Source organism: Euprymna scolopes, chromosome 24, assembly GCF_053919585.1.
Source record: "Euprymna scolopes isolate OS-2025 chromosome 24, ASM5391958v1, whole genome shotgun sequence".
Lineage (NCBI taxonomy): Eukaryota > Metazoa > Mollusca > Cephalopoda > Sepiida > Sepiolidae > Euprymna > Euprymna scolopes.
In genome coordinates, this window is record NC_136505.1 from 317,107 (window position 1) to 389,195 (window position 72,089).

Here is a 72,089-nt window from a genome sequence, read left to right on the forward strand (position 1 = left end):
ATTCCCCCTTTGCTGGGTCTTCTTTCGTCACACTCGCAATGATTTCTTGTAGCATGTTCGTGACCTCTTTCGACACATGGCCCTCCCAGCCATCAGTGCCCGTTTGTCATTTAATAAAGCTGCACGCTATCCTGAGACAGCCACCGATTGGATAGTGTCCCACCAGTCTCCCACAGATCGAGAAGAGTTCTCGTTTTGTCAGGTCGGTTCTGATTTCGGGTATTGCATTCCCTCATCTAAAGACAAGACTTCCTTTGCCATCTCAGCATAGTTTCAACCCCAACACCGCTCCTCCATTCAGGGACTCCGCCGGTTTTGCAGTCAACCCAAACCTTGCGACATGGCCTCTCACTTTCTCTAGTGTCACCTCTGCTTCCTCCACGAGAATGTCGTCAATGTATTAACTAGTGTCCTTGTCCACTGTACAGTCTTTACTCAGCACCGTCTTCAATATGGCAGTCATAATATTTTGGGCTGAGCTCAGCCCAAAGCCTAACCTCGTCAGGCAATACAACTTCCCCTTGTACCAGACCAATTGATGTTTCCAGAGTTTTTCATCTACATGGATCTGGAGATAAGCCGATTTCAGGTCAACAATCTTAGTGGCCTGCTCCATCCTCCTCCATTTCCTCATCACCTCTTCGCATACATCGATCCCCTTTCCAGTGTGGCAGGCTACGTATCTGTTTAATTCTCTGAAATCCAGTACCGGTTTAACTTTATTCTTTGTGGGTTGAACAACCAGCAGTAATGGTAGCACTCCTTATTCTTCCCCTGTCCACGGTTTCAGAATTCCCTCCTCTATCCACCTCTCCACTTCTTCCTCGTATCCTTTTCTTATTTCTCCTCGCATTGTTTTCTCGTAGCAGCTTACTTTATTTCACAGTTCCTGAGGCCCGGAGATCCATTTCCATTCCACCGTCCACCTCTCATCATCGAACCTCGCCAGGAAATCCTCGTCCTCGATGCAGCAAGCCTCTGGTTTTTGTGTTCTGATATTTCTATCATCTTCCACTCCTGCCATTCCTACTGCGCTGAGGCGTCCAAAAGTTACCTGGCCCCCTCTCAATGTAGTGCCCCCCAGTTGGTTTATCGCACTTACACATAAAACCACATCAACGTCACCAATCAGACGATCCAACACCAGGGCTCGTAGTCCAATAGGCACACCTTGCAACAGTACTTCCGCTGTTGTCTCCCCCAGGCATTTCACCTCCCTGCCATCCACGGTCTTAATACTCCTGGCTCCGCTCCATGATCTAGCAACATTCTTCGTTACCAACGTTGTGGTGCAGCCTGAGTCAACAAGGGCGATGGTTCTCTTCCCATTTACTACTACCGGTAACTGAGGCAACGTTTCGTTGTGCACCATTCCCACATAGAAGGGGGAACCACTGGCGCAATGGCTTCCCTTTACCCGTTTCCGTGGTCCCGTGCAGCAACACAATAGCAGCTAATGTGCCCCACTCGTCCACATCGGTAGCAGATGACGCCCGATTTCGACTCTTTGCAGTCCTTGAGCAGGTGAGGACCCTGGCACCGGAAGCACTTGATGGCAGGCCTCCCCTCCTGTCGCCTCGCTGCCTGTCTCCTGTCATTCAAGTGGGGCCTCATGCACTTATTTCCACTCATGGCTGCAGCCACGATTGGGCTCTTGACATTCTTGACTAAGACTCTGGCATGGACGAAGAGATCGTCCACTGCCATCGTATTGATCTCAGTGATTCTCTGCATGTTCGCGGAGATTTCTTCTGGGAAGCCATTTACTAGGTATAGCTTTACCGTCATCTCCAAACTCCTCCCCACATAACTAGCCAATCCTGCCAGTCCTCTGATCTCCGCAGCAAAGATGTCAACAGACTCGCCGGTCCACCTCAAACTTGCAAGCTTGCCGAGTGCTTCAAATGGACTCTCGGCGAAAGCCAATTTCAGTCTTTGCTCCACTGGTGCCTCCAGTTTAGACTAGCTGGAATAGCTTCTAGGGTTATAATCAGGATTCTGTTCTGGGGTTGTGGAAGGAGTGAGTCACTCTCTCAACAACAGCACGTTTTTGCCCTCTTCTTTTCCAATCGACCATACCTGGCCTCTCGCCACCAATGTCACACCGCACAATCCGAACGTGGCAAAGGAAGCCTTATCTTTAGACGAGGGAATGCAATACCCAAAATCAGAACCGACCTGACAAAACGAGAACTGTTCTGGGTCTGCAGGAGACTGGTGGGACACTATCCAATCGGTGGCTGGCTCAGGATAGTGTGCAGCTTTATTAAACGACAAACGGGCACTGATGGCTGGGAGGGCCGTGTGACAAAAGAGGTCACGAACATGCTACAAGAAATCATCGCGAGAGTGGCGAAAGAAGACCCAGTAAAGGGGGAATGGTACGTCAGCGGCGGAGACGCTGGGTGATTTGGTGTGAGGCCAGTAGTCTGGCATTGGACGTCGTATTAGAGATGGGAGGTGTAACTGTGGAAGATGCAGCATGGTTAAGGAAGAAAAATGACTATTCCCATATCAACATAGCCAAACTGGAGGCCGCTATGAAAGGAATCAATCTGGCCCTGAAGTGGAGATTGAAAACGATTGAAATCAAATCCGATTCGGCAATGGTAGTTTCATGGATCAGGTCAGCAGTGACTGGCGATAAGAGAGTTAGGACCAGAGTTGCTGCAGAAATGCTGATCAAGTGCAGGCTTGGAGCACTTGCAGATTTGATAGCGGAATTCCAGTTGAAGGTATCTGTAGTGCTGATCCCATCAGAAAAGAACAAGGTGGATTCGATGACACGGATAAAGAAGGCCTGGCTGCAAGAGAGAAAGGAGGTTTCCTCAATATGCTGTGCAGGAGAGGAAGTTAAAAAGTTACATGAAATGCACCACTTTGGTCGAGAACGGAGGTTATTCCGGGCAAGAGAGGTTTACCCGGAAACCACCGAGAAGGAGATCAGGGTGGTAGTGGAGCACTGTAATGAGTGGCAGTCGATAGACCCCGGACCATCAAGACACAAAGCAGGAGAGTTACTCATTGCAGAGGACTGGAAGTGATTGGCCATTGATATCACCCATTATTGCCATAAGCTGTATCTGTCGATGGTCAACTGTGGACCGGGGAAGTTTGCCATATGGCGAGAGATCAGGGCAGAAGCTGCATGGACGATTGGAGGGGTCATCGAAGAAATATTTTTGGAAAGAGAGCCGGCTGAAGAACTGTTAATGGATAATGACCCCGCTTTCCGATCAGAAGCCTTTAAAGAGGTGTGTGATAGGTGGGGTGTAAGGCAATTTTTTAGGGCAGCGTATCGGCCAAGTGGCAATGGGATAGTGGAGAGGAATCATCGCACTATCAAGGCTGCTGCGGAAAAAAGCAACATTTCACCCATGGAGGCGGTGTTGTGGTACAACATCTCACCAAAAACCAGACAAGATGAGACAACTGTGCCTCATAGAGCCATCTTTGCATATAAGTGGCGGCATCTGTGCAACAAAACGGTAGGAATTGAGGGTGAAGAAGCTACAATTAAAGTGGGCGAGGAGGTGTGGGTGAAGACCCCAATGCAAAATGTACCACTCACTGGGGAGGGAGGTCGTAATAGGAACGCAGTCAAAGAACAACGTGATGGTGAATGGTGTTCCCCGGCATATCCTAGACCTGCGTCGTGTAACCCTGCCGTTGCGCAGTGATGGTAGTGAAGAGGAGGAAGTCGATATCCATCAAGAAGCTAATGATGCACCCCAATTCGTCTTAGCCCCACATTGTGGTTCTTTACAACTGGACGAGAATGTCTGTAGTGAACCTGAAAACGTCAACCCCCAAGAAGTTGTTCCCCAGAGGCCTCAACGTGAGAGGAGGAGGCGTGTGGGGCATATGGTAAGTAAAGAAGAAGAAGAAGAAGAAGAAGAAGAAATTTCTCCACATTAAAAAATGACCCTGGTGTCTAACTCTGTCCTGTGGGGGTGGGGGAGGCATTGTAAATAGGAACATTACAGGCACGCTATCCAAAAGATATTGTCGTAGTTTACATAAAAATAGTCTTTATTTGAATTTTTGTCAAATAAAAATATCGTTAAGTTCATCTCACTTTCATTTCATTGTAAAGAAAAATACTTAGTTTCATTTTAAAAAAAAAAGATACTAATAAAAAAAATAATGAAAACAGAAGGGAATTTTCAGAGTCTGCACCGGTAGCCGACAGGTTCACAGAAAGCCATTTACAATCATGTTTCAACAAAGGACGGCTAATCTTGAAGATAACCAATTCTAGAGTCGCCATTTTGAATTTTAACTGCGGGATTGGCTTTAATCATCACAACATTAACTTGACCTATCCTTCGGTCGATTGATTATTTAAAACGAATAAACGAAAGATTGGATAAAAGTAAGTATAATGTAATTTTAATTAGTTTGCTTATTTATAAATGTGTTTTTATTAACTTTCCAAAAGTATTTAAAGATAATGGATTCTAAGACCATAGTATTACTTTATTTGCGTATTCACGACTTATTTAATTTCAAGTAAATTAGGTAAAATCCATTGAAAGCGGTTGGTGGTTCTATGAGAAAATAAAGCTGTGTACGCATTATAAATGTTTCTTTTCTGTGTCTTACGTTATACATTAGTACATTAGGGGTCATTTCATGTTAAAAGTTTATTTACTGCACTCATCTGGACTAGAGAAACTCATGATTTAAATGTGTATTTGTATTTCTCGTCTAAATAACTAACGATAATTCTCTAATATGGCCGACCAGACGGGTGATCAAAAAGTCAGATCGAGCGTACCGGAAAACGAAATGAGATCAAATTGACAATTGGCCCTTTTTTTTTTTTTTTTTTTTTGCCCGTTTTTTTAGTCTCATTTCGGTTTCCGGTACGCGGTTCGCTCGATCTGACTTTTTGATCACCCGTCTGGTCGGCCATATCAGAGAATTATCGTTAGTTATTTAGACGAGACATACACATTTAAATCATGATTTTCTCTAGTCCAGATGAGTGCAGTAAATAAACTTTTAACTCGAAATGACCCCTAATATACTAATGTATAACGTAAGACACAGAAAAGAAACATACGGGAAATACAAATAGCGTCGACAATCGGATCACTCAATAAAAACATGCATCTTAAAATAGCAACACTTTCCAACTCTTATAATATATAATTATTATCAAACATTTTATTAATATAATACAAGGTCTAATGAATATCTTAAAAAAAAAAATTTTTTTATTCCATTTTCACTCCAATCAAGGCACAGTGCCACTTTGATGTAGGGGGCTACTATCGGGGCCATAAGTTGCAGGGATACTGTGGCGTATCTGCAAACAAACTGAAGGGCTTACCTGTTGCTCCATGTGAAAGAAGAGCGGCAAAATGGCTGACTCATTTATGCACTTAAAGTGCATGATGGGAACGTCAGTTTTTCTTCTTTTTTTTTTTGGAAGTAAGACATAAGAGGAGGTGAACAGGTCATTAAGGTACATTAAATAAAGGAGAGGGGGGTGCTTTTGCATTGGGTGAACACTTTTAACCAGCCTGCCCTTTTGTAGAGCACATCTATATTTGTGCAACACTTTGGTGAACATGATTGACCGGAGGTTAAGTGGTCAAATGTTGAGGCCCTTTACTGGAGAAGGGGACCTAGTTAAATGGCTAGACAAGTCAAACATGGTGGCAAAGCTTCAAAAGATTCAAGATGTGGTTAACTTGCTACCATTATACTTAACAGGGAAAGCCCTCACAATATACCAGCAAATGTGGGGAGAAGACAAAGGAAACCTTGCTCTGGTAGAACAGCGACTGAAATTAGCATTCACAGAGAAACTCTTTGAGGTACTTGGCAAGCTTTCGAAGTTGAGATGGCAAGTGGGGTGTTTGACAGTTTTTAGGGCGGCATATCGACAGTGGAAATGGAATAATGGAAAGGCATCATCGTACCATCAAGGTTGCTGCAGAGGGAAGCAACATCTCACCCGTGGAGGCAATATTCTGGTACAACATGTCACTAAAGGCCGGACAAAATGAAACAACAGTACCTCATAGGACCATCTTTACTTATGAGTGGTGGCATTCTTACAAAAAAACTGCAAGAGTTGAGAGTGAGGAAGCCAATATTGAAGCGAGTGAGGAGGTGTGGATGAAGCCTCCCAATGTGAAGTGTACTACTCACTGGGGAAGGGGAGTAGTAATGGGGATGTAGTCAAAGAATAATGTAATTGCATATGACGTTCCCTGACATATCTTAGACCTGTATCATGTTTCCCTGCCAGTGAACAATAATGGTTGTGAGGAGGAGGAGGTTGAGATCCATAAAGAAGTGAATGGTCTGCCCCAACTCGACGTTGACTCACGCTGTGTTTCCTTACAGTCAGATGGAAATGATTGTAATGAAGCTGGGAATGTCATCCCCCAAGAAGAAGTCGTCCAAATCCTCAGGGTGAGAGGAGGAGACCTGCTTGGATGAAGGACTACAAGGTGTTTTATTGATCTTGGCGATTAGGGAGGCATGTGGTGTATCTGAAAACAAATTGAAGGGCTTACCTGCGTTGCTCCATGTGAAAGAAGAGAGACAAAATTACTGATTCATTTATGCAGTTGGAGTGCATGATGTGAAGACAGTGCATGATGTGAAAGGTAGGTATTTTTTTAATAAGGCATAGAAGGGGGTAAACAGGTCATTAAGGTACATTAGAGAAAGGAAAGGGGGTACCTTTTAACCAGTCTACTCTTTCATAGAGCATGAATACTCTTTAGGGACTTGAGCAGCAAGATGTCTGTTCACATTACACTTAAACTTCTGCATCAGTACAGTTGGGGAAGCAGAAACCTGGAAGGGTGTTCCAGAGTCTAGCAGTTCTGGGGAAGAAACTATTAGAGTAGAAGGCCTTCTTACATCTAGGGATCTCTACTGTGTTAGGGTGGGATTTTGCTGCTTGTCAGGTTTGTCAGGGGTATTTATGTCGAAGGGGTACAAGGGTCTGTAGTTCGTTGGAGCATCCATCATTAAAATACTTGTAGAATCTAATAGAAATCATCTCTCATATTTGCTTAACCTGTTAAATGACAGAAGAAAATGTACAAAAGAAGAAAAGACAAGCATAATTTTGTAGGTCGCTCATTGGTGAACATCGTATGCCATTAGTTTACATATGTACACAATTGGTAACTGTTAAAAAGGACGAATTCTAAAGCATGAGGGTTGAGTTTTATTTATTTTTTTGTTGGACAGCTTAGATCGAGGACGAATGAAAGATAATATTGAATACACAAGTTGTTGCAAGAGGAAAGAAAAGAAAAAAGGACTTTCATGTGTTGTATCGACAAGAGGATGTGTTAACACTGTCACTTTTTGTTCCCTTTTCATTTTATATAGAACAGGCAGAGGAATGCAACATTTTATCGATGGGATAGAGGCTGAAGCCTAAATGACAGTTCAGGACCTATTAGGTTGGTGACTCTCTTTTGAACCCTGTCCAGGAGCAAGAGCCTAGTAGCAGATGAACTAGCCCAAATTATGCAATAATACTCCATACATGGACGAATGGTGGCCTTGTGGAGATACAGGATACCTTCAGGCATTTCTAGCATGGTAGAGAGAGCCTACCTTCTAGCAGTGACCCTGGCAATGCTCTCAATGCATCTGTTCCAACTCATGTTCCTTATGAATGTTAAGCCAAGGAGTTTGAAAGAAATACATTCAAGTAATGTATCTTCAGCCATAGCTATTAGTGGTTTAGAAGGTTTCTTGTAATTTTTGAAGGAGCAAGCTTAGTCTTGGCAGCATTGAATGTGACCATCTATTTTTGTCCCCATTCCATCACAGATTAGAGGTCTCCTCTACTGTTTCTGGTATTTCCTTCGATATGTGTTTATTTGTTTTCCCCATCTAACAATCAATATTTATATAATCGCTTTAGAAATGTATATTAACAGTTGGATATGTAAGGGTTTTAGCTAAACTAAAATGGAAATTAACATTGAAAATAAGTTATTTTAGGCTTTAATTCTACCATTAATTGGTTCATAATAGCAAAATTTAATCTAAAAATGTTACATTTCAATTTTTCTGAATGAATTAAATTTACTTATATTATTTGATTCAGCAAAATGCTGTGTGGCACCATGCTAGATCATTAAATGTAAACAAAATCCCCCAAAGTTGCCTAATATTGAGATAGCACTACAACATTTTGGGTTTCAACAGATTTCACATCTTGTTTTTTACTTTTGGTTTGTTCTGACCATTCTTCTTGACAATGAAGGCCTTGGAAAAGTCTCTTCTAATTAATGTTTACCAGTTTGAAAATTTTGGGTTATTCTAAAGAACAACCAAGTTCGTTTGCTTGTTTTAAAACTGGTAAACATTAATCAGAAGCATTTTCAGGGCATTTATCTTAAAGCAGAACGATAAGCAGAAACAGGGTAAAGCAACAGCAACAACAACAACAAAAAAACAAAAAAACACTTGGAACTTAGATATAACTAATATTTGAAAAGTGTAATTAAAAATTAATTTAATCTTTTAAAAATTCAATTTTAGATAAATTGTTGATAACAGCATAATTTTATTTATGTATTTACAACTTATTTAACTTCAAGAAAAATTTACATAATGCCAAATAAAAAAAAAATGATTTATAATAGCAAAATAAATCCACCATCTAAATTGGCCTTGTAGTGGAGCAGATTACCCAAACAATCGTTCATTTGATGATACAAGTATGAAATTTGGCATAAATATTCGCTGGATAGTAGATTTTAAGAAAAAAGTGCTGGCCACCTGAAATTCCAATATGGCGGCTGTGATAATCCTTATGGTAAGTAACCGATACTTGCTAGATATCGGTTATTACCATAGTGAGGTTGTAGGATGGACGGAGATTGACGAGAGAGAGAAAACGAACGAGGAATATCGTGCTCGGTGGATATCAGACTGACCACTACCCCGGATGTCGCCAGGGGCCGTAACTCCTGTGACACCTGCGGTGGTCTCCCTTTATTTGGTAAAGACATTACAATGCTCTCTTTTTTTTTTTTTTTTTTTTTTTTTTTTAAAAGTTTATTTTATTATTATTATTTTTTTTATATTCATCAAGGAGTTTGTTCATGCGTGGTGTGACTGGAGTGTTTGCGTTGCTGGGTTGGAGGGAAGCATCTGTCAACCTAAGGGAAAGAAAATGATAATTATGCATTATTATGTACAGGGGTATTTGTAGCATTTAGCAATCAAATCTTTTGGGTGGCCGTCTTGTGCGGCCTGAGCGTCTGAGGTTTGAAGAGTGTTGTCCCTGGTTTTCTTTAGATTTTGGTGATGCTGTCACATGCATGTGTCCCTCATCTTCAGATGAAGAGTATTCAGGTGGGTCATATGTGAGGTTTCTTAGTGGCTTAGGGATTTTTTTGAAGAAGCTGGCATTTCTTGTAATTTGGTTGTCCTTGTGTGTGGCAGTAATCATGGATCCCTATTTTTGTTATGGTTAATGGGTTAGGTTGATAGGGGGTGTGTGCCTTTGAAGTGTGGTCGCTTTTTACAACGACGGTGTCACCCACACTCAGATTATTGGGCTTTACGTATACTTTTCTGTCAGCATATTTCTTTATTGTTTTCTTGGCTTGAGTGTCACGTACCCTAATGCTATGGTCTCCAGCTATAGGTGCAACTAGGTGTGGCAGGCGGTTTTTTATGGTCCGGCCAAATAGAATTGAGGCTGGGGAAATACCGATGGTGCAGTGCGGTGTCGTTCGGTAATCTAACAGGAATTTGAATAGCTCCTGCTTCCAGCTTTGGCCTTTGATTAAGCCGGCTTTGATGGATTTTTTTACAGTGCGCATGAAGCGTTCTGTTTCAGCATTGGCCTGGGGCCATAGAGGTGTTATCTTCCTGTGTCTGAAACCGGTGACGGAGGCGTAGGTTTTGAAATCATGGCTGTTGAATGGTGGGCCATTGTCTGTTTTGAGGGATATTGGTACCCCGAATTCGGCAAATATCTTGTCTAAACGGGGTATGACCGAGTTTGTTGAGATAGAGTCCAGGATATCGACAACAACGTAGCGTGAGTACTCGTCTGTGACAACAAGAAGATATTTCCCATTCTGGAGATGTCCAAAGTCAGCATTAACCTCTGTCCATGGGGCTGCTGGTAGTGGGGACATTTTCTGCGGCTCCCTTGCCGTTTTGTGAGTGCTGATCTGACAGGTGTGACAGTTCCTGATGTTTTCTTCTACTAAAGGCTGCATGTTTTTAAACCAGACTTTTTCCCGGAGGAGGGCCGTGGATTTCACGACGCCTTGATGGCCGGCATGGGCTATTTTGGCAGCTCTGTTTTGTAGGGTCTCAGGTAGCACTATCCGGCGCCCTTTCAGAGTGATACTGTCCTCATGTGCTAATGATAGTTCATCACGGTTGGCATGTAGGGTGAGAAACGTGGCTTTGTTTATGCCGTCATTGGCACCTTGCCATTTGTTGGTGAGGATGGCTTGAATGACTGCAGTGAGCATCTTGTCTTTCGCAGTTTCCATTGCAACTTCATCAATTGTCATTGCTTTGGGGGTCGACGTTGAGAGAATATAGTTTATATACTCCTCCGCTATTTTCTGCTCCCTGTTGCTTGGTGGTAGATGTACTGGATGGCGGCTGAGATAGTCGGCTGGGTTGTCATGACCTGGTCGGTATGTGACAGTCATATTGTATGGCTGTGTTCTCAAAACCCAGCGTTCAATGCGCGCAGATAGTTGGGAGCAGGTGTTATTAAAGATCGATGTTAAGGGCTTATGATCTGTGTGAACCGTGAATGGGGCCCCAAAGATATATATGTGAAAGTGTTCACATGCCCACGTGATGGCGAGGGCCTCCCGCTCTGTTTGAGAGTATCTTTGTTCAACTGTGGATAGTGCTCGGCTTGCAAATTGTACTACCCGCCCGTCTTGTGATAGTACAGCAGATATGCCTACAACACTGGCATCGGTATATATCTCAGTATGTTTGTTAGGGTCGAAGTAGGCAAGTGAGCATGCTTTACTCAAAGCCTCCTTGAGGTTTTTTAAACATTCAGTGTGGTGCTCAGTCCAGGACCACTGAGTGTTTTTTTTGTTAGCTGACGCAGTTCATGAGTCAGGGTTGCGTAGTCTGGAATGAATTGTGCACCGCAAAAGTTGGTCATCCCCAACAAACTTCTGACTTCTGATGCGTTTTGGGGGTCTGGTAATTCGAGGATTGTTTTTATTTTACGGTTACTTGCGCTGATGCCTTCGTTACCGAATGTGTGTCCGAGGAATTCCAATGACCTCTTGTTGCATTCACATTTGCTGCTATTCAGTGTTAGGCCTTTTTCGCGTAGTCGTTGAAATACTTTCTGGAGATTTCCGTCGTGGTCTTGCTGGTCCAATCCAAAGCAAAGAATGTCATCACTGATGTTGATGGCTCCCTCAATCCCTGCGAGTGCCTGGTTAATCTCTTCCTGAAATATTTCGCTGGCGGAGTTGACACCGAAAAATAGTCTTTTGTATCTATATAGGCCCAGGTGTGTTGCGAACGTGGTAATGTATCGGGATTCTTCAGCTAGTTCCAACTAGTTGTAGCCCTGATTGAGGTCTAACTTGCTAAAGACACTGGCTCCCGATAGAATGGCCTTCAGCTCATCAAGTGTGGGGGTAGGGTGACGTTCCCTTTTGATAGCTTTGTTTGCCGCTCTCATATCAATGCAAACTCTGATTTTACTTTGGTCTTTCTTAGGTACCACCACAATAGGGGATACCCACGGGGTTGGTCCTTCCGCTTTTTCAATCACCCCCAGTTTCTCGTCTTTCTGTATTAGCTCTTCTATGTCCTTCCTTACATGAAAGGGGACTCTGCGGTATCTCTGAGCGATGGGTGGTATATTTTCATCTATGTGCAGATGGACTTTTTTCTCTTTAAGTTTACCTAAGCCATTGAATAGGTCTGCATAGTCCTCCAAAAGCTTAAGAGTTGTCTGCGTGATTTGTGTGTCAGAGTTGCTGATGTGGTTAACTGGGAGCTTTTTTGCTGATAAAAGTTTAAGCTTTTCACATGTTTCCCAGCCAATGATAGGTTTTTCTGGGCTTTTTATTACATGTATGTTAGCTTGGCAGGAGATGCCCCCAAACTCTAGGAGGGTCCTAAATTGGCCTAGAACTGGAGTAGTTTGCTTGACCCCAAATCCAGATATCACAGTTTTTTGTCAGTCGGAGACATGGTGTCGGTTTTAAACACTTGAAATCTGCTTCAGACAAAATGTTGATAGTGGCTCCTGAGTCGGCTAACACATTGAACGTTTGGTGGCTATTGCCAAAAGATATATCAAAACAGGGAAGGTTTTTCATCGTACCTGTATGAAACACATATTCTGTGTCACTGCCGCTGGTTGAGTCCTGCTGGTTGTCCTCGATGCAGTTCACCGGTCGGCGGCTGGTTTGGACTTGTGGACGTGGAGGACGATTTGTTCTACGTTTTCTGTCCTCGTCGTTCATTTTTCTAAAACAGACAGAGGCGAAGTGCCCCCATCTCCGGCAATAAGTGCATTGGCTCTGGAATGCTGGGCAAGACGTTGGTCCTCGTTCATGTGGATATTTTCCGTTGCAATTCCTGCACTGAATTTGCCGGGGACAGTCACGTGTCTGTCGCTGTCCGTACGTGACTTTGTTTACTACTGCAGTAGTAGTTTGTATTGTTGTGTCCTCTAAGCGCATTTGTTGTAGGTGCGCTGTTATTGTTTCCGTCGTCCTGGCATAATTTATCAAGTCGTGTAGTGACATGTTAGAATTTATTAAACCCTTTTGCCGGACTTTTTCTGATGAACAGCCTGTTATCAGTTGAGACTTTATCTCAGCGTTTGCGTCTGCAAAGTGACATGTAGCTGCTGCTTCTTTCAATTTCCGGTAGAAGTCCTCTACATTCAGCGTGGTTTTTTTGATGTTACGGAATACAAATCGGTTGTATTCCGTGTTATTTTGGGGGTTGAAATGAGCCTGTACAGCCGAGACGAGTTTGTCGAAGTGGGTTTCGTTTTCTCCTGGTGTGGTCTGTTCGGCTGGTAATTCGTCAATGAGGTCGTTCATCGCCTCACCAACAAACGTTAGCAAAATTGCTTTTTGTCTTTTATCGCTCTCTATGTCGTGGGCGATAAAATAGTTCCTCAATCTGCTAATGTATTTCGTCCATCTTGCTGCTTTGGCTTCTGACTCGCAGTCGAATTCCGGGTAGTGAGGTAGGGCAGCCATGTTTGTTTTGCAACACGTGTGACTGTTTGTTGTTGTTTTTCTTTTTCGTGTTTTCTTATGTCTATTTTTGTAAATTACTCTATCCTCGTCGCCAATGTGATAATCCTTATGGTAAGTAACCGATACTTGCTAGATATCGGTTATTACCATAGTGAGGTTGTAGGATGGACGGAGATTGAAGAGAGAGAGAAAGCGAACGAGGAATATCGTGCTCGGTGGATATCAGACTGACTACTACCCCGGATGTCGCCAGGGGCCGTAACTCCTGTGACACCTGCGGTGGTCTCCCTTTATTTGGTAAAGACATTACAGTAGTCAGCCCAAGGAATGCCTAGATCACTGTGTTTTGTAGACTGTTTTAATTCTTATCAGACTTTTTGTTGTGTTTGTTTTTTTTTTGTTTTGTTTTGTTTGTTTTTATCTTCTGTTTTTATTATTGAGAAAAGGGAAGATGTTGCATGAGGGACTGAACAAAAGTTTTCACCGGCTGGAGTTACGCCCCCTTACCGGTGTACTCATGTTTGTCAGATGTAAATAAAGACGCCATTTTTATAGAAGCTGATCTGTCGTTATGTCTTATTCAATCTATTGACATCCTCGATAATGACACAACTGAGACAGTTGTCGGAGAAAAGTAAACATGACAAACACGCTAAGGGCTTCCCTGATCTTAGGGCAGAACAACGAGTTCGAGTACAATACCAAGACACTAAAAAGTGGTCTCCAGCAGTAGTCAAAGGGCATCTTGGGAAGGCAGAGCACGATTGGAGAAGGTATATTTTTTCGGATTATTTTGTTATGTTTTTTCTTGGTGGATATGTTTTTTTTGTTCGTTTTTTTTTTTTGAGGTGGGGGGGAGTTTTTTCTTTTTTTGCAAGAGATTATAGTTATAGGTAAAAACATTAGAAACACTTCAAACATTTGAGAAGGCACTTAAACTATAAAAAAATAACGGTAACATAAGTGCATAAGCACCAAAATTGTTTTTGTTTTGTTTTGTTTGTTAGTTAAATCCGGCTAAAAAAATCAATAATAAAAATAAAAAATAATCCGAAAACCGCACAGTTCAAGCCAAATTGAAATTTTTATCTGTTACCTTTGAATAAAAAATAATTATTAAAACAGAAACAGTCGTATTCTTGTCGAGTAAGTTTTTTTTTATTCAAGAAAATAAAAGGTACTCATTTTTTATTTACAAGTGCTAATCTGGACTTGCACCAATTTTTTTGTTAATAATTACCTATAACTATAATCTCTGGCAAAAAGACCCCCCCCCAAAAAAAAAAATGACAAAAAAAAAAAATATCGACCAACAAAATAAAACATAACAAAATAATCCGAAAAGCGCAAAGTTCAAGCCAAAAAAAAAAAAAAAAGAAAAAAAAAAGGAGTTGTCAATTTGATCTCATTTCGGTTTCCGGTATGCTTGATCTGATTTTTTGATCACCCGTCTGGTCGGCCATATTAGATATTCATCGTTAGTTATTTGACGACACATACACATTTAAATCATGATTTTTTCTAGTTCAGATGGGTGCAGTAAATAAACTTTTAACTCGAAATGACCCCTAATTTACTAATGTATAACATACGGCACAGAAAAGAAACATTTATAATGCGTACACAGCTTTATTTTCTCATATAACCACCATACGCTCTCAAGGGATTTTACTAGGCACCGCCAAAACTGGGGGGGTAGGTCAGTACTTTTTGACGGACCGTCTTTTTAAAAATCTACCAAAAATCAGGTAATTATCCGATCAATACGAAATTTTCAGCGATTATTAGGAGAAGAATGAACTTTATAACAGTGTACTTATTTTTCATAAACGATATTTATATATATATATTTTTTTGCTTACAAAACCCCCCCTTGTTTTGAAGTGGGAACAAATATGCTTAAAATAATCATCTGAAACTGAACAAAACATATTGTGTTGTTGTAAGGGACAGATTTATAGATTTAAAAAAAAAAAAAAAAAAATTGTTTGCATACCTTATTTTGACGTCTGAATATCAGAACTTCGATTGTGTTTAATTATCCCGCTTTTGAGTTTTGAAGTGTGAAATTTGGTGAATATTTTAAGTAAAATAATTAATTTAAGTTAAGCAAAAAAAAAAAAAATTTTTTTAATATTTATACGAAAAAAGCCATTTTAAAATTTTTGATAAATAAATTAACAATTTTTTTTTAGCGAGCTGAATAATGCATGAACATTATTAAACAGGACATGCTTTGAATAATCGATACAAAAAAAAAAAATTCGATAAATGTTGTGCCCTTTGTGTTAAAAATAGCATCATTTTTTTCGATCCCGTTTGAAAACGTTTGCCGCCTTTCGACTACGGTGGACCAAACGCGCTGAAATAATTTTTTTTTATTCTGCTTTAAATTGCCCCCCCCCCCATTTTGGGGAGCCTGGCCCCCACACACATACACATTACAAACCAAACTCATACAAATGGTCACCCATCTGGTACTGGCCAGCCTCAGCTTAATAATACATTGAAATTTTCGTCACTGAAAAATAAGTTTTTTTGGCTTGTTTGGTCTTCCATAGTTTTCTTCTTATAAAACGCAAAGGTAAACAGAGTCGATCTCGACTCTACATTGACGCGAAATATCTAGTTACCTATATGAATAAGTGGAATTATTTGAAATTCAGGTACTTATATTATAATATTTTTGCATATTCTCTTAGAAAATCATCCTAAATCTTAGTTAGACAATAAATAAATAAATTAATTATTTCAAAAACCTTTTTTCTTTAATATTTAAGTACGTTTTTTGTGCAAGACAAAAGATGTCACTTGTTAACTTTTTGGGAAAATTTAACATTTAAAATTTAATTAAAAATAGTAGAAAAAGTTTTACATTATTCTGTTTTCTATATGATAAAATTCAGGGTTTTATCTTTCTAGAAAAAAAAAAGTTACTCAGAAATAATGGATTTTAATAAATGTAATTTAGTTTTAAAAAACAACAACAACTTGATTTTGCGGCCATTTTTGGCGGTGCCTAGATTTTACCTTTATTATTATTATTATTATTATTATTATTATTATTTTGGCTTGAACTTTGCGCTTTTTTAATTTATTATTTGGTTATGTTTTTTGTTTTGTTTTTTTTGGATGGATATTTTTGGGGGGATCGTGTTTTTGTTTATGGGTGAAAGTGCACTGGGGGACCACCTAAAGATTTACCCTTAAGAAGTTGATTTTTTTTTTTTCTCTTCGTATTCAACTGTGTACAGGTCTGGTGTATTCGGGTCTGCTGCAAACAAATAGCACAGTTTAAATTCTCAAGAATAACATACAATAGTAACACCGTAAAAATCCAATGTTTTCTATGCAGAGACGCTATCAGTGATTCGACGAAACACTCAGTGGTAGATCTTGTTTTTTGTCTAGGGCAATGAATGCCGTTTTCCCCACCGGACACATCCCACCCTTGAAAACTGGGCACTTGGGAGTGCTTGAGTACAACATACGCCTGTGAAATTAGATTGGACTGACCTTCTTCTGATGGGTTGAGGGTACCGGATTGACAGCTCCTGGCTGCTGTTTCTGACTGGTAGTACAGGTGCCCTAACTCTTTGGTAGCACTTAGAGTGGTTGCTCCATCAACAGTTGTATAATATCGGGATGTTTGTAGTGCTATGTTGTGCATGGAGAGGGACCTTGCACTCATCCCCGATGGGCTTTCCTAAGGCCACAGTATTTTTAGATTCAAATATTAATAACTACATTTTATTTCAGTATTTAATTTATGTATTCCTGTTTTTATTAAATGCTAGCTTTTTTCTCGTCCATAAATGTTTATTTATCTACCGAGTTGATTGCAAAAATAGATTACGAAATTGTACTCCTTTTTAGTTCGTGAGAGGGGAATTTATCACCATACTTTCCCTTAAACACGTCTGTTGGACTTTTGTTAAGTAGAATACTTAATAATTTATTTATTTATTTATTTTTATTTTTTATTTATGTTTTTTTTTTAAATGGAGAGTAGAAAACGCATTGTGGATGCGTTATCGGCAGCTCCTGTTACTCTCGCTTCTCCTTATTTGTCCTTCAGTCCTCATTTTTTTAATGAGTGATTTTTCTGACAAAAGGAGAAGAAAAAGTTGTTTTCTAGGTTGGCAGTATTTTGCGCGAACAGTTGGCAGAGATGGCAGAAATTTTCTGTTTCTATGTCTATCCTTGTAGCCATGTCACTAGTAAGGGTGCTGGAGGTAAACGTTTTATCTGGGCTGACGTTATCCGCCTGATAGTCAGGGACCCGAACCTTGGATTAACCACTAAGGAGGCTGTCCTATCAGGAGGTGCAAAGTACTGGGGCTGCTGTATTGCCATTTGGTGAATGGATTCTGGATCATGCAGTAGCTTCTGGTGGGGGCCTCTCGATGCCATATTAGTGGGTAATTGTTACGGCTTTACCTTATCATGAGCTACCAAAAAAACAAAAAAAAAACAAGACAAAAAAAATTCTTTGTTTCTTTTTCTCTCTTAGTTTCCCCTCTCTGTCCTGCTCTAAGTAAATCTGACGACCTAGTCCACAAATTCCAAAATTTCATCATGACAAGTTCCAAGAAAAAATACATGATTAAACCCAGTTCTCCAACTTCCAACGTAGACCCCTGCTACCATGTCTCCTTCTCCAATATCAGGGGTCTACGTTCTAACCTTCCAGAGGTTGAAACCCAATTATAGGAGACTAAACCAGACCTTTTATTTTTAAGCGAAACTGGCATTGAACAGGCTATTTCCCTAGAAGAGTTCGCAATTAAAGGATACTTTAACTTAACTTCTAAATCTGACCCCCAAGATCGCCATGGGCATGGAATATGTGCCTATATTAAAGATGGCTATCCATGTGGTAGGGACATCTTCAGGGAAGATCCTAACTTACCCTATATGTGCTTCCGGGTTGCTTTAGCTCACACTACTGCATTTATATTTACTCTCTATCGCCCCCACAACAGCGGAGTTACTATCTTTCAAAGCATATCTGAGAAAATTGACCAAGTCCTATCTGCTTATCCTTCAGCTAACATTCACGTATGTGGAGACTTCAATGTTCACAACGTCGAATGGTTGACCCACTCAAACAAGACCGATGATGAGGGGAGGTTCTGTCATGATATCTCCGTTGCCTATGACCTCACTCAGATTGTTCATGACCCCCCCCCCCGTGTGCCCGACAATGACGGCTAGTATGCGAGCCTACTAGACCTTTTTCTCACAACTTGCCCTGAACTATGGTCAGTTTCTGTTCTGTCTCCTCTTGGCTCTTCCGACCACTCTGTTGTATCAGTTAAGATAAAAATGAAATGTAATAAGTCCCCAGACATACCTCTCCATAGTACAGTATATCGATACACTAAGGCTGACTGGGATAGCTTCCGTTCATTTATATCGGATCTACCTCTGCGTTCCATGTTTAAAAAGGATGTGTCCTCTATAGTATCAGACCTGACAGAATGGTTAATTGTAGGTATAGACCGTTTCATACCCTCGAAAAAGTTCCAGCAAAAACCTAACAGCCAGCCATGGTTCTCTCCAGAATGTGCTGCTGCCATTGTGCACAGAAATCACTTTTTCCACTGCTTCCAACGTAATAAATGTATGGAAACTAAAGCCGTTTTCAGAACTGCCAGCAACCATTGTAAGAAAGTAATAAAGAACGCAAAGGAGTTGTATGCTCAATCTGTTAAGTCCAAAGTAGCTGAGCAGCGACTTGGTTCCCACCAGTTTTGGCAAATAGCAAACAGAATCCTGAACAGAAGCGTGTGCTCTATCCCAACTATCATCAATGGACCCGAGGTAATCTTGTCAGCATCAGACAAAGCCAAACTCTTTGCCAAGAACTTTGCAGCTAATTCTACCCTTTGCGATCAAGGCCGCCAACCTCCAATATTTCCTCCTGTATCAGAAAACATGCTATGTGATATGCGTATATCTGTATATGATGTTGCCAAGCTAATCAAAAACCTTGATTCCAGTAAAGCAACTGGTCCTGACGGTATTCCAATTATAGTACTCAAAAAACTTCAACCTGAACTAGCGCCCATACTTACAAAACTGTTTAAACGTTGTCTTAAGGAGAATAGTTTCCCATCACCCTGGAAAATTTCATCAGTATGACCTGTATTTAAGAATTCAGGTGATCGCTCGTCCCCCTCTCAGTACAGACCAATAAGTCTTCTGTGCTTCATGAGTAAGTTGCTGGAATCTGTGTTAAATACTGAAGTAATCAACCACCTCAACAAATATAACGTTCTTAGTGACACTCAATGTGGTTTCCGTTCTGCTAGATCTACAGCAGATGTGCTTACAGTTATATCTCATAGGATTAGCAAATCTCTCGACGGAGGCAACCTTTCTAGGGTAATTGCTCTTGACATATCAAAGGCCTTTGATAGGGTATGGCATAAAGGTTTACTTCACAAGATCTCTAGCTATGGTATAGCTGGAAATGTCTTCTCAATTATTGAATCATTTCTTTCTGATAGGTTCATAAGAGTAGTAGTTGAGGGGCAAAAATCAGAAACTCACAGTATTAATGCTGGAGTCCCTCAGGGGTCCATCCTGTGCCCAACTCTTTTCCTGATCTACATTAATGATCTTCACATCCTTACATCATTTGTAAACATTTATGCTGACGACACTACCATTTATGGTAGCACATCTAAGACAGTAAACGATCAAGTTCTCTCCGATTCTCTCTCCTCTGATCTTGAGCACGTAGTACAATGGGGAACGGAGTGGCTGGTTACTTTTAATGCATCTAAAACCAAGCTTCTCTCTTTACATCATCGACATTCTGATCCACATCTGGCATCAATTGAAATGAATAGCTCTCTTCTTCCGGAGGCCTCAAGTTTTGACAAGCTTCTGGGCTTGACCATTACTCCTGATCTTAAATGGAACACGTACATCAAATCTGTTGCCAAGGGCGCTGGAAAAATGGTGGGATCTTTCTATCGATCCAGTAGATATCTCACTGCTGATGCAATTCTTTATCTATATAAAAGCCAGGTACGTCCAAGGATGGAATACTGTTGCCACATCTGGGCAGGAGCTGCTAGAAAGAACTTCTCCTGCCTTGATAGAGTTCAAAATAGACTTTGTAGCCTTGTAGGAGATGTCCTTTTCTGTTCCCTGCAACCTCTATCTCACAGAAGAGATGTTGCGAGTTTGTCTCTGATGTATCGTTATTTTCATGGAAAGTGTTCGACTGAGCTTCGGTTTATGGTCCCCCCCCCCTCGCCAAACTTTCACAAGAAACACTTGTCTAGTTGAAAACATTATCAATAATTCCCCCCACTGTGCCTAAACCTAAACGTAGATTCCATGAACAAAGCTTCTTTCTTAGAACTGCACACCTGTGGAATTGTCTTCCGTTTTCCTGCTGACCACAATATGGTTGTGTTCAAGTCTAACGTAAATAAGTTCTTGATGAGCCGTTCCATATAAGTTATCAAATTTACCGAATTTTCATTACTAATGATTACTATATTGTCCAATTTCTACTGTACTCTCTTTAACCCTTATCCTTGAGTGGCCTCTTGGCCTTGATAATGTGGTGATGCCTGTGTAAAAAAAAGGTCAGCTGATGGTCTACTTGTGATGCATGTCTGATACCCCGCATATCCTCTTGTTCAGCTCACTTTACCTAACTGAAAATCTTTAAAAACATCAAGTTCGTGCATAAGGCAGAGTCCTTAAGGCAGAGTGGGAGATATCCAGGCATGTTAAAGTAGTTAGAGGGGATGGAGGAGTGTAGGTTAGTCTCACTTAGTGCTAAGATATCCGGGGTATTTGTTAGGAGAAATGCTTCAACATCAGCTAAATTAGTTCTAAGCCCATGGATGTTCATTAATGTAAGCCTCAAGGGAGGAGGCAAGTTGGATTTGTTTGACCCTTAGCCTGGTTTAAGCTTATTTTTTTTTTATTGTACTGTCATCATGTTTTTAAAAATTTTCAGTTAGGTCAGGGGGAGCTGAACAAGAGGATATGCAGGTGTAGGGGAATAAATAAGAGCACCGGATTACCGGTGTAGGGTAAGGAGTGAGGTCCCTTGAGAAAAGAAGAGGAGAGTCCGTACACATGAGGCACGGACGCAAAAAGTTCTTCTCCTAAAAGACAATGTTGGACAGGCAGAGTACAACTCTAGAATACAGTCCTCACTCCTCCCGTAAACCCCACTATTGAAGTGAGTAATCTTTTTACCTTAATGTTCTGAATTGCAGTGTTGTCATATTTTCATGTTTGTTAATAAATTCTTGTCGTTTATACTTGTTGTACGTTTAGTAATTATTAAAGCTGGTCGGTAGTTTTGGGACTTGGAAGAACCTAAACCCGTACCAACAGTGGTGACCCCAACTAGCAACATAGAATACGCAAAGCAACGTTTTTTTTATGTTTTAATAACAAAAGGAAAATGCGTAAAATTAAAGTTTATTTTTAAATAAAAATAATCCATAACATGAATCCCGCGTCAGAGTAGTTAAAAATAAATGAACAAAACATTTACGTACGTAAGTTAAAAATAAAAAAATAAAAAAATAATGACTAGTTACGTTTTTGTTCCGAGATTTATTTTATACAAGTATCGTTACCCTTTCATCGGGATATTCACATTTTTCTCGCACAACAAATATGGCTGACCGCGTCTTCTTCAATCTGCACGTGGCGCCAGTCTCGTGATTGGCTGATGTGAACACTACGTCACACTTCGTCTTCCTCTTGCTCTGTCCCTACTATTACTACTATACGGTGTCATCTAGCTAACTGTCGCTATAAATAAATAAATAAGATAAAAATAAATAATAATAATAAAAATCATAAATAAATGTGAAATGGCGTCACCCACATTCAGTCTGATTCCAACGGATGTACGGAATGACCCTGCTTTGTTTTTCGCACAGCTAGATTTATATTTTCGGCAGAAAACGATATCAGGACCGACTGAAAAGTTTTGCCATGTGGCGACTATATTACCTCAGGATGTTATCGTCGAGGTGAAAGACCTAATTATATCTCCTCCCACGGAGAAACCATATGACACCCTACGAGAAAGAGTGACAACTGCTGTGTCAGTTTCAGCACACAGGCGAATCTCACAATTATTAGAACAGGAAACGATGGGGGATAGCACGCCGTCACAGTTTCTAAAGCGCCTGCAGAAGTTGGCTGAAGGGACAATGGACAATAATATTGTCAAACACATCTTCCTACAGCGCATGCCAACCGAGTATAAGGTGGTAATAGCTGCACAAGATGAATCTATGCCAGTGGAACGAGTAGCTGAGATAGCCGACCATATTGCCGATATAATGTCGACACGGTCGTCAACGGTGGCTGGCGTTCAGACATCGGAGAAAGACGAGCTACTCTCCAAACTAATGGAGGGACAGACCAGATTGGAAGCTCGCATGGACAAAATGGCGGAGGACATCGCGAGACTTACCCTCGAGAATAAGCAAAGGCGGGGGGGGGCGCTCAGCCACTCCAGAGAACGGAGGCAGGATAGGACCATTTGCTGGAAGCACAAGAGATTTGGGGAGAAGGCAAATTCCTGTATCCCACCGTGTAGTTACAAGAGTTCGGGAAAAGCTTAAACCAACAGAAGAATGCGGCATCAACTGTCGGTGCATCTCGTTCAGGCCGCCTATTGTATGTGGTGGACAAAAACTCAGGTACGTCCTTTTTGGTGGACAGCGGGGCGCAGGTGTCTCTCATTCCTGTGACTGCAGCCAACAAGAAATCCCCTCCCTGTAAATTCACACTACGAGCTGTGAATGGCTCGTTAATAAACACATATGGGGAGAAGTGTATGGACCTTAATTTAGGCCTGCATGGAACATTTACCCACATTTTTATAGTGGCGGATGTAGACAGTGCTATTTTAGGTACCGATTTTTTACAGGCGTTCGGTTTGGTGGTGGATATAACAGGCCAGTGTCTGAAAGATCCAGAAACGCATCTCACAGAATGTGGGGTAGTTAGGACTGGTACTCCATTGTGTCCAGTAGTGGCACATGCAAACCAGGATAACAATTTTCTGAGTCTCTTGAAGGAATACCCTTCAATTTCAGTGCCTTTCCATAGGGACGTTTTGCCACACTCCACCACACACTATATCGAAACAAAGGGTCCGCCCGTTCATAGCAAAGCTAGGCGCTTAGCACCAGAAAAGGTAACAGCGGCCAAGACTGAATTTCAGCAAATGATGAAGTTAGGCATAGTTCGCCCTTCAAAGAGTGAATGGGCTTCACCTCTTCATCTTGTCAACAAAGGTGTTAACACATGACGGGCATGTGGGGACTACAGAGCACTAAATGCAGTCACTAAACCAGATAGATACCCAGTACCACATGTCCAGGACGGGACAGCAGTGGCTCAAAATAACCGTTTTTTTACAAAATTGGATTTAATTCGAACATATCACCAAATACCGGTGGAGCCCGAACACATTCCTAAAACGGCTATCATCACCCCATTCGGGATGTTTGAGTTCATGCGAGTTCCTTTTGGGTTGCGGAATGCAGCACAAACATTCCAACGGTTCATAGACCAGGTGTTGTCAGATTTGCCATTCGTCTGTGCATATATTGACGATGTACTTATTGCTAGCCAAACTAGAAAGGAACACATCGGTCATGTGCGACAGGTCTTCGAACGTTTGAAGCAATATGGGATAGTCCTAAACCCATTAAAATGTGCTTTTGGTCAATCCGAAGTAATTTTTTTAGGACACCATATTTCAGAGGGGGGAATATCCCCATCACCAGAGATGGTCAAGTCCATTCAAAATTTCCCTATCCCTGCCACAATGAGGCAGCTGCATCAATTCTTGGGGCTGATAAACTTTTATCTTAGGTTCTTACCTCACTGTGCACAAGTACTTTTACCATTGACAAGTGTGTTGACAAATGTGAGGAAGTGTGACATTGTATTTTCAGAGCACGCGGTAGAAGCATTCAACAAGATCAAGGCTATGTTGCAGGAGACTGCAAAATTGTCTCACATCCAACCCAACCAGGAGCTGTGCCTAGCAGTGGATGCATCCGCAATTGGAATTGGAGCGGTCCTACAACAAAAATGTGATGCGGACTGGAAACCCATTTCCTTTTTCTCAAAAAAATTAACAGAGACTGAGAAACGCTATAGTACATTTTCCAGAGAGCTGTTAGCTGCATTCTCTGCGATACGCCATTTCCGGCAGCTTTTGGAAGGTCAGCAGTTCCATATCCTCACGGACCACAAACCCCTGTTAGGCGCTTTACAGTCTTCCTCGGACAAATATTCTCCCAGAGAGATTCGCCAGATGGATTATATCCTTCAATTGACATCGGATATCCGGCACATTAAGGGAGCAGACAACATCCCAGCAGACACCTTATCGCGGGGAATTAATTCCTTCCTGTTGCAGCCGGCAATTGACGTCGACACCTTGTCTAAAGAACAACAGAAGGATAAACATTTACAAAATCTCCTGCAGAATAATCCAACTTCATTGAACCTAGTGACAATTACCAACCCTACCAGCCACACAAAAAGGCAGAGTGGGAGATATCCAGGCATGTTAAAGCAGTTAGAGGGGATGGAGGAGTGTAGGTTAGTCTCACTTAGTGCTAAGATATCCGGGGTATTTGTTAGGAGAAATGCTTCAACATCAGCTAAATTAGTTCTAACCCCATGGATGTTTATGAATGTAAGCCTCAAGGGAGGAGGCAAGTTGGGTTTGTTTGACCCTTAGCCTGGTTTAAGCTTATTTTTTTTTTTATTGTACTGTCATCATGTTTTTAAAGATTTTCAGTTAGGTAAGGGGGAGCTGAACAAGAGGATATGCAGGGTTTCAGACATGCCTCACAAGTAGACCATAAGCTGACCTTTCTTCAACTTGAACTGTGGCCTTAGGAAAGCCCATCGGGGATGAGTGCAGGGTCCCTTTCTATGCGCAACATAGCACTATAAACATCCCAATATTATACAACTGTTAATGGATCAACCGCTCTAAGTGCTACCAAAGAGTTAGGGCACCTGTACTACCAGTCAGAAACAGCAGACTGAGTGATTTGACCTCGTACTGACTTCCTAGTCATATATGTACCTGAAGAACTCTTGTGCCTTCCTACATCCGCATTTTTAATTTGTTGTGTTGAGAATTACTAATGACTTGAAACCGGTATTTGCAGCCTGCCCTAATTATGCACAAAATATTGTGGAGTCTATTATTTTTCTCAACAGATGCACCCAATATTGTGCTAAAACCTGGCAAGTGACTTTGGGGCTTAATTCGGATTTGAGGATGACTTTAAGGCATATTGTGTATTCTTGTTCAACCTTATGATACATTTTTTCATGTTCTACAGTTGTTTTCCTCTATATCGAGGTAATTGTATGTGGCATCCTCTGCTAGATCTTCAATAAAGTTGTTATGAACTGAAGATGTTCAGATGTTGCCTTTTTCTTTTTACTGTGCATTTAGTACATTTGTCAAATCAAACTCCATGCAGACATCCTCTGTGAACGTTTTTACAGTTTCTATCAGGAAGACAAAGTGTTTTTATATCTGCATAAAGTTTAAGATCATCCATAAAGAGTAGATGGTTCACTCTTTTACTCTCTTTTTTTCTTCTTCCTCGACTAAATTTCTATCCAGCATCAAATTTTTAAAGAGCTGGCTTAGTGGATCAATTGCAAAGCAGAAGAACAGTGATGAAACACTATCTCCTTGGAAGATAACTTGCTGAATACTGAGATTTGAAGTCTGAATTGATCCATGTGTCTTGAACAATGGACGCTTACTATATCGTCATTTGTTTTACAAGGAATGTCCGTATGCACTTATAGACATTATACAACTCCAAACACTGCAATATCCAAGAGGCACACTGTTAAATGCCTTTTTATAGTCGATCCAGATCACTGATAGGTTTATTTGTCACTTTCTTAAGTTCCCCAAGATTGTTTGATTCAATAGATGTGGGGGGGGGGATTTGAGTTAAGACAGTTGAGTTCTCTCCCCTTGTCTATAGATGAGGAAAAGTCTGTTTGGAGTAATCTCGTCTTTTTTGTTGTTAAGACAGTTGAATTATCTCCCCTTGTCCATATATAAAGCAAAGCCTGTTTGGAGTGAACTGCCCTAGGTTCTTGTGTGTTTTGAGGGAGGTGCACTTAACATTGGTAGCAGAAGTTGTCTTCTTTTGTATGATAAGATAGTCTTGTTCCACAAACGTTGAAACACATTTAAAATTTTGGTGAATGAAGAAACCTATGCACAATGGAAGCAAGACATAGACATATGGTCTATATTTACAGACTTACTTAAGGAAAAACCGAGCCCTGCTGTGTTTTTGTCATTACCTCAAAATATCAGAGAATTTGTTTGACACTTGGCAGTTACAGATATTGATAGAACAAATGGATTGAATATAATAATTTACACGTTGGACAAAATTTACAAAATACAAAGGCATACATGTCATTTTAGGAATTTTATTCCTACAAAAGAGTGGTCAGAGTTAATAAAAAGTGAATTTTTGGTGCAATATAAATTTCTGTATCAAAAATTATAGAAATTTGAAATTAGCAGAAGTCCAGGCCTTTTTCGTTCTGACTGTAGCAAATGTATCTGTGGTTAGAAGCAAGAAAGACAAGTCTTACCGTGGGTGCTCAGTGAGTGAGTTCAGGCGAAGAAAAGGAAGACAAACATGGCGGCCAGCATTTTTATTTCATCCATTCTCGCATAATCTTGTGTGTGCGTGGAGATGGAAACTATAAAACGATGTTCATTTCTCGGTGCTGTGAGATTATTCCTGATCAGGCAGGAGAGAAGGCAACGAGAGTAGAGATAGAGGACTGTAGCAATAATCTTTCTTGAACATTCCGTTTGTGTATTTGAGGTGAACCCCCCCCCCATTATACTTCAAGCTATTTCGGCAATCGCCAACGCAGACTTAAGCAACATGATTAAGCCTTTTAATGGCGACGGTGGTGTGGTGGCGTGGCTTTAAAAAGTGGGCCTTGTAGCAAGGATTCAGAGGCTGGATGATGTGGCTGCAATAATACCACTGTTTCTAGAAGGGGACGCACTGGCCCTCTATTTGGAGCTCAGCAAGCGGGAACAGGGTGACGCGGACGCCATCAAAGGTCGACTGATCGAAGCTTTTGCAGAGGGGCCTTTCGAGGCCTTTAATAAGTTGAAAGAGAAGAGGTGGACTGGTGAATCTGTGGATGTCTACGCAAATGAGATAAGGAGATTGGTTGAGTTGTCGGGCATCAGGGGGCACGCCACGAGTCACATAGTAAAGATGACTTTCGTTACCGGGTTCCCAAAGAGATATCAAAAAGGTTGCAGCAGGTCCCGAGAGTGGAGATGCTGGATGTGAGTGAGCTGCTTAAAACTGCAAAAATCTTGGTGAGCACCCAGCCCACGGAGCCTGGAGGAACAGCAGCAACGGTACAGCAGGATGTGGGCAGGAATCTGCCGAACCCGGGGATGGCATGCTTCAAATGCGGGGGACCACACATGAGAAAAGACTGCAGGAAGTTCTTGCAATGGACAGTGTGTTACAAATGCAATCGAAGAGGCCATTTAGCGGTAAAATGCACAAGTTCGGGAAACTGGCGAGGGGAGGCCGACGCGCCAGCAGCTGCCCCGATTCAAGAATAGTGGCGCACCCGCAGCAGATGCTCAAACAGAAGATTGCGGTGGAAGGACGGGAAGTTATGACCCTGATTGACACTAGCTGCACCACTACCATGGTGCACACTACCCGGGTCGGAAGATGGAAAGGGAAGGGTGAAGTAGCGGCATTCGATGGGTCGCGAGTGAACTGTCGAGGGAGGAAGACCGTCACTATTGATATTGCTGAACGTCGGATGAGGGTCCATGCAATTGTCACTGATCGCCTGGTGCCTGGTGTCCAAGCCATCATTGGAATGGATGTTATATGCCGCCTTGGAGGTGTTACCATCACATGTAACAATGTGAGGTTCAGACTAGCTGAGTGCCCGGTGACGGAGCAAACCCCCAGAGGGATCAACAAGACCGGGGAGGAAATAAAATTGTCAATCAAAGATCAGGACTTCCGAGCCGAATTCGACGGAGAGCGGTGGACGGTGGAGTGGGCATGGAAACATCAAGTGCCATCGCTGACAAACAGGGTGGCGTACTACACAAATTCGCTTAGAGGAGGGGCGAGAATAGAGTTTGAGCAAGAAGTCGACCGATGGATTGAGGAGGGGGATACTGATGCCTTGGACGGATGACGTGGAGTCGGGCATTTTGCCATTGATGGCCATTCTGCAAACAATTTAAGGGAAAGTAAGACCAGTCCTGGATTTCCGAGAGTTGAACGGCCATGTTAAGTGCCATACGGGAGGCGACACCATAGATGTGTGCAGTGAGACCATTAGGGAATGGAGGCAGATGAATGGCGCATCTACGTTGGTAGATTTAAAATCTGCCTATTTGCAACTCCATGTTGCCAAGAAGCTCTGGAAATATCAGTTAGTCAAGTACAAAGGCAAAACCTACTGCCTTACACGAGTGGGGTTCGGGTTAAATTCGGCACCCAAGATTATGTCAACTATCCTCAGGAAGATTCTGGAGACAATGGAAAAGGGAGATGGGGTAGTGAGCTCATACATAGACGACATTCTGGTGAATGAGACTGTGGTAACTGCCAAGGAGGTGGTGGCTCATTTGAAGAGGTTCGGGTTGGTCGCCAAAAGCCGGAAAAATTAGACGGAGGGGCTGCTTTGGGCCTAAAACTGAAACAAGGTGCATCAGGTGGCCTAGAGTTTCGCAGGGGAACCGAGATCCCACAACTGAAGCAGCTCAACAGACGTGAACTTTTTTTCATATGCGGAAAGTTGATCGGACATTACCCCGTTGCTTGCTGGCTTAGACCAGCATGCAGCTGCATAAAGAGACACGCCAAAGGACGAGGATGGAATGATAAGGTGGGAGAAAGAACGGTCGCCATGATGAAAGAGCTCCTGAAAGAAGCAGAATGGCAAGACCCAGTCCGGGGAACCTGGAACGTACTGCGAACATTGGATGGAGTCGTGTGGTGCGATGCAAGCAGCATTGCAACAGAGGTCATTTTGGAAATTGGAGGAGTAGTTGCAGAAGATGCAGCCTGGTTGAGGAAAAAGAATGACGTCAGCCACATCAATGTGACGGAATTAGACGCGACAATAAAAGGAGTCAATCTGGCCTTGAAATGGGGACTATGTGACATCTGCATCAAAACAGACTCTGCCACGGTGTTTGCTTGGCTAAAGTCTCTTATTTCAAACGAAAAAAGGATAAAAACGAAAGGGGCTGCGGAGATGTTAGTGAAGCGCAGGCTTGGGATGCTGGCTGAGCTGATGCAAAAGTTTTGTTTGAAGCTTCGCGTAGACATGGTGGCTTCTGAAAAGAACCGAGCAGATGCTCTCACGAGAGTGAAGAAGAGTTAGCTGTTGCCAAAGAAAGATGTTGTTGCTGCATCGGATCTAGATGATGTTGGCGTGCGAGAACTGCACAATTTTCACCATATGGGGGTAGAGAGGACTTGGTACTTAGTGAAAAAAGTCGACCCGAGGATCACCAAGGAGCAAGTGAGGCAAGTGGTCAGGACATGCGACAGATGTCAGTCGATTGATCCTGCTCCAAGCATGCATGAAACTGGTCAATTGGAGGTGAGTGGCACCTGGGAGAGACTGGCATGCGATGTCACCCATTACAGGGGCGGACTTTATCTGACCATGATTGACTGTGGGCCCAGGCGATTTGCCCTATGGAAGAAGCTACGTGGAGGAACAGGCAATGAAATAGCGGCAATCCTTGATGAGGTGTTTTTGGAGCGAGGCCCCGTGGAAGAGTTGTTAACCGACAATGGGACTGCATTCAAGTCAGTAGCAGTGACAAAAGTACTGAATAAATGGAAGATCCAACAATTTTTCAGAGCTGCCTACAGACCCAGTGGCAACAGGATCGTGGAGAGAAACCACCGCACCATAAAGGCAGTTGCGGAAAGAGGAGGCACCTCACTTGAGCAAGCCGTCTTCTGGTATAACATGTCGCCTAAACTGGGACAAGTACCAGAGAGGGTCCCGCAACTATCAACGTTTGCATATTCCTGGAGACATCCCAGGGTGGAGCCGGCAAGCCGAGAAGTAGAGGCCACAGGGACAATTAAACTTGGGGACGAGGTATGGGTGAAGCCACCGGGGGTGCGCTGCACCACACAATGGAGTAGAGGTCGCGTGACTGGGAGGAACACTAGTAACAACATTGTGGTGGAAGGAGTCCCGAGGCACATTCTTGATGTCAGACCAGTGGAGGGCGAAGCAGTGGAGGGGAGTGTGCAGCCACAGGGGGAGGACGAGACACCTCAGAGGCCACGTAGAGAGAGGCGACTGCCACAGTGGATGAGAGACTACGAAATGTGATCTTGAGATCAGGGAGGCATGTGGTTAGAAGCAAGAAAGACAAGTCTTACCGTGGGTGCTCAGCGAGTAAGTTCAGGCGAAGAAAAGGAAGAACAAACATGGCGGCCAGCATTTTTATTTTATCCGTTCTCGCGTAATCTCGTGTGTGCGTGAAGATGGAAACTATAAAACGATGTTTATTTCTCGGTGCTGTGAGATTATTCCTGATCAGGCAGGAGAGAAAGCAACGAGAGTAGAGACAGAGGACTGTAGCGATAATCTTTCTTGAACATTCCGTTTGTGCATTTGAGGTGAACCCCCCCCTTATATTTCAGTATCAGAGGAAAATGAAAAATTAGCTAGAACCATGTGTTCAAGCATAACATATGCAACAATGAAAGATTTTTTTTTTTTTTTTTTTTACACAGTGATCACCACTTATCAAGGCCCGGAAGCCACTCAGGGATAATGGTTATTGCAAGTACATTACGTTAGTGAGGAGATTTGCTGAAATGTTTACTTAAGGGGGCAGTTCATTAGGAATTTGTTAACATTGGACTTGAAGACAACCAAGTTGTAGTCCGGAGGGAAGCAGGCAGACGGAATAGGGTTCCACAGGTGTGCAGTTCTAAGAAAGAAGCTTTGTTCATGGAATCCGCGTTTTGATTTAGGCACAGATATAGAGTGGGGGAAATTTTTCACAGTGGATTTAGCTAGACGGGTGTTTTTCGTGAAAGATTGGCAGGGGGGACCAGAGATTGGAGTTCAGACGAGCATCTGCCATGGAAATAACGATAAAACAAGGACAGGCTTGCAACGTCTCTTCTATGGGAGAGAGGTTGCAGGGTAGAGAAAAGGGCATCCCCCACTAAGCCACGAAAGTGCCCTGCTCGTAAGGAAGAAGTTGAAACAGTAAATTTCAATAGATACAGAAACATTAAGGAACAAAAACATGACAGGATATATGAAGAAAATTCTAAGGACAGGCAAGTTAATGTTTTTTTTAAATGTAATTCAACTAAGCATTTTGCCCAAAATTGTATGATTTTCAGTTCTAGAAATCATATCAGCACTGTTGTGGATTCTGACCAGGTGAATTTTACTTTGTTTAATGTTGATTCCAGTTATCGAATATTGATAAATAATTGTTATTCTAATATAAAAGTATCCAATATTGTGAAAGAAACATTGGGTATAGCAGCGTTAGACTCTGTTTGTTCACAAATTGTTGCTAGAGAAATTTGGTTTAATGTATTCTTTGATACATAAAATGAGCGAGATAAGCGATTGGTAGAAACTTAAGTCTAACAGAATATTTTGTTTGGAAGATGAAGTGGAGTTAAAAGGTATTAAAACAGTTAAATTTCCTGTGACAATATGAGGTATCAGAGGTTATATTGAGGCTGATCTCGTCCAAAATGATATACCTCTGTTGTTAAGTCATAGATCTATGAAAGCTGCAGGAAATACTGCAAAAATTTAAAAACAACAGCTGTCCCACTTTTGTGAGATATATTAAATTGCAAGCAACAACTTCTGGGCATTATAGTCTGCCACTAATATGCTTTGGGAGGCTAAAAATGCACCAAGTATAGTCTTAGATTATGAGACTTTAAAAGGATATTCTTGAGTGGAAAAAATGGAAAGTTCAGAAATTACACAGACAGTTTGCTCATGCATCTTAAGAAAAATTAATAGCTCTGGTTAAAAGCAGTAAAGCATTTCATAAGGAATTTCTGAATCAGATAAAGGATGTTTGCGATTCTTGTTCAGGTTTTCAGAGGCCTAGAAGATGTGCGCCTCGACCAGTTATAGGATTATCTCTTGGTAACAGGTTTAATGGCACTGTATATTTGCATTTAAATGAATATCGACACAACCAATGCAGGATTCTGCATCTAATTGATACATTCACTAGATACTCTGCTGTCATATTAATTAAGAGAAGAAAAGCGACGAAATATTCACAAAAGATTTTAATGCAGATATGGTACCTTATTTTGGAGGCCTCAAACAGTTTTTAAGTGATAATGGAGGCGATTTTAATAATGAAGGCTAATGACAGTTGAATGAAAAATTAAATATTGAAACATGCACAAAAGCTGCAGAAAGTTCATTAAGCAATAGCATTGTGAAACTTCATAATCTAAAAATTGCTGGAACAATGGAAAAAACATTAGATCATATGGAATGTGAGCCAGAAATAGCTTTAGGTTGGGCTGTGAGTGCTAAAAATGCACTTCAAAATCATTCTGGTTATAGTCCAAATGAGCTTGTATTTGGGTCAAATATTAACATTTCATCAGTTTTAAATGATCGATTACTTGCATTGGAAAATGCAACAACCAGTGATATGGTTTGAATAAATCGAAATGCCCGATATGCAGCGAGAAAAAGTTTCATGGAAGCTGAATCAAATGAATAAATTCAAGAGCCTTGAGATATAATATCAGGATATGCAGATGAAGAATTTGTGACAGGTGACCGTGTCTATCATAAAAGACAAAACTGCAACAGATGGCATGATTCTTGATCAGACATGATTGATCATTTTTCATGATGCATCCATGTCATTTGATGAAGGTAGACAAGAAACTGTAAAGTTCAAGGAATGAAGAAAATACAAATTCTGAAAATGAGATAAAGTGTTGGCGGAGGAAGATGAAGAACAATATAACAATTCTAATTCAAGTCATCGGGAACATGCAGTTTTGTTTACTTCTAAACAAGAACAAGGACCAGATGTGATTGATACAAAGAAAAGGAAATGAAAAATTTGAAAGTTCATGAAGTATCTCTGACCTTGAGTAAATATGTATATCAAAAAGATGGGTGATAACAGAAAAATTTATGAATCACAAAAAGATAATGAAGGCTCATCTTGTTGCACGTGGTTATGAAGAAGATTCTTATGACTGAAAAACAGATTCTCAAATGTGCAGATGCGAACCCATGCATCTCATATTGTAAACTGCCTTGGTAATGATGTAGCACGTGGAGAGTTGATTATACCTCAGCATTTTTGCGAGGTAATATGTTGGAGAGAGAAGTATTCCTTAGACCATCATCTTATGTGTCCAAAATCATAGATGTGGAAGCTGAAAAGATGCATTTATGGTTTAAATGATGCACCTTATTCATCATGAGTTATTTCGTTTGAAGGAAATAGTGAGTGCATATGACAATGCACTATTTCTTTGGTACAATGCGACTGGTGACTAAATACACGTAGATGATTTCATATTCTATGGAAATTATCTATTTCAGAAAAATGTGATTGGAGAATTAAAGAAGATATTAAAAATTGGAAAGCCTGAAAATGGAACATTTAATTTTGGGTGTTAAATGTTAAGCAAACAAAACCTATATGTTTCATTTATAGCTCTAATAGAGAAAGAAAAGAAGATTATTAAGGAAGGGTGATAAACTGAGTGAGGATAAGGAGCTAAAGAAATTGACAGGTCAAATGTGGGCATCCCCTCACCCTTCACCAGATGTATCATTTGATTTGTGTAAGATGGGAAATATAGGAAAATCCCAAACGTAAAGTTGCTCTTTAAGACAAACAAGTCACTAATAAAGTAAAAATCAAGAACAGGTTCCATATCTTTCCTCATCTTGGGAAACCTTCAGATGTGAATATTGTTTGTTATTCAGGTGACAGCTATGCTAGTTTGGAAGATGGATCTTCATAAGGTGGCTTTATCATCTTTGTTTGTGGCAAAATGAATAGGATGGCTCCTATATGTTGGTCATCAAAAAAACTTGACCATGTAATAAAAAGTCTATTAACTTCAGAAACTCTTGTGCTTGCTGAAGCAGCCGATGCTGGTATATTAATAACCACCATGCTTCACGAAATGTCCAGACTACAAGGTTCGTACAGATTTTCAATGTCCATTTTCAAGGACTTTTCAAAGTTTTTCAACACCTTCTCTAGACAAGACTAAAGTTTTCAAAACAAAATTGGGGTTTGCTTTATAATCAACAGCAATTCCAAAATAGTGGTAAAAAATCAAATATACAACAAATGTTACTATAGCCAAAGAGTTACTTTGCAATCTACCTGCATTTTTAAGCAGTTTTAAATGCTTTTTATTTAATCTCAAATATTAACTCTCTTTACAGCTTTTAAGTTTCCAAGCAAGATAGCTACCAAGTTGTTCATTTTTTTTATTTTTGGCCTAGTCAGTCTCATTTTAGGTTATCGCAATTATTTTTGTTGAGAATAAATCCACCACTGGAGGGTCACGTTTTTTAGAGATGAGAGGGGGTGATCATTATTATTTATGGCGGCTGCCACTATTCCCACCCCCTGCCAAATTAAATTATAAATAAAAGCTAAAATAGAGAGAGATTTAACCTCCACCCCACAAAAAAGTGAGAAAAAATTGTGGTAATCGAAACTAGGCCGTCGGGGCCAAAAAAATACAGTTATATCTCTTTATCCTGAGGTAGTTCTGTTTTGTGATAATGGGTGAAGTGAATAGTATCAGTAAGTAAAGAATTGCCTTTTAGAAAGGTTTTACTAACTGTAAAATACACGTACGCTCTTGAAAGGATCGAGCGGAAAAATGAAACAAAGGGCGTTTTTATTATGAATGTCAATCCCAAGGGGGATAACTCTTTACAACAAATTAAATCATAACATTTTCCCCGTCCTAAAGTATTCAAGTAAGGGGTAATTAATTATAGACAAATTTTTTTTTTTTTTTTTTTTTTTTTTACAATCACATAAGAATCATTTTATTTACAAATAACATATGAACCCAAACTGCAGTTTTTTCAGTATTTAGTCACAAAATCCTTATATTTACTAGGGAATTGTCGAACTCGGGACGACCTCCGCACAGATTGGCAGGAATGCTGATTTTCAGTATTATTTTTTAGTGAAATCTGATTTTCTTCAAGATCAGACGATTGATTTTTGTCTTCCTCATGACCAATGTTTTCATTAGTAGAAGGTTCAAATAAAGTCTCTGAAGTAGTAGGATTATTATTAGAGTTTTCTTCATTTGATGAGTTTGGAGCTAAGTCTCGAACGTTGACAGTGGTTTCAGTACCAGAAGGTAGTTGAACATAAGCGTAGTGGGGGTTGACATCTATTAGGGAGGCAGGCGTTACAGGAGGGTCATGTTTACTTGTTTTAGTGTGGTTTCTAATATATATTGGGCCTGGTTTAACCCAAGAAAGAATTGAAATTCCGGAAGCAGATTTACGACTATATTTAAATAGTCTATCATGGGGAGTCATATTAGTGGCAGTACAAAGTAATGATCTAATTGAATGAAGTGCGTCCGGTAGTATGTCTTCCCAATAAGGTAGTTTCATTTGATTAGAATGTAATGTTGTTTGAATGGCCTTCCATAAGGTACCGTTGAGTTTTTCAATCTGTCCATTACCTTCAGGATGATACCTACTTGTTTTAGAAGTAGCAATTCCTTTTTTGTGTAAAAAATCCTTTATTTCTCTTGCTAAGAAATCAGAAGCACGGTCAGTATGTATCATGTCAGGCAAACCAAAAATTGAAAAGAGTTTGTTTAGACAGTGGATAATGGTTTTGCTTGTCATATCTCTGCAAGGAAAAGCGAAAGGAAAACGGGAATACTCATCAATTAGAGTAAGTAGATATTTGTTGCCATGTATAGAAGTAGGTAGAGGGCCTTTAAAATCAAGATTTAATCGTTGAAAAGGTAATATGGCTTGAATGAGAGTCCCTCCATTGGTATTGGCGAATTTGGGTTTCAGTAATTGACAGGATGAGCAAGAGTCAGTAATATTCTTAATTTGATCCAAAGTAAAAGGGAGGTTCCTCGTTCTTATAAAATGGCTTAGTCTTGAAATACCAGGATGACATAATTGTTTATGTAAATCACGAAGATCTTGTAGATTGTAAGTAAGAGCAGAGATGCGAGAGAATGTGTCAGCAGCAATATTTTCAGGTCCAGGTCGATAAACTATAGTGAAATTGTATTGGGATAATTCTATACGCCAACGACATATTTTGTCATTCTTAATTTTTGATTTTCTTTTATTGTCGAATATGAAGCTGATGCTCTTCTGATCTGTGATGACTTTAAAGTGCCTGCCGAGTAGAAAATGTCGCCACTTACGGAGAGCTTCTACAATAGCGGCTGCCTCTTTTTCTACTGCATGGTGCTTAATTTCGTTAGTATTGAGAGTTCTTGAAAAAAATGCAATAGGACGACCTTCTTGATTTAGTGTTGCAGCAATGCAATAGTTACTAGCGTCCGTTTCTACTTCAAATTCTTTATTTGGATCTACCGTTATTAAAGTGGCGTCTTTTAGATCATTTTTCAATGTTTGAAAAGATTTTAATACAGATGGAGGTAGTGGAAATTCTTTGTTTTGATTTAGTAATAAAATTTTATCAGAAAATTTTTTAATGAATTTGCAGTAATAGGAAAACATTCCAACTATTCTTTTTTGAGATTTAAGATTCAGCGGAGGTGGCATTTCGAGTAATGGTTTTAGTCTTTGATAATCGGGAGCTATTTGATTATTTTCTATGGTGTAGCCGAGTAGAGTAATAGAACTAGAAGAAATTATGCTTTTATTTTCATTTAAAGTGATGTTATATTGTTTAGCAATTTTGTAGAATTTTTGAAGATTGTAATCGTGTTCTTCTTGATTTTTTCCGCATATAGTTACGTTATCAACATACACAAAGGTATCGGTTAGATTTTCTTTTTCTATAATATAGTCTATGCTCCTCTGGAAAGCACTTACTCCATTGGTGACGCCAAAAGGAAGACGAGTAAATTGAAAAAGTTTGCCACTTACTTCAAACGCAGTGAATTTACGATCAGCATGATTTATAGGTATTTGGTGATAAGCAGATTTTAGGTCGAGAGTAGAGAAGATGTTATATTGAGCGATGTCGTCTACCATCTTATTGATATTAGGCATTGGGTAAGCGTCTAGTTCCGTGAATCTATTAATGGTATCGCTGTAGTCGACTACCATTCTTTTCTTATGATTCTCATTCGAAGTTACAAGAACTTGCGCTCGCCACGGAGATATCGAAGGTTCAATTATGCCTTCTTTCAACATTCTAGCAGTCTCTTCTTTTATGAATTTGTTGGCGGCAAAAGTGTAACGTCGGGATTTTGTCGCAATAGGAGTAGTATGAGGAGAAAGATTAGAAAAGAGAGGAGGGGGTGGAACGTTTATGGTAGGAAAAAAATTATTCATGTTTATAGCTCCAATTATAAGTTTGTCTCTAGGACCGTCGAATTTAAGTGTTACTTTTTTATATTTTTTTAAAATATCTTTTCCGATTATTAAATCAATGAAAAGGTTTTCAATGATTTCAATTGTTATTCCAGAATGGGTTTTATCTTTCAGTATTAAATCCACGACAGCTTCGCCAGTTATTTTAGCATGTTGATCGGAAGCAGCCAGAGCTATAGTTTTGTTTTTAGGTATTGTGAAGAGTTTAAGTTTTTTAGCAGTATTTTCATTAATGAATGTTTTTACACTGCCGGAGTCCACCATAGCGTTCACGAAGTGCCCGTTAATTTGGCATTGAGTGAATGTGACATCTTTGGAGTTAGTTCCTAGTCAGGATAGAGAAGGTGAGGGGTAGTCAGAGTCGTCATAAAGAACAGCAGTATGAGTGTTAGAAATAGAAGATTTACACACTTTAGCCCAATGACCATTTTTTTTGCATTTTTTACATTCGGCGTTTCGTGCAGGACATAAATATCGAGGATGACGTGATTTTCCACAGAAAAAACAAACCCCTTTTGGATGCATATTTTCTTTAGTCACAGCTATACGATTGTAGCCCGAAGGATTATTTGTAGCTGCTACAGTAAAGTTATTTGCGTAGCTTATCGAATGCTTTTCTGCTTGTTCAAGAGATCTGGCCGTGGCATATGTGTCTTGTAAAGTCAGGATGGGTTTTTCTAACAGTCGTTGTCGGATGGACGAAGAAGAAATTCCACCGATGAAAGCTTCCCGAATGTATTGATTTTTGTTTTCTTCAGCAGAAATCGCTTCGAAGTTACATGTTTTGGCAAGCATTTCCAATTGTAGTATGAAGGCATCTATATTTTGTGTTGTTTGTTGCTTCGTCGTCATCAATCGATATCTATTATAAACAATATTTTCAGGTTTTAAATAAGCGGCGTCCAATGTTCTTAATGCACTATCGTAGTCGGTTTTATCGCTTATTAAATCGAAAACAGAGGCTGAAATACAATTGATCAAGGCAAAGAAATTATCTGAAGTGTTTTCGATTAATCCGTTATTATATGAGCGGATATAATTCTGGAGGGTTAATTTCCAATGCCTATAGGATTTTTCGGAATTAGGGCATGTAGGTTCCACCTCGAATCTGTCGGGACGTAAGATTCGATCCATTATTTTTTTTTTTTACAGTTAATAAAATTGAAGTGAATAGTATCAGTAAGTAAAGAATTGCCTTTTAGAAAGGTTTTATTAACTGTAAAATACACGTACGCTCTTGAAAGGATCGAGCGGGAAAATGAAACAGAGGGCGCTTTTATTATGAATGTCAATCCCAAGGGGGATAACTCTTAACAACAAATTAAATCATAACAATGGGACATAACTCTTGTATCCAGAATACTTCTATACTATTTCAAAACAATGTATTTCGATTTTATTTTTAATATTTCAGCAGAACTTTTTATTAGACATAAAAAATACAATGTTTAAGTCTTTCCAAGATATTTTTTATATCATCAAAGATATAATTGGAATAAGGCCTTTTCGAGGCAAAAATTAAAACTCAAGGGCTTTTCAAGTCTGTGAAAACCCCAGAATACCCAGATTTCCTGAAGTTCTTTGTAAAACAGACAATTCATTAAATCTTGTGAGTCACCGGCATCTAAGAGTTGCTGTGGCCAGACTAAATGAAATGATAAAAGAAATTCGAACTGAATGGATCAGAGGTCGAGAACAGGTTGCTTTTGCTATTTTTAGGAACTCAAGAAGACACCAGCAATGTTAATCTCTACGTTAAGACTGTTGAGTTTTCTTCTCTTGTCTAAAGATGAGAGAAAGTCTCTTTGGAGGTATCACCTCTTTGCTATTAAACTCTGAAAATACGACAGTTGAATTATCTCCCCTTGTCTATAAAGTCTGTTGGCAGTGAGCTGCACTAGGTTCTTGTTAATTTCCGAGTTGACAGTTATCTCTTTTTATTCTATAGATAAAGCAAAGGCTAAAGTGAGTGTCCTTGGTTGATATTGCCGTGCAATAAATTTTGAAGGAGTACTTAACATTTTGTACCAATTTGGTTTCTGGTACATAATTCATGCACTATCTCAAATATTCTGATGTTTAAAGATTCTATCAGTCTCTATTAAGTTCAATTATTTGAATTTCTCTTAAGCTTGGTTTACCGAGTATGTATACGCATGTGTTTTTGTAAACTTTTCTTTTGTGAAAATACAGCCGCACACACTCCACAAGAAAAAGGTTTTTCACCAGTGTGTGTTCGCATATGTGTGTATAAATTGGATTTTTGTGAATAAGTAGTTGCACATATTTTACAAGAATATGGTTTTTCTCCAGTGTGTGTCCGCCTGTGCATTTTTAAAGAATAATTCACTGAAAAAGCTGCACCACATACTTCACAACAATAAGGTTTTTCACCAGTGTGAGTTCGCATATGCATGCTTAAAGTCGACTTTCCTGAGAAAGCTGCAGTGCACAGTTTACAAGAATAAGGTTTCTCACCCGTGTGACTTCGCATGTGAACGTTTAAAGCAGAAATTACTGCAAATAATCGGCCACACACTTCACATGTAAGTGATGCTTTAACAGTGTGTTTTGGCAGGTGCTTTTTTAACGTAACTTTATCTGAATATTTTGCAGCAGACATTTTACAAGAATAACGTTTTTCAGTTTTTTTATCAGCATGTTTCCGCATATGTGTTGTTAAATGGGGTTTTTGTGAAAACGCTGAGCCACACACGCCACAAGAATAAGGCTTTTCACCAGTGTGTTTTCGCATGTGTGTTTTTAAATGACATGTATTTGAAAACGCTGTGCCACAAACTTCACAAGAATAGGGTTTTTCTCCAGTGTGTTTGCGCATGTGTAATTTTAAATGGGCGTTTTGTGAAAACGCTAAGCCACACACTCCACATGAATAAGGCTTTTCACCAGTATGTTTCCGCATGTGTGTTTGTAAATGAGATCTTTGTGTAAATGCTGATCCACACATTTCGCAAGAATATGGTTTCTCGCCAGTGTGAGTTCTCACGTGCAGTTGTAAACTAATACTATGTGAAAATGATGTAGAACAGATTTTACAAGAATATAGTTTTTCGCCAGAGTGTTTACGCATGTGTGCTTGTAAATTATATTTGTTTGCCAATGCTGCATCACAAACTTTACAATAAAGTTTTTCACAAGTTTGTTTTTGCATGTTTAAAGCAGAATTTTCTGAAAATTCTGACTCACACACTTCTAGAGTATTAGGTGAATCATCCTTTTGCTTCTCAACTTTATCTTTTTGCTTTTGCTGGGGATCGGCCATGCTACTATCTTTTAGATATCTAACAGCTTTTTATTAGAGAATCCAACAAAAAGATCTTTTAGTATTATAACAATCTAACAACTGTTTCAATTTCTATTGTACTTGACTCATTGGATGTATTCACCAGTGTGTTTCACAGGTGTTTTTGTAAACTAGATTTCTGATGTAGTACACATTTCACAAGAATAAAATTTTCAGAGTTTTCCATATGTAGACTTTTCAGATTTTCATGCAAATATCCAGTTACACATTTCACATGTATACGTTTTTCACTTGTGTTTTCATATACTTTTTTGTAAACTGCATTTTTGTGAAAATGCTAAATCCCAGTTTTCAAGAAAAAGATTTTTCATACATTCATTTTAGCTCAGTTTGCTATTAACAATTAAAAAGACCCTTTTCACAGCTAACAACTGAATTTTTCATGAGTTAAATATTTGTATTTTGGGGATCTTTTTATGTCTTATACCTCAAGTTTTATACCAATGAAGAAAAAGAAAAATTCTAAAATAGACCACTTATGTCATCGTTCATATTTCTTCTTGTTGTCTACAGGTCTTTACATATTCCAGACAAATATTTCATCTCGTCTAGCACAGTATCAAATTTCTATTATTGCTTTAGTTCACAATAATGAGAGGGATTGAGCATTCTTGTTATAAGTAAATGTGTATTCCGATTAGATGTGTTTGGAATATTTCATCATGGATTAATTGTAGACAAAGTATTCTGATGTCAGAATAGGTTGAAAACTGTGTTCCTGGAAACTGAAGAGACTCAAAGAAGATGCTTAGTGGGCATCCAACTCCCCTTTATAAAGTCTAATTTGCTTTTGCATGTCTTTTCAAAGTTTGATGGATATGAGAATGATGAGCCACACTCTTCTCACACGAGATTTATCTATTTTATATACTATATATTTTCTATGAAATATTTTTAAAAAATATATTTTCTGTTTCCATCAAAAGATAAATCACTTTATTGTGTATGTATTCGTAAATCCTTTGGCTTTGTCAATTGCTCCTGTGAACAAAAAATAGCTTTTATTAATAAAACATAAAATAAAAAGCATATGTGCATAAAATATTACATTTTTTTATTAGTATTTTAAAAACTGATATCCTTATTATAAATAAACGGCTTACTGTATATCTCAGTTTCTTAATCAACTTAATGTGTTAATTGACACACTATACAAAACTAAAATCTGATACAATTATACACAAACAAAAAACAAATAGTATAGTGTCATAAAAACTACATGAAGTGTCAGAATAAAAAGAAAAAGTATGACCCCCAAACCATAGTGTAATGGGGCCACAAATGGATGGTAACATTTACAAGACGCCTCTCCAACTACCTATATTCATGACAAATAACACCCAACCTAAGGATTCTTCCTTCAAATTCTTTGGCCTAATATTTGCGGGCAATATGAACTGGAACAAATACATTAAGGATATTGCAAATGCGAACCCTGCTGTAAAGAAGGTTGGTTCCATCTATCAAGCTAGAAGACTACTCACACCTGAGAGTATCTTGTACCTCTACAAGGTCACCATTCGCCCATGCATGAAGTATTGTTGTCACATCTGGGCTGGTGCATCTACCACTAACCTCTCCCTCTTGGATAGAGTCCAAAAGAGTTTTCAATCTAATATGGTCACCTAAGCTCCAACCCCTGTCCCATCACCACAATGTAACATCTCTGTGCCCGTTTTTACAAATATTTTAATGGAATATGCTCTGATGAACTCGTTGCACTTGTTCCCCCGACGTACATATCCCCGATAAACCCGCTTAACAATAAATTCTCACCCCTTCACAGTTGAAGTCCCTAAATGCCAGAAAGCTTTCTATTCTAATACTTTCTTCCCTCAAACAGCTGGACGTTCCCTTCCTTCTAACTGCTTCTCTGGCTGTACTGATATGCAAAAGTTTAAGTATAATGTAAACCAACATCTTGTTAATCTTTCCTAAACATGGTCCCAAATAGTAGCCTCTTATGTCCAAGTGATGATATGCATTGTTAGGGTTGAAAGTGAGAAAAAATACATAAAATATATAACACATCATTAAATTGACCATTTGTCATCTCATTTTCCAGAATTTCATTTATTGTTACAAATTTATGTTTTTGTTCTGAATTAAGAATTGACAATAAATCACAATCTGCCGAGAACATAAAAATTTATGAATGTGTAAAAATCTCTACTTTACATTTATAAATGCAAATTAAATATAGTTTATAAAAAATTTAAAGTTTACACTTGTTGGGATCGGTGTATACTGATCAGTAAAGAAATAAGAACATGTAATTAATTATAAACAAATAAAGAGTTACAAAAATATAGAAGAAACATTTATTCATACAAAGTAAAATAACATGAAAACATTTGTTGGTGTGTATGAATAGGTGGAGATAGACAGCAAGTTTTATTGTGTAAGAATGCATGTACTAAATGTTCATAAAAGTTCAATAGTATTGTTTAATTTTAGGAATAATTGATTGTTCTTGGTAAGACATTATATTTGATTGTTTTTGGTTGGTATTAAAGTTTGTTAAGGATAAGATCGCCTTACCTATTAAGTTTGCTGCTCTCCAAGTGCATGTTTATGGAGCGTGCAAATTAAACATGTAGACTGCTTGATGCCATGCGAGGTTAGAGGAAGAAGAGAAGGAAATGGAAGGCTATGTCAGAGGTCACAGGAAATGCATGCATATCAATTAGTTATGTTTGCACGTGTCCCACTCTGCATGTATGTGTGCTACTGTGCACAGCTTGCTTTGTGTCTGTGTGTTTGATCTAGACAAAGCGAATTTGGCAGGTGTAAACGATTCACTACACACTTATTATTTTTTAATATGTTCCCTATAAGTATAAAGTGTTAAAGCAATAAAAAAAACTAGCTGCATCATCATTTTTGCTGTGAAATTAATTTCTTATCTATATTCAGAAAGGAAGGTATATTAATAGATGAAAGAATCACTTTATCGACATGGAATAGTTGAAAGAAAAGAGAAACAGAAAGTACAGAAAAATGAAGGCAAAGATTACAATTAAACAACAATTACAAATGTAGAACTGTAGCATCTATATTTCCACTTGGATCGTGCTTATCTCTTAGATTATTAATAAATATAATCACCCAAGCAGCTTGGATGTACTTTTCTTGTCACTAGTTAATAGTCCTTATTTTCCCGACCTAATTTTTTAAATGCTCTTCAGCTTTGATCAATGAATTCACCAAATTCTTGGGACTACATCAACTGAGAATTCGAATGTACTTATTATAATCCTTCCATATTTTAATAATAGACATATTACTTGTATCACAGTAAATTATTTTTTGTCTGATTTTATTTCTACTATAATGCCTTCCAGATTTACAAAACTCTTATCTTTAGGTAACTACACAGGGCTAAGCAATATTGATATTTCATAATGTCTATCCACCTAAAATAACACTTTAAAAGAATTTGATTAGTTTCTCTGCAGAAAGAATACATTCTTCTACTAAACAGGGGTCGGTAACCTCCGCTGTATCCAGTCCACAATCCATATCCAGCCCGTGAGTGAATTTTGTCTGGCCCTCTTACTCTGGACATGATCTAAATATAGGCAAACCAATCCAAAGTGATGGTTGGGAGACTGAATATATTGCGTCGAAATTTTTTTAAATATCCTTTTTATACGAAGATTACAATACATTTGTTCTTTTTCTCTTCCAAAAATCTTTTTTGTCTGAACAAAAATAAGATCATGGAAGCTAAGAGAAAAAAGTGGATTTGGAGTGCCAAACTTTTAACGATGCCTTGGCAAATAACTATTTTTTTATTGAGCATTTCACAAAATGCGTTTGCTTTATTTGTTAAGAAACCACTGCCATGAAGTTTACAATATTAAACGGCATTATGAAACTCACCATAACTATTACTACAGTTTTACCAGAAAAGCATGAGAACAAGAAGTTGCATGGTTGAGAAATAATTTAACAAAGCAATTATTCTTTTTTACTGGAAAATTTGAAGAAAGTGACCAAAATACTCGGGCTTGCTATAAGGTGTCAAAACTAATTGCAGAAAAGATGAAACCTTTTACTGATGGAGAGTTCTTCAAAGAATTATTGTTAAAGGTTGCAGATGCTGTTTGTCCAGAAAATGAAACCTTATATATGAAGAATACTTGTCAACTTGCAGCTTTGATATTTTGGAAGAATTTGTGAAATTGATTCCTGTTAACGACACTAGCACCGGAGCAGATATTTTGCAAAGCATAATAAAATTAGCATTACAAGCATATACTCTATTTTCGTAGGCATCGGCAATATTACATACCTAATGTGCTTCAACAAGTCATATCTTTTTTGTTTTGAGTCAATTTTTAAAAGAATTACATTGATGGAAAGAGAATTGATTAAGCATTCCAATGAAGTTAATTTATTGTGCTTTTATGCATTCAATATTTTTATGCTTAAAGTTAAAAATGAAAAAATGGTAAAAAATGACGACAACAAAAAGGAAACTGTTTTTTCAATGTTTACATTTCATACATTGCGTTTGGATACACATGTGCGGGGTTAAATTTGATTGGATATGGCTGAAATTTTACATAGAAGTTCATCTGTACTGGACTTTGACTTATATTTTTATGACCACAGGAAGCAAAGTTACAACCGAGCAAAGTTGATGAAGAATATTTCAAAACTGATGAGATAAATCGGCATATATCATACATTTTCATATAGATAATAGTTTCATAATTATTTTCATGTATAATATGTAAATATTTCATAATTATTAATTGTGCGGAAATTTCTTTAAAATGTTATCTTTTATAGAAATTCAAATCCGTTTAATGGGGGAACGGCTCGCTATGCACTAATGCACTGACCAGCGCTCAGTCAGTGCATTAACGAGTTTTGTTTGTATTCTCTTAAAAATAAGAAAACTGTTTTTTCTGCTTTCCAAACGAAAGCAGAAAAATCAGTTCCATTTTTGTTCTGAGTTTGTCAATTTAAAAAAATTCTTTTCAAGTTTTTCAAATTTGATATCCAAATAATACTATTTTATTTTTAATGCAATGTACTAAAAGTGTTAAAAAACAAAATGTACTAAGTATGTGTGTTTCTGTTTTCATGGTATGTATAACTTCTTACTTGTACTTAATGTAGAATTGTACTTTTTAGTCGTCAAAAAAACAAAAAAAACAAATATATAAAAAATAAAAGGTACTTGTGCACTTACACTACCATGCTGAAATAATAACGTTATTATTTAGAAACCCATTCTTAACATGGAGAAGGAAGGGTGTTTCATTAACTATTCTGTACTTTCACCTAACAATTGAATAAAAAAGGATATTGTGAAACTAGTATTTATTTTTGACTCATTGTCAAGACCATTTTCTTGAATCCGTAAAACAAACCCGTTATTTTTTTAAATGAGGACATCTAAATAATAATAATAATTAGGCGGTTCGATAAAGAATTTCATTGTGATGCATTTTGTAAATTTTTACCTTCTTTCCACCTTAACATTTTTCTTTAAAATGATTACCTGTTAAAGTTTTCGAGTATGCTGAAAACGAATATCTCGTTTAAACTTTCCACAAATAAGTAGCTTTCCGAATATTAAGCAATGTCATTTCCTATGTTATTGCTGGTGGCCATCTTGGTATGTGCGTTTGCACATAGTTTCTCAGGGTTATGTTTGCACACTCATGCGTACCAAGACGGCTACCTGTGATAACATAAGAAATGACATTGCTTAATATCTGGAAAACTACTTATTTGCAGAAAATTTAAATGCGATATCCATTTTCAGCATACCCTAAAACCTGAAAAATTAATCATTTTAAATGTTAAGGTGGAAACAAGGTAAAAAAAATTATCATTTTATTTCTTTGTTTACATAGTTGAATTTTCAGTAAAACAATAGAAATGAGAAAAATTACCATCAACTGGTCAATATATAGCTGTTGCTTATCAGGATTCCTGGTATGCTGGTACTGTGAAATCTACATCAAGGATTCATGTAGAGTACGATTTATGGTTGCATCTCAGAAAATATGGGTATATTTTCGGACAGATAGAGAAAATTTACAAAATTGAAAATTGGACTGGTCCCAAAATGCATAAGTTCTGGTCGACTATGGGAATTTCCATCTTTTACAGAAATCCAGAATCTATATGAAAAAATTTGTCGATTTAGTTCTGAGATTAATTAATATCTACTCAAATTTTTATTTTTTTGAGAGGAGTAGTAAATACCGGCCATGAATATTCTTTAGGCATTCAATGGCTATACCCAAGATTATTTCTCCTTTGGTGAGGAGGCAAGAAAATGCCTACTTTCAATAAAGCTATATTTAAATACCACTATAATACTTAGTTTTGTTCATGAATAGTTACCCACTGTATGATACCACATGTCAGTTTAAAACAATTGAAATTTGTACATCTGAATTTATAATTCATGACTTATGGTAAAGAGATACATCAGATTTGACTGCATAATTAGAAAGAGCACACAATTTTACATGAGAGTGCCAAGTTTCATGAGAATAGCTTGAAAAATAAATAAATGATGGCGAAATTACTGAATTTCTTGAAATGTTGAGGTCCATAATTTAGCCTACTTTTTCTAAAGAAAAATGTCCATGGAAAAGCCTAAATTTTAGCACATTAAATTCTCATAACTTTTAAACTACTGGTGGTATTTGCATAATTCAAACGGTTTTAAGTATCTTTTACATAGCTCTTTCCGTGCAAGTACATAAAATAACAATTATCTAAAAAGAAAAAATCAAATTGTATAGCTAATAAAATGGATGACCAAAATGAATCTGGAATTATCAAAGCTTTCAGAAGTAATCACAAATAGAGCACCAGTAATGGTTGGAGACAAAAGGGCGTTGTTGCATTGCTCCAAAACCATATAGGCATTGATAAAATAATAATTAAACTTCATTGCATTATTCATCAAGAAGCTTTGTGTGCAAAATCACTTTTATTTTATTATTTTTAATTTTATATTGTCAAGAGAACTAAATCACTGCCAACATCGCAACGGTTGTGAAAACAGTGAATTTTATATTGTCAAGAGAACTAAATCACTGCCAGTTTCAAGAATTTCTGAAACAAATCGAAGCAGAGTATGGCAACTAGTCTTGGGGCGATTATCGGAATTGGGAATTGAAAAAATCAGAACTTTATGAGGTATCAGAATCAGAAAAATAATAGTCTAATTACCGATTCCACACCAATTCTTTTAATTTGTTTTTTTTGACAATAAAAAAATGAAACAAGCACAAATAATTTTTTATTAGAAGTTGTTCATTTACAACATAAGACTAAGAAAGGCCACAGAATGGGTTATAAATCTCATTTACAGATTTACCATTGATTTGCAGATTTATTTTATTTATTGGTCATTTAGAGATACCTTGCTTATTTCCACTGTAAACTTTTTGCATCTATTCACTAAACGTCTATATGTCCCTATCTAAGGAAGTTCACTTGAATATTAAAAAGTTTTAAATGCACTGAATGGGGTTTTTAAATTTCGTTGGTGCCAGCTGTACATTGGCGGTGTCTCTTATCGGCTTCTGAAATAATTAAAGTTTCATGGCACTTCTCTTTAGATGCAAGTGAAAAATATAGATGAAAATCTCTGATGAGTTTATCAAATCTTGTATAAGATACATAAAGAGAAAACATTTTGAAGATTTTCTGAAAATTTTCCTGAAAACTGACCTAGTTAGAGATTTAAAACATGATGGGAAATGACTTGTAAGTATGAAATGTTCAATTTTGAAATTTGAAACTTTCCCATGTTCGAATCTTGTCCAATTTTAGTATGATGTATAATAGACCCATCCTAACATAAAACCATAAAAAAACAAATATTTCAATTTTTTTTATATCAGTTCGTATTTTGACAGCACTACTGACAGAAAAAGAAAAGAAATGATGAACAAATATGGAACAAATAAATGTTACCAAAGGAAAGACTCTTCTACATACCTGAATAAATTTATTTGTGTTAAAACTTCTTTTAAAGTGTAAATAGTTGCTAAATAACCTTGGCAGAAGAACCTTTGATAACACTCAAAATTGAAAATTAAACAAACGCTGGTAGAAACACAAATAAATTAACAATATACACGGTCAATAAAACGCTTTAGATAATCACAGATTTCAAGGGGGTTCTGCTAAAATCGTCATATTTTAAAAACCAAACGAATTTAAGTTCTCAAAATACTATTGTTTTGTTTGGAAATGAATATGCTTTCAAATGAATTAATAAATAATAATGTGCATTATATATTTTAAGAGTTTTAAGCAAATAAAGTGATAAAAATGTTAATATCATAAAATGGCATTTTCGGTAAGATTTTGTAATAACTCTCCCTAATTTGTAAATGGTCGTACCACGTTTAAGTATTTTTTCATGAAATTTGGAAATTAACTAGAAGAGATGTCACTTTTTATAGATTGGGATATTCAAGCTTCTTTTGACCACTCATTTTTTGTTGTATTAAAAAAAAAAGACTTCAACATGACGAGTATTGAAAATTTGGAAAGAAAAATTCTTCGGACACCCATTGTTAAATAAATCAATTTTTTTTATTCTTTTTATCCATTAAAAGTAAAATTGTAATTTGCTTGCTAATGTGGTACCGAACAATTTAAAATTATGATACCTGGAAAAAAATCGTTCTATTTTAAAAAAGTATCTAAAAACTATCTGTAGTAGCAGCAGCAGCAATACTATCAGAAGACTCCCTCCTCATAAATTGGCATATGCCAAAAAAGTGTTTGAAAAGTTGTTGGCAGACATCATCTGACCCTCAGACAGCCTATATGGTTCACCATTACATCTGGTGCCCAAATCCAACATTGAGTTCAGCATCTGTGTGGATTAGCAAAATCTCTACATCTACAGTGCCCAACCAGTATCCTATTCCCCACATTCATGATTTTGCCTCAGGTCTGCATGAGGTCCACATTTTCTTAAAACCTGACATGACCAAGGCATACTATTAAGTTCCAGTGACTCTGGAGGATATTCCAAAGACAGTGACCACAACCCCTTTTGGACCGTTCAAATTCACGAAAATGCCCTTCGGACTGCGCAATGCAGCCCAGATGTTCCAGACACTTATGGACGAAGTTTTGTGTGTCCTACCATATGTCTATGGTTACCTCGACGACATCCTCATAGCTAGCGGAGATGCTGATCTCCCTGAAAAACACCTAGAAGAAGTGTTCCACTGTTGAACACACTACGGCCTCTGAATCAACCCAGACAAATGTGAATTTGGAACACCACATATTGACTTTCTTGGACATCACACAGATGCATGTGGAATCATTCCTCTGTGATAGAATAAAAGCTATCCAGGATTTCCCAGTACCCATGTCGATTAAGCAGCTGTGATGCTTCCTTGGGATGGTAAATTTCTTCCACAGATTCATCCCGGGATGCTCAGATCTCCTCAACCCTCTAACTAATCTCCTATAGAGAAAAAGCAAAGCCATCTTCATGGAGGGCGACCAAATAAAATCTTCCCAAGCAGCAAAAACTTCCCCAACCAACTTTACTAAGATAGCACACTTAAATGAAGACATCTGGATTCAAATATATCTCACTACAGATGCCTTGGACACTGAAGTTGGAGCAGTGGTAGAACAGGAGTGTGGTGACTAACGTAAACCCATCACATGCTTCTCAGCTAAACTATCACCAGCTCAGTCCAAATACAGCACCTTCTTTAAAGAACTTTTGGCTATTTACCTTGCCATCAAACACTTTCGACACGTACTGGAAGGCAAGAACTTCACAGTTTTAACCAATCACAAACCGTTGACTATCTTGTCAAACAACTCTGATAAATATACTGCTTGTGAAATTAGACATCTTGACTTCATTTCACAGTTCACATCGGATATCCGGTATGTGAAAGGTAAAGAGAACGCTGTTGCTTATGCCATGTCCAGATCTGAGGTTAATACAGTAGAAGACAGCCCACTCAGTCAAGATTTGATAGCTACTACCCAGGAGTCTAACACACCCCTCCCTGAAGCCTTGGCTAACACATCCCTGCAACTGTAGGAATTGCCAGTACCTTTCAGCAGTAAAACATTGTACTGCAATACAAAACTAAATAAACCATGACTCTACATACTGTCAGCACTCAGAAGACAGATTTTTTTACCAACTGCATGGATTGTCACATCCCAGCAAGCGTGCAATGGTCAGACTGATCGCTGATCATTTTGTTTTCCCAAACATGAATTCAAACATCTGGAATTGGATTTCAACATACCTTGAGTGCCAGAAATGCAAGGTACAACACACAAAATCTCCATATCAGTAGCCTCGATGCACGTTTCAGTCACATCCACATTGACATAGTCAGACCTCTCCCAATGTGCGAGAATTACCAGTACCTCCTCACAGTAATTGACCGTTTCTCCAGATAGCCAATAGCAGTACCCATTAAAGATACTTCTACTAACATTGTAACAAAGTCAGTCCTTCAGGAGTGGATTGCGATGTTTAATTCTGTAGATGTTTCTACCCTTAATACTTTTGTCTATACGCAACTCAATCAAGAAAACTTAACATGTTCTCCAGCAGAAATAATCTTTGGCACAGCACTTTCTTTACCCGGCCAATTTTTCGACAAGACCATACCCAACCTCACTCTTACAAGTCCCTTCATTCAGGAACTACACCATAAAATGGCCCAGCTGAAATATACACCACCCAGGCAACTCTCACCAGCTATCCCTGTTCCACAACAGCTCTAGGACTGTAAGTTTATTTTCGTCCAAAATGATTCGGTAAAGAAACATCTGACACCAACATACCAGGGTCCCTTTAGAATCCTAAAGTGCTCAGAGAAACACCTCACCATTGAACAAGAGAACCGGACAAACACGATCTTGACTGACAAGAGTAAAACTGGCTCGTCTTGAGAAATCTCCAAACGAGACAGAACCCAGCTCAACACATCCAGAAGGCTCACCTGACCTAATAATCACACGATCACAACCTGCTCCACCAGAATCAGCGTCAAATCCAGAAGTACTCCCCATTCCAACCAGGTAGATAGGTTTAGGAAGGAAGGTTACTTTCCTAGAAAAGTACAAGTCATATATTTACTTTTAAGTGGTAATGATCAATTATACAGGGATTGGACCTTGTCATGGTGTGTTTATGTCGAGGTGTGTATTTTTAATATGCCATCCATTTTTATTTGTAAACAATCTCACAGCTGCAGTCTCGCAGCAGACAAATGGAACTACTGACCTTGTGCTAAAAATAGAAACACTCCCTTTCCCTATTACAGACTAAAAAGAAAGAAAAATAAATTCAACCTTTTTTCATTAAACAAAATAGGAGAGACTTTGATTCCGAGCTGAATCAAACATAAACATGATAAATTTAAATGAGATTCTATTTATTGTGATTAATTCAGTAAGGGTTAATTTCTATTCATTTGGGGTTTTTTCTAAGAGCAGCACTTGTAGCAATACTCTTTCATGAATACAGCATGTTTGCTGCCATTTGTCACCTATGGGTCCTGGATATGACCTTAAACTATATCTGATGGTGAGGCCCCAGCTTGCGTGCTTTGGGGTGTGTGGAGCCATCCTTTAATTGCCATTGCTCCCAGGTCCACTCTGACCCAAATTAGTAGTACCTGTTAGGGTCCCAACTATGGGTTAAATAGAAACCGACTTAAAAAACAAAAAAACAAATATACTCTATAAAAAATTTTTCTTCAAAATCACTGGATTCGGCATTAAATAAACTGAAAAGGGTTGATAAGCCATAAAACAAAAACCAACCAACCAACCAAACTGTTGACAACTATGGCGAGGGGAACAAGAAGTCGACACTTTGACATTGCCAGTCAAAGCTCTCAGCAGCAGCAGGGTTCTTCAAACAGAAAGTTTTTCCACAACAAACTCAGAAAGTTTTTCACAAACAGGACTTTTCAGGACTAACTTTCCAAAAGTTTTTTCCTTCTTTTGCTGTCTGTACTCTGACGTGTCTGCCTACTCTTTCAGCCCCTTTCAGCCCTTGGTACCTCTTGCAGTCTTCCAGCCCTTGATGCCTTCCAGTACCAGTTGAATTCAGGCTTCCCACTTCAGAACCTGTCAATGTCTGGTTACCCGTACCAGTGCCGGTAGCCGTCAAGCTACTCTTTCCAGTGCCGGTCGACATCAGACCACACATTCTAGAGCCTGATAAAGTCCGGTTACTGATTCCAATACCCACTGATGTCCTGCTCAGCAACCAGCTGATGCTCACCTGAAACAGCCCACCAACGTCCAACTCAGCAGCCAGCTAACACCTACCTGACATCCTGCCCCTGATAATCTATCTTTATTTTATTTTTTTAATTTTTTGCCCGACGATTTAACGTTTTTGATAGTCAATAAAAAAGGACGGTTCCTGCCATTTATTTTGAACTGAAATCTCTGTGTTTGTCATTCTTCTTTGTCTTTGCTGCTGCCTTCCTTTTTCTTGTGTCTAATATTTTAGTTGTATGGTCGATTGGTTTAATCACCAGTCGCTCCCCTCTGCAACAGGTTCATCCCCTAATGTTTGAAATGTTTCTATGTGTTTGTAAAATGTTTGGAACTTATGACCCTCCTTCTCCCTGCTCCCAACTCCCTTACCCCCACACTTGAAAAATGCTAATGATTATGTGTCTCATTGACGGCCACATGGCCAAGAATTGTGTTCTCAATCTACATCAAATTTATATAGGAAATTAGTTCCCTATTTAAAAATATAACATTTTTATTAATTTTTTTTTTTAATTTCATCTTTTATATTATTTTTAAAGGCCGTTAAATGCTAGTAGTCTCCAAAAAGTAGATTTTGATATTTTTTTTTTATTAAGGAGTAAACTATGATGAGTTGGATCGTAAAAATACCTAAAAGCAATTCAAAAACATAAAAGCTACACAAATCGGCGGATCAGTTATTTTGGCGGGGGTGCCTTTGGCAAGATATTTACTTTTTTTTTTTTTTAAATTTTCACACTTTTTCTGTTAATTAATCACCTTCATTCTTAATTGTAGTGTAAAAAACGTTGGTGCTTATTAAGATAAAGTCGACAGGTCGATTTTATTAAATATGTGGTTTTAAGCAAAAACAGCAGTACTTACTTGTGTCGAAAATAGTAATATATCCAAAAATTATGAAAATTCATTGAGCAGAAAATTATTTATACTTAAAAGTAATTTTTACGGAAAATTGGGGAAAATTTAATTTTCCTTAGATGCGAACACATTGAAGATTGAGAATACAGATGACATACTTATACAGGGTGGGCCAAAATAAGGGTCCTATTTTTAAAAATTCATAAATTCATGTAAGTTTTAAGAAGTGTTTTTCGGCCAAAATTTGTTTTGTTTATTTCAAAAAAATCTCGGAAGGGTCAGTCTACACACACATAAAGTTTGGTGAGTTTAACTTTTATTTTGTGGAAGTTATTCAAATTTAAAGATAGGACCCTTATTTTGGCCCACCCTGTATTTCCCTTTTCGCTACTTTAATAGCTTCCGACATTTTGTAGATATAGCGATGGATGGACTTTTTTTTCTTTCTTTTTTTTTTTTTTTTACTAAAAACACAATAGCAGATGTTCTACTCAATTAATTTTTGTAATTTTGAGATATATCAATATATTCGACATGGTAGTTAAGTAAGTACTGTTGTTTTTTGCTTAAAACCACATATTTAAACAAAAATATCTGCCAACTCTATTTTAACAAGCACCAAAACTTTAATATAATTCAAATTATACTGATATTTTCCTTCGCAAAATAGGTTCCACCACGATTAGAGAATAAAATGTGATATTCTTGGAAAGTTAATAAAACCATATTTACAAAAAAAAAAAAAAAAAAAGATAAATTAATTTACGTATCATTATACTTACTTTTATTCTTCTTTGGTTTGACTTGTTTGATTTAAGAACACGGTTGACGGATTTGCCATTTTCTTATTATGATACTGTAAACGAACTCCACAGTTCAAATTCAAAATGGTGACCGAAAAAAGCAGGGTCGCAGAAAATTTAAAAAGTAGAAAATAAATGAGAAGCACATTGACAAATCTTAGAGAATTAAAAGGCAAAATAATTTTAATTTTATTTATTTCTATTGTTATTTTGATTGCTTTGATTCTTCGAGATTTCCCATTTCGTCTCTACAAAGGCTTTTTGTGCGGAGTTATCGACTGCAATATGAAACGAGTGAGTTTTTTTTCATTTTCTTTTCAAATTGTTTTTTTTTTTTAATAAGCAAACAAACAAACAAAAGAAATGAAAAAGAAACTGAAAAAATATTCGTTCTATTTTGCAGTGGAGAGTGGAGCTCTCCGCTCAAAAAAAAAAAAAAAAAAAAAAGATTATGTAAAATACGGGTTGAAGAAACTTGAAGATAACTATTATTTTAATTAAGGGGTTGAAGAAATTTGCCATCCGTCGCTTATTGTGGTCATCTCTCGTAGACGGGGGGGGGGCACCTATTCCAAACTCTATTTACTGACTGGTAAATAGCGTTGCATGAGGAACTAATCTCAGGTTACACCGCTAGAGTAACGTCCCTTGGCGGTGACAGACTTGTATCGTAGGTAATGGCGCAAGAATAAAATAATATGCCAGTAAACCAAGTGTACGCGTTGTGTTGTTTTCATTAATGAGAATCCGCATGCAAAGATAATGAAACATGTTGGTAGCGGTCGGCGGTGGGATGAACAGAGTTCCAAGGAAAAATACAAAATGGAAAATGTGTTGTAAGAAAAATAAACGAAGATAAGTAATGTTTGATTTATTGTGTTACATTGCACACACACATACACACACACACACACACACACATACACACACAAGTTGGTTTTCCTTTATCTGGTCATTGTGATCTATTTGTGTTTAATTAATATGAAAAAAGAAGTTTGAACCAATTTAATCGGCCGTAAAACAAGATTGTATTGAGAAAAAAAAGTGTCCAAACTTAACATGGAAGAGATAAATAGACCAGTGGCGGGGATACGACCCTCACAACCCCTGTGTATGGAAAATAATCTGTCAGTTAACTGGAAGCTGTTTAAATTAAGATGGAATAACTATGCTATCATCACGTATCTAGCGAGACAGCCAGTACCATACCAAACGGTGATGTTGCTGCATACACTTGGGGACCAAGCATTAAAACTATATTATGGGTTTCAATTTCTGACTCCGGAAGAAGAGAGAACACCCAATGAAATTCTCCAAGCATTCGATAAGTATGCCATTGAAGAAATTAATGAGACATACGAACGATATATCTTCCACACAAGAAAACAGGGAGAAGGTGAAACAGTGGAAGCATTTATCACGGCACTCTGTACGTTGATAAAGACATGCAATTTCTGTGAGAATTGCATCTCTTCCATACTACGAGACCAGATAATTCTTGGAGTACACAACCCCCACACCCAAGCGAAACTGCTTAAAATGAGACAGTTGGACTTACAGAGATGCATAGATATATACAAACTATCAGAAAATGCAACGCTACAGTCTAGAATTCTGAGACCCGAAGCAGTTAACAGAGTGGATTTGAAACCTAAGAGAAGGCCAACAATCACAGAAAGTAACAGCGGGTGTAGAGTGTGTGCATTGCGACATGAACCCGTAAAAGAGTTTTGTCCAGCTTTTGGGAAGACGTGTTTCAAATACAATGGAAAGCAACACTTTGCAAAAAGATGCAAATCAAGAAAAAAGAATATTCGGTTTGTTGGAAAACAAGATGGTAGTGATAGCAGTAGTGATGGTTGAGACGATGGATACATGGACAGTGTGACCACAAAAGAAGGAATCAATTCCATCAGACCTGAAGTGATAAAGGCAGAAATGATGGTCAAAGGAAAGCCAGTTGTTTTTCAGTTAGATAGTGGGCCTCAGTGAACATCCTGAACGAGAAGTATGTGGCAGGAAAAACACTTGAGCAGTCCAATAAACCCTTGTCATGTGGAACAGGTCACAAATGAAACCATTAGAAGAACGTTGGATAAAAATGATAAACCCAAAATCCGGACTCAAGTATGCAGTGAAATTTGTCATTGTAAAGGAAGTCTTCCATCCACTACTTGGAGCAAATGGCACTCATTAGTGTGAACAATGACAAATTTAAGAGGGTTGCAAACATATCTCAAAAACACAGCAGCCAGCACCCAGAGAGCATCATATCCGAATTTCAGGATGTATTCCAGGAAGAATTGGGTACATTACCTGGAAAGGTTAATCTGGAGGTGAACTCCAACGTAACACCATATGTTGCAGTGGCTTGAAGAATACCAGTGGCTATCAAGGTAAAAGTGAAAGCTGAATTAGAAAGACTGGTCAAAAAGAAGGTAATTGAACCAGTAAACGAGATAACACCATGGGTAAGTGCCTTATCACTGGTAATCAAAAAAAAATGGAAAGTTACGGATATGTATTGACCCCAGACCATTAAATAAGGCTCTTAAACAGGAGCATTTCCAGTTACCGGTACTGGATGATCTCCTCCCAGAACTTGCTGATAGCAAACTTTTCTCAACTCTTGATCTAAAGGATGAATTTTGGCATCTGAAGTTAGATGAAGCCAGCAGTCGCTTGATCACTTTTGCTACTCCATATGGTCGGTTTCGATGGAAGGTTTTACCATTTGGAATTGCTCCAGCCCAGAAATATTTCAAAGAAAACTATATAATAATGTGGCCAATTTGAAAGGAATCATCAACAAACCAGACGATCTTCTGGTGGTCGGGATTGGTAAAACGATGGAAGAAGCAACAGAGGACCATGATAGAAAACTCAGAAGGCTGTTGCAAAGATGTCGTGATCGTGGGATGTGATTGAATGCTGAGAAAATGAATTTACGGCAAACATCTGCATCATTCCCGGGTCACAGGATAACCAGTGAGGGTTTACTTCCAGATCCTGAGAAAATAAAAGCCATAAAAGATATGCCACGGCCAACAGACATTAAGGAAGTGCAACGATTGGGAGGATTTGTGAATTATTTGGCAAAGTTTCTGCCCTACATCTCTGATGTGATGGCTCCAATTCGCAACTTAACAAAGGTGGATGTGCCATGGACATGGTCTCAGATCCATGAAGAAGCTTTTGAGAAAATCAAAAAGTTGGTGAGTGAGGCACCAGTATTGAGATACTATGACCCCCCAACAAACCATTGGTCGTTCAATGTGATGTAAGTGAGAAAGGAATGGGGGCTGCATTGCTACAAGAGGGTCAACCCTTAGCATATATTAGCCGAGCACTTACAAACACAGAAACTGGATATGCACAGATTGAGAAAGAACTATTGGCAGTGGTTTATGCCTGTGAACGGTTTCACCAATACACATTTGGTCAACAGGTTATAGTACTGACTGATCATAAACCATTAGAAGCAATAATGAAAAAGTAATTGGGGAAATGCCCAAAGCGATTGCAAAATATGTTAATGCAGCTGCAAGTTTACAATGTGATTGTTCTACACCATCCTGATAAGAAGATGTTCCTAGCAGACACATTATCAAGGGCATACATTCATGGAGTGAGCAATGAATGTATCGATGATGATGTCCAAGAAAAAGAATATATTCCAGTGACAGAGGGAAGGTTGCTAGAATTGCACTCAGCCACAAAAGAAGACAGATGTATGCAGATATTACAGCAAGTAATTGTGGAAGGATGGCCAGAAGACAAAGTACATCTTGACCCAGAGGTGAGACCATATTTCAGCATGCGGAATGAAATGATGGTGCAAGTTGGATTAATATTCAGAGGAAACCGAGTAGTAATACCAACAACACAGCGAGCAGTGTTAAAAGAAAAATTGCATTCCACACACCTAGGGGTCGAAGGATGCTGCAGAAGAGCAAGAGAATGCTTGTACTGGCCAAATATGAATAGTGATATCAGAGACTTTGTCTCAAAATGCCCAATGTGCAGGAAATATGAGGTAGCCAATCCTGCAGAGCCTTTAATTGTTCATGAAATTACGGAGAGACCCTGGGCAAAAGTAGGAGTAGATCTCTTTAGCTTTGCAGATAGGAACTATCTCTGCACCGTAGATAATATGAGTAATTTCTGAGAAATTGACCATCTCCCGACTACACAAGCTAGAATGGTGATCACTAAGCTTAAGCACAATTTTGCACAACATGGGATATCAGATCAGGTGGTCACTGATAATGGACCACAGTTTAGTAGTCAAGAATTCTCCACCTTTGCAAGAAAGTGGTGTTTTGCATATACACCCGTCAGTCCTTACAATAGCAAGGCAAATAGAAAAGTAGAATCTGCTGTACAGATGGCAAAGAACTTTTTCCGGAAATCAATGGAAAATAAGGCTGATACATACTTAGCGATGCTGGGTCACAGGAATACGCCAGCCAAGGGTCACTTATCACCTGCGCAAAAGCTAATGTCAAGAAGAACAAAGACACTTCTTCCAAATAGAGAGGATCTACTCAGACTAGAAATACACAAAAATCAAAGCAAAACAGTTAAATGGGACAGCAGAAAGCAAAAGCATTATTTCAACCGGAAAGTAAAACCACTTCAGCCAGTGAAACATGGAGATGTGGTATGTATTAAACCACACATAAAAGGTCAGTGAGAGTGGGAGAAGGCAGTTGTGTGGCAGAGACTGGATGAGAGGTCATACCATGTCAAAGTTGATGGGGAGTTGCTCCGATGTAATAGAGTGGATTTAAAAAAAAACAGCAGAAGCACTCCCATCACCATCATTGATCCCTCAGTCATACCAAAGCCCTAGCGAGGAGGCACCAATAACTGAACTGCCAAGTACAGAAGGGGTTTGTAATTCGCAAACACCTTGGCTCGAAAGTAATAGAATTGCAGTCGCTTTGGGCATTTCCCCAATTCCTTTTACTCCTATTTTGTCATTCAGTCCTCATTCAATGAGTGATTTTTCTGACAAAGGGTGAAGAAAAAGCTGCTTAAAGGTCGGTAGTACTTGGTGACCAGTACTCTGAGATGTCGGAAATTTTTCTGTCTCTGTCTGTCCTTATGGCCATGTCACTAGTAAGGGTGCTGGAGGTAAACGTTTTTGTCTGGGCTGACGTTATCCGCCTGATAGTCAGGGACCCGAACCTTGGATTAACCACTAAGGAGGCTGTCCTATCAGCAGGTGCAAAGTACTGGGACTGCTGCATTGCTATTTGGTGATTGGATCTGGACCATGCAGTAGTCTCTGGTGGGGCCTCTCGATGCCATACTAGTGGGTAATTGTTACGGCTTTACCTTTTCGTGTGCTAGAAAAAAAATTTTCCTTTCTTTTTCTCTCTTACTTACCCTCTCTGTACTGCTCTAACCAAGTATGCCGACCTATTCCACAAATCCCAAAACCTCAACATGAAATATCTCCAGAATAAACACTCGATTAAACCTAGAACCCCATCTTCCAACGTAGACCCCTACTACCAGGTCTCCTTCTCCAACATCAGGGGTCTACGTTCCAACCTTCCAGAGGTTGAAACCCAATTACAGGAGACGAAACCGGACATATTATTTCTAAGCGAAACTGGAATAGGGCCGACCACTTCCCTAGATGAGTTCATAATTAACGGATACTCCAATTTAACAGCTAAATCTGACACCCAAGATCGCCATGGGCATGGAATATGTGCCTACATTAAGGATGGCTTCCTGTGTGGCAGGTATATCTCTAGAGAAGATCCTAATTTACCCTATATGTGCTTCAGGGTTGCACTTGCTAACACCACTGCATTTATATTTGCCCTCTATAGGCCCCACAACAGCGGAGTTACTATCTTTAAGAGCATATCTGAGAAAATAGACCACATACTGTCTTCACATCCCTCGGCTAACATCCACATCTGTGGTGACTTCAACGTCCATAACGTGGAATGGCTGACCCATTCAAATAAGACAGATGATGAGGGGAGGTTTTGTCATGATTTTGCCATTGCTTATGACCTCACTCAGATTGTTCGCGAACCCACCCATGTGCCCGATACACCCGGTCAATATGCAAGCCTCTTAGACCTTTTTCTCTCAACTTCCCCTGAGCTATGTTCATGTTCCGTTCATTCTCCTCTAGGATCCTCCGACCACTCCGTCGTATCAGTTAAGATAAAAATGAAATGTAAGAAGCCCCCAGACGTACCCCTCCACCATACTGTATACCGATACTCTATGGCTGACTGGGATAGCTTCCGTACATTCATATCTGATTTACCTCTGCACTCCATGTTTAAAAAGGAAGTGTCCTCTATAGTATCAGATCTGACCGAATGGTTAATTGTAGGCATAGACCAATTCATACCATCTAAAAAATTCCAACAAAAACCTAACAGCGAGCCATGGTTCTCCCCCGAATGTGCTGCTGCTATCGCGCACAGAAATCACTTTTTCCATAGCTACCAACGTAATAGATGCACTGAGACTAAAGCTGCTTTCAGGTCTGCCAGCAACCACTGTAAAAGAGTAAAAAAAAATGCAAGAGAGCTATATGCCCAGTCTGTTAAATCCAAGGTAGCTGATCAGCGGCTTGGTTCCCACCAGTTTTGGCAAATAACAAATAGGATCCTGAACAGAAGTGTGCGTTCTATCCCAACCATTATCAATGGACCAGAGGTCATCTCGTCAGTGTCAGACAAGGCCAAACTATTTGCAAAGAACTTTGCAGCTAATTCTACCCTATGCGACGAAGGCCATCAACTCCCCATATTTCCTCTTATAACACAGAACAAGCTAGATAACATACAAATATCCATGCATGAGGTCGCCAAGCTAATAAAAAACCTAGATTCCAGTAAAGTAACTGGCCCTGATGGCATCCTAATTATAGTGTTAAAAAAGCTTCAACCAGAACTTGCTCCCATACTTACGAAACTATTTAAGCGCTGCCTTAAGGAGAAGTGCTTTCCGACTCCCTGGAAGACCTCATCAGTTTGCCCTGTATTTAAGAATTCAGGTGATAAGTAATCTCCCTCTCAGTACAGACCAATAAGTCTCTTGTGTGTTATGAGTAAGTTGCTGGAATCCATATTAAATAGAGAAATAGTCAACCACCTCAGCAGGAATAACCTTCTTAGTGACACACAATATGGTTTCCGCTCTGCAAGATCTACCGCAGATGTGCTGACGGTTATATCCCATCTCTTGACAAAGGCTTCCTTTCTAGGGTAATTGCTCTTGACATATCAAAGGCCTTCGACAAGGTATGGCATAAGGGTCTACTTCACAAGATTTCCAGCTACGGTATAACTGGAAATGTTTTCTCAATCATTAAATCATTTCTCTCCGATAGGCTCATAAGAGTAGTGGTAGATGGACAAAAATCGGAGGCCTGCAATATAAATGCTGGAGTCCCTCAGGGGTCAATCCTGGGCCCAACTCTCTTCCTTGATCTACATCAATGACCTCCCTAAACACATACTTAAATCATTCGTTGACATCTATGCTGATGACACGACCATCTACGGCAACACATCAAAGGCTGTAAATGATAAAGTTCTCTCTGATTCTCTCTCCTCTGATCTCGAGCGTGTGGTTCAGTGGAGGAAGATGTGGCTGGGTCCCTTTAATGCATCCAAAACCAAACTCCTATCCTTACATCATCAACGCTCTGATCTCCAGCTGGCATCAATTGCATGGAGTGCAGAGGTAAATCAGATATGAATGTACGGAAACTATCCCAGTCAGCCATAGAGTATCAGTATACAATACGGTGGAGGGGTACGTCTGGGGGCTTCTTACATTTCGTTTTTATCTTAACTGATACGACGGAGTGGTCGGAGGATCCTAGAGGAGAATGAACGGAACATGAACATAGCTCAGGGGAAGTTGAGAGAAAAAGGTCTAGGAGGCTTGCATATTGACTGGGTGTATCGGGCACATGGGTGGGTTCACGAACAATCTGAGTGAGGTCATAAGCAATGGCAAAATCATGACAAACCCTCCCCTCATCATCTTTCTTATTTGAAGTCACCACAGATGTGGATGTTAGCCGAGGGATGTGAAGACAGTATGTGGTCTATTTTCTCAGATATGCTCTTAAAGATAGTAACTCCGCTGTTGTGGGGCCTATAGAGGGCAAATATAAATGCAGTGGTGTTAGCAAGTGCAACCCTGAAGCACATATAGGGTAAATTAGGATCTTCTCTAGAGATATACCTGCCACACAGGAAGCCAAATAAAGAATTCAGCACTGGTCATCCTGTTGAGGCTCACCAAAGGAGTGTACACCATCTATCAGCTGCTCAAGGATGAATCAGGCCTGGAGAAGATTAGACAGGCACTATATGCAGCCCTTGCTATGGACCCCTTCATCGCCTGGAGGTAGTTCACCGAATGGCAGCTTGGACCAAATTAGACGGTGGATGTATACCTGGCCGATTTAAGGAAGCTGGCCACACCATTCGGTGGAGCGAGCAACCAAATATTAGGACGCGCCTTTCTGGCCAAACTTCCAGACAACACAAGCCAACCGCTGCGAGCATCATCAAGGCTTAGTAAGCTGGGGCTAGACAAGTTTGTGGCCAGAGTCCAGAATATGTTAAAAGATAATATGGAGCCAGTTTCAGCAGCTACGGAAGCACCCCCACCACCAGCAGATTATGCTAAGTTTTCTAAATGTGGCAGGCCAAACCATTTTTCCAGAGACTGCCAAAACAGTATGTAGGACGTGTCTGACCAAGGGATACAAAGATGCATGCATTGCTATTGTGCAATAAGTTGGGCCATGTAGCGAGAAGTTGTCCGGGAAATGGGCAACGGGAGCAAGCTATAGTGCCAGTCTTCTCCCCAGATCGCCACTAAACAAGGTGCTATGGGCAGTGAGCATGCACATCAATTGGCATGAGTGTTTTGCGCTCATAGAGACTGGGTGCATGCTATAATACATGGGACAAGATACAGTGCTGATGGTTGGCAGCGGCTGGCTAGTCTCCATGTGAGTACCGACGATAGCCCATCAGTAGCCATGCGAGCCTTGGTTATTGACAGTGAGCTGCTTGATTACGATCTGGTCCTAGAAATGAACGCTATCAAAGAATTGGGTGGCGTCTGTATTGATGATGAGGTTAGGGAACAATTTGCTGAAGCAGGTCACGCTCTGGACACAACCATAGAGCTTGAGCAGCCTGATTTTCATGCAGAATTCGACTGGCATACGTAGTCCTGAACGGTTGCCTGGAAATGGTCAAACAAGCAGCTGCCAGAGCAGTTGTATAATTGAGTGTCTGATTCCCCTGGAGCCCGTGTGGAATACAACAAGGAACTACAAACTTGGATCGATAATGGGTGGCTAGTTACTTATTCCGAGAAGGAATTGGGTCCCGCAAAGTGCCTGATCCTGCTAATGACAGTTATCCAACAAAACAAGCAGAAGGTGGGGTCAGTACTCGACTATTGGGAACTGAATGGGCACGTGGACACTTTTACAGCTTGCACTGATATTTGTGCCGAGAAATTGAGAGAATGGCTCATAAGAGTAGTGATCGATGGACAAAAATCAGAGGCCTGCAGTATTAATGCTGGAGTCCCTCAGGGGTCAATCCTGCGCCCAACTCTCTTCCTGATCTACATCAATGATCTCCCTAAACACATGCTTAAATCATTCGTTGACATCTGTGTTGATGACACGACCATCTACGGCAACACATCAAAGGCTGTAAATGACAAAGTTCTCTCTGATTCTCTCTCCTCTGATCTTGAGCGTGTGGTTCAGTGGGGGAGACGTGGCTGGTTACCTTTAATGCATCTAAAACCAAACTCCTATCTTTACTTCATCAATGCTCTGATCCCCATCTGGCATCAATGAAATGGATGGCTCTTGTCTAGGAGGAGCCCCATGTTTTGACAAGCTTCTGGGTTTGTCCTTTACTCATGACCTGAAATGGAACACGTACATCAAGTCTGTTGCTAAGGTCGCTGGAAAGATGGTGGGATCCTTCTACCGCTCCAGAAGATATCTCACTACTGATGCAATTCTCTATCTATATAAAAGCCAAGTACGTGCAAGGATAGAATACTGCTGCCATATCTGGGCAGGAGCTGCTAAAAACAGCCTATCCTGCCTTGACAGAGTAAAAAATAGACTTCGTGGCTTAGTGGGGGATACCCTTTTCTCTTCCCTGCAACCTCTCTCCCACAGAAGAGACGTTGCGAGCCTGTCCTTGTTTTATCGTTATTTCCATGGCAGGTGCTCGTCTGAACTCCAATCTCTGGTCCCCCCTTCGCCAATCTTTCATGAAAAACACCCGTCTAGCTGAATCCACTGTCAAAAATTTTTCCCACTCTTTATCTGTGCCTAAATCAAAACGTAAATTCCATGAACAAAGCTTCTTTCTGAGAACTGCACACCTGTGGAACTCTGTTCCGTCTGCCTGCTTCCCACCTGACTACAACTTGGATGTCTTCAAGTCCAACGTAAACAAATTCCTAATGACCCGCCCCCTTAAGTAAACACTTCATTAAATCTCCACACTAACGTACTGTACTTGCAATAACCCTTATCCCTGAGTGGCTTCCGGGCCTTGATAAGTGGTGACCACCGTGTAAAAAAAAGGTATCTGTGTTAGATCTTTGCAAGGCCTATTTTCACGTGTGCATGCACCGATCTCTGTGATCCTACCAAACCATACTTATAAAGGGGAAAAGGTATTTTCTTACCCACATAGGGTTTGGACTTTGTATCGTGCCATCGATTATACAGATAATTGTTGATGCCAAACATTTTAAAACGTTCTCACTGTTGCAAATGAAACACATACCGATATCGTTAAATAATCAGTAAAATACACAAAAATACAAAAAAAGAAAGAAAGAAAAAACAAAACAGAAACGCAATTTCAAAAAAGGAGAAAAATACTTTTCTGTCACATTTTCAAATTTACTGTTCAACACATGTGCGTGAATTATCTATTGTCTGGCAACTTTATTTTAGCTAAAATGAAAGAAAACTGCCTTCAGAAGCAAAAAAAGAAAATAAACCTTTTCCGACACAGCCTAAATAATCATAATAAATTAAAAAAAACAAGAAGTTTTATTCATATTCGCGCACATAAAAAAATATGTAGACATTTTATTCTCTTGTATATTATTTTAATTGGAATTCATTATTGAGATGAGTATTATTTATGTTAATTTATTTATTGCAGGCTATTATTCTCATCTTTATTAGTTGTTGTTTCACAACGTTTCAGCCAACTATTCCTCTGGCCTTCATCAGGTGGTAACCACAACAGATAGGAACTTCGAATCTCTTAACTGCATTCTCAGCAATCACTGCCATCCGTAGTTGTTGTCGTCAATATATGTTAATATACATACCATTCGACCATGGAAGATCAGATAATAAATAAACGTGGATTTATAAGATCAAAAAATCCAACTTTGATCACCCTTCGGTGCCCATGGCGCAGTTGATAGAGATGTTGAATCTCTATGGTTCCAGATGAGAATTGTCTGAAGATAGTGGTTTCAACCCTACCCAAAACCGTCCAGAGACTTACTTGGCATAAACATAGTGAGACGACAAAAACTACAGATGGCAGTGGTTGCTGAACATGCAGTTAGGAGATTCAAAGTTCCTATCTGTCGTGATTACCACCTGACAAATGCCAGAGAAATAGTTGGCCGAAACGTCGTGAAACAACAACTAATAAAGATGAGAATAATAGTCCACAATAAATAAATTAATATTTTATTCTCTTCACATTTTGATTATGAAGCATATCTTTGAACAACGATGTCCGTGAAAAGCTTTGACGATACCAGTAGTAAACTGCATCACACACACTAAGACACTCATTCCTGGTTGTTCATGATCTGTACCAACCCATTGGTAATGCCAATCACCTGAACAACGTCGACACAGTTTTCTACAGATGGACTAATTTCCTCATAGACCCACTTGTGACCGTAAGCATGTAGTTGACACATTCGCAGTCAACGTGAACCAACTTCAATCCACTGTGTTGACCCTTGCGCACACTTCATAGACACCGCAGCAATACAGTCTACGACCACAGCACAGCACTCATATTCAACCTCACAACGTCATTCCTGTGATCATCTCACAGTTATATGAGTTTTGAACACTTTTTTCCTCGCACATCGCAACTCCGTCTTTTCACTTTGATACTTAATAAATAAAAAAATTATTTCTCGTTCTCTATACAGTGGACACGCAGACATATATATGCATGTTTTTTCTCCAATTATCTTTTCTTTTCTCTAGCTTCCAGCTAACTAGGAATGGGGGTATTGTGGGAATTGGAACTCCAAGGTTAATTCGATTTTCACCCTTTAATTCTGATAACCGGAGAGCAACACAGCCACCTGGCTTCCTGTTTCTTTCTTTTCCCTTCATCTTTTCCGCTGAACCCTCGACCAGTCAACATGTAACAAAGAGTTGTTCTGATGGGGGCATCGGCCACCCAACCAGTGCTTCTGACTTATTCGTCAGCCTCTCATCAATCGCAAGTAAAAAAACTCTTATTCTCAACAAACTCTAATTCTTTCTGTCTATATTCTTAATATTTCTCATGTAAATTTATGTAAATAAATCTGCAATCTTTCGCTAATATATATTGGTATGTTTTCGTCATCATTATGCGACTTTTTGCTTTTCAATCCTTCTACCATCTAATTTATTTAACTACAAAATGGGGATGGGATCGTCAATAACTAAGCAGACCATCCTCCCCCCTGTAATGATATCGCCTTTCGTTTCAGCTATTTTTATATGGACCCTTTCATCTCGGTTTCCTGATCCAACTTTTGTATGCACTCACGCATGCGCATAGCAATCGATCAATAAAGCGGGCGCCATTATTCAGTTCCTTTCTTACAACCAAACACACGTGTTCCTGTCTTATTATTACACATACATGCTTAACACGGCATGACATCGTGGCAAGCAGTATTATCAAACAACACACAATCTTGTAACGTCAAAGACAGTAGAAAAAAAATAAACGATTATCTTTAATTTCTCGCACGCTGAACGAATTTTTTTTTTTCTAATTTCTAACCTCCCACACTACACAAATTGTCTGTACCTTTTTTTCATCACACTTTCTTATCATCATGGCCACAATTTCATTACAAGTCCCTAGTTTTGATTGGGGCTCGACATGTATCACCGAATCACTCAAACTATTCCGACGACGAATGGAACTTTACTTCACCGTCAAAGCGACAAAACACGAGGATAAAGTCCCTCTAATACTTCTTGCGACCGGCGAAGAAGGTTTACGCCGGTATAATAGTTGGTCGATGTCGGATGACGATTGCAAGGATCCACAAATAATATTTGCTGCATTTTTGGAGCAGCTAGAACCAGCAACAAATCGCCGCGTTTGTAGACTGGAACTTTGAAAATACCAGCAGAGACCAAATGAAACAACAGACATCTTCATCAACAGATGTCGACTGTTGGCAAAGAAATGTGATTTCAGTGCCGACGAATTAAACGAACGCCTCGTCGAGTTACTAATTGCCAGCACACCTATACCCGAACTGCAAAAGGAACTGTTAAACAAACCGAAGGGTTACAGAATCGAGGAAGCCGTTAGATTAGCCCGTTCACACGAGGCTTCAGCAGTTTATGTCAACCAGCTCCACCAGTTACAGGAATCACCACAGATAGCCGCAATAAGCCATGGTATACACCAGTGGCAAGGGATTGACCGAAAACGTGGCCAAACCTGCAAAAATTGTGGACGCAGTCACCGTTTTGGCAAATAACGCTGCGCTGCCAAAAATGATATATGCCACACATGTGGCAAAACAGGTCACTGGGCTACAGTTTGCATCTCAGGGAAGCACAAAACCAAGAGACAACAAGGAAGGCCCTGGCATAACAGTTATAACTAACAACGGGAGTTTGGCAAGAAAATAAACAGCGTTGCCAAACACGACGACGAAGCCATGACTGACACAGGCACGGCAATGGAGAACCTCACCTTTAACTCCATCACAACCAACAGCGGAAAGCCAGCAAACATGGAAGATCCGCCAAATGAGGCATTTGTTGATCTAAGCATCAAGATAAAGGACCACCCAGGCACTCATACCTTCAAGCTGAAAGTAGATACAGGGGCACAAGCAAAAACATTGCCTATCCGCATATTCCGTAACATGTACCCTAGCAGTATAGACGAAGCTGGAAACCCAATGCCTGGATCACTCACCTCAACACAATGTATGTTAACAGCCTACAACAATACTAGGATAAACTGTTATGGCACCACAACTTTTAGGTGCAAGTATAAAAACTCCCCATGGCTGGATACCCAATTCTATGTGGTTGATGTACCAGGAGCAGCCATATTGGGCATGCCAACATCTGTGGCTCTTGGGGTAGTGACAATGGACTGTGCCATCTCAGCCCAACACCAACCCATCAATAGTGTAGCTGACCTAATGCACATATACCCTAAGAGATTTGACCGTATTGGTGAATTTCAGAACCCCCACAAGCTTGTTGTCAACCCCAATGTACCATGCCACATAGACCCACCGAGAAGGACACCTATAGCCATGCACGAAAAAATCAAATCGGAACTCGACAAGATGGAATCGCAAGGAGTCATTCGCCGCATCAACGAACCTACAAACTGGGTAAGCTCTCTCACTTATGTCACCAAACGTGACAACACAATTAGGGTTTGCTTAGATCCACGAGCGCTAAACAAAGCTCTCATACGGCCATACCACCAAATTCCAACAGTCGAGGAGCTCAACCACCGATTTGCAGGAGCAAAATTCTTCTCAAAGTTGGACGCTAAGTTTGGGTACTGGTCTTTTAAGCTCGACTCTGAAAGTCAGCCACTAACACCTTTCCAAACACCATTTGGAAGATATTGTTTTGAACAACTGCCATTCGGTTTGTGTGTCAGTCAGGACATCTACCAACTCGAGATGGACAGAATACTCGAGAAGTGCACTGGTGCTTGTGGTATAGCTGACGATATCACCATATATGGCTTGACAGAGCAGGAACATGATAAAAACCTAAGACGTTTCATGGAGGTCGCTACCGAAGAAGGCCTTACCTTGAACTCGTAGAAGTGCAAGATCAAATGCCGTGAAATATCTTTTTTTGGAAACCTGTACACACACACCGGACTAAAACTAGACCCGGCGAAGATACGTGACCTACAGAAAATACCTGAGCCACATAACAAGACGGAACTACAACAATTCTTGGGTATGATGACATACCTGTCTCGTTTTGTCAAGGACTTCAGTTCCAAGACAGCAGTGTTGCGTGGCCTATTATGCAAGGACTCTGTTTTCCAGTGGGAACCACACCATCAGGAAGCTTTCAAAAAGATAAAAAGTGAAGTATCTGAAACGTCCCTGCTCCACTATTTTGACCCTAGAAAACCGATATACATGCACTGTGATGCGAGTTTACATGGAATCGGTGCATCTCTGCTACAACCAGATGAGGATGGCAATATATCGCCGGTCACCTATGCAAGCAAGAGCCTCACACAGACAGAACAGAGATACGCATGTCTCGAACGTGAGCTACTGGCCATCGTATTTGGTACACAGAGGTTCCACACATACCTCTATGGCCACCATTTCCAAGTCGTCACTGACCATAAACCCCTCACTATGATCATCGAAAAACCACTCACCTCAGCCTCAGCATGTCTGCAAAGAATGCTAATAAAACTCCAAGGATACAACTTCAGGCTCACATATAACAAGGGATCTGACAACCTCTTGGCTGATGAATTATCGTGCCTACCACCGCCTTGTAATGCGGACCCTATCGAACTTGATGTCTGGTTGATACAGTTCGTTTTTCCACTAATTACATCGAATAGCTAAGACAGTGTACGACAGTGGATCCTCTGCTTAACCAGCTGAGAGAGACCATCATCACAGGATGGCCAGAGACAATCAAGCACCTGCCCACTGACATTAGAGTGTTCTGGGGCCTAAGAGATCAGCTCTCAATTGATTATGGTCTTATCCTCAAAGGACAACAAATCGTCATCCCCCAGACACTACAAAAAGACATATTAGAACAACTACATGCTGCTCATTTAGGACAAGAGAAAACAAAACTCTTTGCCAAGGACACTGTTCATTGGGTAAACAAAGGCATTGAACAGTTCACAAAGTCATGCAGTATCTGTCAACAGCATCAGCCCTCCCAAATGCAAGAGCCGCTAATGCAACATGACATCCCAACAAAGCCATGAGACGTAGTTGGCACAGACCTGTTTGATCTCCACAGAAGTCAATGGTTGATCATAGCTGATTATTACTCAAAGTATCCTATAGTCAAACGCCTACCTGATCATTCACCAAGCAGTGTTATAGTGAACATCACATGCCAAATCTTCTCAGAGTTTGGCATACCATCAAAGATAGTCAGCGATAACGGACCACACTTTTCAAGTCATCTCTACCGCAAATTTGCCAAAGAATGGGGCTTCCATCATGAGACCACGTCACCTCGGAGACCACAAGGGAATGGCTTCATAGAACGTCAAATAAGGACTATCAAGAATATTCTCAAGAAAGCCAAACAGTCGGGAACAACTCCTGAGATCGCACTGCTGCACTGGCACTGCACCCCAATTTCAAGTGTCATACCAAGCCCGGCACAACTACTCATGGGTAGACGAATCCAATCTCTAGTGATCACCAAAATCAGAAACGACAACCATGATCAGGATCTGATATACAGCGCATTCCAACAACGCCAGCAGAACCAAAAGAGGTATTTTGACCGACATGCACTTAAGGAGGATCTAGCACCCCTATACCATGGTCAACGGGTAAGGGTAC

General features: G+C 39.4%; 3 protein-coding genes across 3 annotated transcripts; 1 reads left to right on the forward strand and 2 right to left on the reverse strand.

Moving 5' to 3' along the window:
• Positions 1-12,131: 12,131 nt before the first annotated feature.
• Positions 12,132-13,232, reverse strand: LOC145246444 (uncharacterized). The gene has a single exon (XM_080108065.1). The coding sequence runs from the start codon at positions 13,230-13,232 to the stop codon at positions 12,132-12,134; it is 1,101 nt and encodes a 366-aa protein (XP_079964191.1).
• Positions 13,233-26,890: 13,658 nt separating this feature from the next.
• On the forward strand, positions 26,891-33,478 carry LOC145246554 (uncharacterized). Its single transcript, XM_080108153.1, has 2 exons — positions 26,891-28,923; positions 33,278-33,478. Exon 1 carries the CDS (start codon positions 27,750-27,752, stop codon positions 28,515-28,517), a length of 768 nt encoding a protein of 255 aa, XP_079964279.1. The 5' UTR covers positions 26,891-27,749; the 3' UTR covers positions 28,518-28,923; positions 33,278-33,478.
• A 4,897-nt stretch (positions 33,479-38,375) lies between these two features.
• On the reverse strand, positions 38,376-55,595 carry LOC145246553 (uncharacterized). The gene is made up of 2 exons (XM_080108152.1): positions 55,179-55,595; positions 38,376-42,228 (listed from the first exon to the last, which is right to left on the reverse strand). Exon 2 carries the CDS (start codon positions 41,203-41,205, stop codon positions 40,060-40,062), a length of 1,146 nt encoding a protein of 381 aa, XP_079964278.1. The 5' UTR covers positions 41,206-42,228; positions 55,179-55,595; the 3' UTR covers positions 38,376-40,059.
• Between the last annotated feature and the right edge of the window lie 16,494 nt (positions 55,596-72,089).

Excerpts from the sequence above, each read along its gene's own strand:
- LOC145246444 (XM_080108065.1), bottom strand. The coding sequence starts at position 13,232 with ATGGCTGCCCTACCTCACTACCCGGAATTCGACTGCGAGTCAGAAGCC.
- LOC145246554 (XM_080108153.1), top strand. The coding sequence starts at position 27,750 with ATGCTTCAAATGCGGGGGACCACACATGAGAAAAGACTGCAGGAAGTT.
- LOC145246553 (XM_080108152.1), bottom strand. The coding sequence starts at position 41,205 with ATGGCCGATCCCCAGCAAAAGCAAAAAGATAAAGTTGAGAAGCAAAAG.